The following is a 72089-nucleotide window of genomic DNA, read 5'->3' as shown; positions in this document are numbered from 1 at the left end:
AAACTTCAAAGCTTGGTCCCAATTAGCGGATAATCCCATGGGCTTTGATGATCCAGAAAAAGCATTTAGGTCAGCTCAATTGCTACCTTATGCAGTTGAAATTCAGATTAAAGAGGAAGTCACCATCCCAGAAAGGACACGACAATTCTCCCTGGAAGTGAAAGCTAAAAGAGGACAATATTTGCAAAACCCTGATGCTTACATACATCTAAACGCTTCTCTCCAACAGCAAGGGTTGGGGGTAAACCCAACTCCATTAGTCAACATAGAACATGACACCATTCCAATAGAGGTGGATAACAGCGACTTGAAGAGTATTACTCTAGCCACAGGCACCATTATTGGAATGGCGGTTGATGACCGACATTTCTCCATTGATCTTGGAAATGAACTGTTAGGACCAATCCCCAAGGACTGTTTTGACATTGACAGGGATGACAATACAACACCAGACAGGATTTTTACCCGGCATGGGGGGAACTTCCTGGTGTACACTTCTTGCCCTTATGGTAAGGAAGATGTGACTTGTGACTTCAGGAGGGATGAGGTGATTTTCCAGGTCCATGAGGGCTGCCTTTCCCACCTGAAGCCTCCAGTCCAAATCAGCACTCTGACCAGGGACTTCTCCACCCAGCTGGAGGAGGCCGCTGAAATAGCCAAACCAGAAGTCTTTCCAGGCTTCAGGCAGATGGTGGAAGAGAGAGTCAACCTAGCTGATGCCTGTGTGACTCTGGAACAAAAGCAAAAGTTGAAACAAGTTTTCTTGGATTTCCAAGATCTCTTTGCGGTAGACTCACATGACTGTGGTCGCACCGACATCCACACAACAACAATCCCCACGGACCCTGGCATGACTCCTGTGTTTGTGAAGCAATATCGCTTGCCTCTCGCATCAATGGAGTCCCTTACTGAAATAATTAAGAACCTTGAGTCCCGGGGAATAATCCGTCCAGTCCACAGCACCTTCAATAATCCGGTGCTGGGAATATTGAAGCCAAACGGCCAGTGGAGACTCTGTGCTGACCTCAGGGAGCTCAACAAACGGGTCCATACTTCCCGATGGCCTCTGCCCTACATTGACCAAGGGCTGGCCCAGATCCAGGGGTCACAGGTATTCACAGCAATAGACCTGACCAATGGATACTGGACCGTGCCTGTCAGTAGGGAGGACCAATACAAGCTGGCTTTTACCTTTGGGGGCCAGCAGTATACATGGACCCAGACTCCCTTCGGATACCTCAACTCCGGCAATGAATTCAACATTTTTCTACATAAGGCCATGCCCGACCTGGGTGCGAGGGGTAACCTGGCTTATGTAGATGATGTCCTCATCAAAAGTTCATCTGTGGAGGAACACATAGCGGAGATCCGTTATGTTCTGACGCAGTTGAGGGCCGCCGGAGCAAAACTTTCCTTTCAGAAAGCACAGTGGTGTAGAACCCGTGTTAATTTCTTGGGGCATGAGATTACTCCTCAGGGTCTCTGTCCCCAGGAAAAGAAAGTGGAAGCACTTCAGAAACTGAAAGACCCCACAACTCTGCGGGAATTAAGGAGCCTCCTTGGACTGACTAATTACAGCAGAAAGTTCATTGAGGGCTACGCAGAGATCACCAGACCCCTGATTCATCTCCTGAAAGGGGGGGGTCAAGTGGGAATGGGGTCCAGAACAAGCCGAGGCAGTAAAACAACTCAAAAGAAGCCTCTCACAAGCGCCTTGCCTAGCTTACCCTGTCAGAAAGAAGGAGTTCTTCCTGGAGACGGGGTTCTCTAATACGTGCTTGACGGCAGTATTATACCAAAAGCATGACAAGGTTGTTAGGGAGAATTCTCTGTTTAGGCTGAATTTCCCTACCTAGTGAGTCCCCCAGCAGCTTTGCTGGATTTCTGGGGTTTCTTTTTTTTCTCCTGCCAAGAGTGGGACTCTTTTACCCTCACTCTTGGACATGTTGAAGTGTGTTTTCTTGGTTAAACCTTGTGTTGAATGGGCTATGGGGTCTTTTACTCCATAGGGCCTCATGTATTTTTGTGATGTGGGTTACACAGCACCCTCTGTGCCGTGACCCAGGGGTGTCCTAGGGACCCCCCAACATAGACTCCATACCCTGGGACTGACTACTGTCTCCCTGGGCATGTAAAGTCACCAAGGACTTTGCTAGTCTTGGATCCTGAACAGAACCAGTACAAACCATCATATTGTGGACGTACTGGCTGGGGCAATTCGATTGCCCCAGGGTCTGTTAGTCGAGGGGGCACGTCTCCGTCCCCCCTGATCGAGTTTTGGCTGGTGGCAGTGGAAACTACTTTTTATATTCGACCGCGAATATTTCCCTATGGGATTTTCCAATTTTTTTAGGCTAACACATTTAATTATTTATTTACGGTAGCCTTAAACATACCGCCGGTTTATATATTTATTTTTATAACTCCGGTTGGGATTTTTTGCCAAAACTTGATTCTAAAATGGCGTTGGTGTTCGCCTCTGTAACTCTGACCCAAAGTGGAGCCCTTTGTTCCACTTTTGGCGGGCTTCTCCACAGAAGCCCTCCAAAGTGGTGCCACTCTGTCTGGGGTACTTAGGACGGGTGGAGGGGGATTTAGGCACCCTGGACTGAGTTACCTTGGTAACTCAAGTCGCACTCCGTCCTGATTGGCCCAAGTGGTGAGCCGGCCGGCTCACCACTTAGCATGTTTGAGTGACAGCTAGGCTGGGTGAATGGGGGTTTGCTGCATAAAAGCAGGGCTTTGGGGACTGGAACTTCAGAAGTCGCCACAGGACCAAGAATCCGACGAGGGAAGAGCTGAGCCGACCTGCTTCGACGACACCACCCGGTGGAGCCCTGCTGAACCGTCTCACCACTTTTCCCGACGACCGAGGAGAACTCTTAACGGAGTGGCTCCTTCCCTTGACTGGTGGGGACAACCAGTTTTCGCCTTCTTTTCGCTTCTCGAGGTATCTCGTGGCCGCCTTGCCAGTGCCAAGCACCCCGGCAACCGGAACCCCACCACTTTTACCCCAACCACGAAAGTCGGTACAACCCTTTATCCGGAGGACTCCGCGGCTGGTTTCTTCCCGGGCAGTGCAACGACCTTCTTCTTCTGCTCTTCAGCGAGAACTTCTTCTCCCCTGACCGACGTCGAGCCTTGCTGCCACTGCCTGGAACAACTGCCACCGCTGGAGGATCCTTTCCGCTTAAGGTACCGTGTCCCGCCTGGCTTCCCTTGCTACCGACTGTACGGGGTAGATTTAGCCCCCGGCTTTCGAACCTGGGAGTGCCTGGGACACCCTGGCTAAACTTTTTAAGCCACTCTAAACTCTCTCTAACTCTTTGCAAGACTTTGAATCCTTAACAACAGTGTGATCTTGGGCACATTTTCGCTCCGGCTACTCTAAGAGTGGGCCCTGCCTAGTGACTTTTGCTCACCTGAGACTTTGTGCTTCTTTGAGTCTATTGCAAGTGTTCTGGACCTTAGAGTGGTGTGTTTAACCCATTCCTGTTTCTTTTTACCCCTTTCTTGAACCTACTAGAGTGTCATCTAACGTTAAGCGCTCACCTCTGTTTTAATTATGTGGTGTTAACTTAGAGTTGTCTAGATAGGAGTAAGGGTTGGAACTGCTTTCATTATAACTGTGTTTGAAGTGTTTTTACTATATTTTGCTAGAGTGATTTCAACTTATGTGTGTTTTATAAATAAATAACTATATACTTTTGAAACCAAGCTCTGGTCAGTGTTTGCTTGTGCTGTTGTGTCTGAGTACATATTGTGTATACTTTGCATACTGCCTAACTCTTCTTGAGGGAAGTCTGACTGCTCAGCCACAGCTACCAGGTAAATCTGGGTGGTGCAGACTGCTACCAAGTGGGTTTACTGCTATACCTGTAGTCTTAAATCTTTTGCAGTGTTCCCCAAGGGAACTGCACAGGTTTCTGCCTAACACTGGTGTACAGCGGTGGGATTTGTATTGAGTATACATTTTATTGTGCTTTAGATACATTAGTGCAACTAACCACAAAGCTTAGCACTGTAAAAGTAATTCTCTAACATGTCAGTTATAGAAAGCTATAGTCAAGAGTCCCTTGCAGCCAAAACTGCTGATTGTTTAAGAGTGCTCTGTAAACATAAGGATCTCCTGACTAAGGGCAAGAAAATGGAGCTGATTGAAAGATTGTTGGCTAACCAAAGTCTGGGTGATGGTTCAGAGGAACCTACCACTCCAGCAACTGTAGATGACAGTATTGAAGTTAACATGGAGCAAAATGTTGATGATTCTGAGGAAGAGTCAGAAGAGGAGGGTGAGGCTGTTGTAACTGTCCCCCCTAGGCCTCTGCCTGCTCTACCTGCTGTACCTACTGGACCTTTACCAGGTCCCACATTCAGTCCTCAGTACTTTGAACTGGAGAAAATGAAGCTAGAATTGGAGTATAAGAAACTTAATGCTCAAACTGACAAAGAACTAAGGCTAAGGGAAATGGAGCTCAAGTATGACTTAGAAATGAAGAAATTATCTGTTGAGAATGTTTCTCTCTCTGGCTCCTCTAGAAGTTCCAGTCCTAAAAGACCCCGGATGCCTAAAGAATTGATTGGTATGTATGAGCCTAAGTTGGATGTGTTGGATTGGTTGTCTCTGTTTGAATATAATCATGGGCTCCAGAACATCACAGGAAATGACTTACTCACCTGGTTGTTCTCTAGGCTTCCCCCTGTTGCAACTGATGTGGTAATGGAGATGTGGGAGGAGGATAGGAAGGACTATGAATGTGTGAAACTAGCTTTGATAGCTAGGTTTGGGAAGACCCCTTCCCAGTATCTTAAGAGGTTTAGGAACCTCAAAAAGCATGATGGTACCCCTTGGGCTACCTGGGTGAGTGAATGTTTGAAAAACTTAGAGGGATGGATTAAGGGTTACAAGGTGAACACTTATGAAGGTATGAAGAATTTGTTTATGTTGGAGGCTATTTATGATGCCTGCTCTCCTGAGCTCAGACAACACTTGGCTGATTCCAGGGAATTGGATTCCCGGAAACTAGCTAAGGCTGCTGACTTGTGGGTTGCCAACAGGGCCACTCACAAGGATTCTGGGGTAACTCAGAAGAAGGATGGGGAGAAACAGTCTAAAAAAGACTCCAAAGAGAATTCTAATACTACAAATTCCAAAGAGGGCCCCAAACAAAACTATAAGGGTAAGCCACAAGGGAAACCAAATCAGGTTAGTGTACCTCCTGGTCCCAGACCAGAAGGAGGTCAGAACAAGCCTCCATTCCAGCGAGCCTTTGGCTCATGCTTTGTTTGTAAGGCTACTGACCATGTGAAAGGAGATCCCAGATGTAAGGGTAAACCTTCAGGGGTCCAGCTTGCCTCCTTAGCCTTCGCTCCAGAAGAGGAAGTACATATGGCAAGTGGAAACTTTCTATTACTAGCTGATGAACCCACTGGAGTCTCAGCTAGTGTTTCTTTAGTCTCTCTGGGGTTGTGGGAACAACAGAATTTAGATGTCTATAACTCTATCCCAGATAATACTAAAGAGTATTATAAGGACAGTGTCCAGGTGAATGGTCAGGAGACCCCTGCCATTAGGGACACTGGAGCCAGCATAACTGTGGTGGATGAATCGTTTTTCAAGGCAGAGGATGTTGCTAAGGCACCCAAATGCCTCACCAAGTTAGCTGGTGGGCCTGTGCAGATGTGTCCCCAGTTACCAGTTCTCATCCAATGTAATGATATGGCTGTAAAAATACCTGTCAGTGTACAATGTGAGGTGCCAGGTAGGGTTCTGTTGGGTAATGACCTCAAAGCTCTTGGAGTTGTATCTCATACCCCCAGACCTCCTAGCAAACGGTTCCAGGAACTCACCAAACCTGCAAGAGAGAAAACCCTGAGAGGGTTATCTCAGGAGATGATGACAGAAATCACTCCTCTCCCACTGGAGCAACTTACTGCAGTAACTACCAGATCAGGAGCAAAGGGGCAACCCAAGACTCCTAGGAAAAAGCCAGCAGCAAGCACTCCAGTGCTTCCAACAAGGACTTCCCCTAGGTTGTCCAAGGTTACACCTGTAACTCCACCTCCAGCTGAGGCTGAGAGGGAGGTACAACCCTGTGTGGTTGAGCTAGACTCTGAGGAAGAGCTAGAAGGAGGCCCCAACCTTATTGGAGATTTGGACCCTGAGGACCATCCTGAGCTGCAGTCTTTACTGGCAGAAGGTGGGCCTAGCAGGGCAGCTTTTCGTAAGGGGCAAAGAGAATGTCCAACTCTGGAAGGTCTCCGCCACCAGGCAGCTTCTCAAGCTGATGGGCAAGAGCCTGGGAAGTATAGGTTGCACTGGGAAGACGGCCTCTTCTACAGTGAACCCACTGAGTCTGAACCTGGAGACTACAAACGCCTTGTAGTCCCACAAGAGAACAGACAACAGTTCTTACAACTAGCCCATGAGATACCTTTGGCTGGTCACTTGAGTTTCAAGAAGACCAAGGAAAGGCTCTCACTCTACTTTTATTGGCCAAAGATGGGGGCTGAAGTAGATAGATATTGTAAGAGCTGCCATACCTGCCAGACTTCTGGTAAGGTTGGTTCCAAGAATGTGGCACCTTTAGTGCCTCTCCCAGTTGTGGGAGTCCCATTTGAGAGGGTAGGGATTGACATTGTTGGTCCCCTTGATCCTCCAACCTCCTCAGGCAACAGGTTTATACTGGTTGTAGTAGACCATGCTACTAGGTACCCTGAGGCAATTCCTATGAGGACTGTTACAGCTCCGGCTGTGGCTAAGGCCCTCCTTGGTATTTTTACCAGGGTTGGGTTTCCTAAGGAGGTAATCTCTGACAGGGGGTCAAACTTTATGTCCCACTACATGAAAGCCATGTGGAAAACCTGTGGAGTTACCTACAAGTTCTCAACTGCATACCACCCTCAGACCAACGGGTTGGTTGAAAGGTTTAACAGAACCATGAAGAGCATGATAGGTGCTTTAGAAGAACCCCTTAAGAAAAAGTGGGACCTTCTACTGCCATGCCTTCTCTTTGCTTATAGAGAAGTCCCTCAGGAGGGAGTAGGTTATTCTCCCTTTGAGCTTCTCTATGGCCATCCCGTCAGAGGTCCATTGGCCCTGATTAAGGAGGGATTGGAAGGTGCTCCTCCCCTCAAGCCAGTCAGAGTGACTGACTATGTGATAGGTCTCCGGAGGAGAATGTCACACATGATGGCAGAAGCAAGTGACAACTTGAAAGCTGGTCAAGCCCTGGTCAAACATTGGCACGACCAGAAGGCTAACATGGTTGAGTTTACTCAAGACCAGCTAGTTCTAGTTATGCTCCCAACAAGGCAGAGGGCCTTGCAAGACAAATGGATGGGACCCTTCAAGGTTGTGGGAAAACTTGGAGAGGTCAACTATCTGGTGGATCTGGGCAGACCCAGGGAAGCTCCTAGAGTCTTCCACACCAACCGACTAAAAGCATACATCTCCAGACCTGATGTAGGAGCCTTGCTTCTAGCTTCAGCTGCAGAGGAGGAAGAGAGTGAATCTCTCCCTGATCTCCTCAGAGGTGTGCCTTTAGATGAAAAAGTTGAAGGAGTCAATCTCTCTTCAGACCTGACACCTGAGCAACAAGAGGAGTGCAAATCTATGTTAAATCAGTTTGCCTCCCTGTTCTCCCTGTCACCAGGCTTGACCCCTTGGGGCCAGCATGAGATACTCACTGGTGACTGTCTGCCAGTCAAAAGCAGAGGATACAGAATGTCAGAACATATCAGAGCCCACATCAAAGGAGAGGTCAAGAAGATGCTTGATCTCGGGGTAATAGAGCCCTCTACTAGTCCATGGTCTAGCCCAGTTGTGTTAGTACCAAAGGCAGGATCCAAAGACTTGAGATTCTGTGTGGACTATAGAGCTCTAAATGCAGTCACCAAGACTGATGCCCACCCTTTGCCCAGGACAGATGAGTTGGTGGATAAACTTGGTGCAGCCAAGTACCTCAGCACATTTGACCTGACGTCAGGCTATTGGCAAATAGCCCTGACAGACCATGCCAAGGAGAAAACTGCATTTTCAACCCCAGTTGGCTTGTACCAGTTTAAGGTCATGCCTTTTGGACTAAAAAATGCACCTGCCACATTCCAAAGGATGGTGAACCAAGTTCTGGCTGGGATGGAAGATTTCTGCATGGCATACTTGGATGACATTGCAGTCTTCAGCCACTCCTGGGAAGAACATGTGAACCACCTAGGACATGTGTTGCAGGCTCTGGAACAGGCCCATTTGACAATCAAAGCCAGTAAGTGCCAGATTGGTCAAAGTAAAGTGGTCTACCTTGGACATGAGGTAGGAGGTGGAGAAATAAGGCCTTTGCCCAGCAAGATTGAAGCTGTGCAAAATTGGACAACACCAACTACTCAAACCCAAGTGAGAGCTTTTCTAGGCCTCACTGGATATTACAGGAATTTCATTGAGAACTATGGGACCATAGCTTCTCCCCTGAATGTAATCTCCTCTCCCAAATTCCCTAAAAAGGTAAAATGGAATGAGGAGTGCAATCAGGCCTTGGAAAAACTGAAGAGAGCTCTTTGCCAAGCTCCAGTATTGAGAGCCCCGGACTACCACCAACCTTTCATTGTACAAACTGATGCTTCCAATGTAGGTATAGGTGCAGTTCTAAGCCAACTGGATGAGAAGGGTAGGGAGCACCCCATTTGCTTCATCAGTAGGAAACTGAAGGATCCTGAGACAAGGTGGGCAACTATCGAAAGAGAATGCTTTGCTATTGTGTGGGCACTGAAGAAGTTTAGGCCATACTTGTATGGTTCTACTTTTGTTATTCAGACTGACCACCAACCCTTGAGATGGTTAATGCAAATGAAAGGGGAAAATCCAAAACTATTGAGATGGTCAATCTGCCTGCAAGGGTTTGATTTCACCATTGAGCACAGGTCAGGGTGTCACCATCAAAATGCTGATGGACTCTCTAGGATGTATATCATCGACTAGAGGTATGAGGTTCATCCAGGAGTGGATTAAATCCTCCTGTCCCTTAGTCTGGGGGGGGCGAGTGTTAGGGAGAATTCTCTGTTTAGGCTGAATTTCCCTACCTAGTGAGTCCCCCAGCAGCTTTGCTGGATTTCTGGGGTTTCTTTTTTTTCTCCTGCCAAGAGTGGGACTCTTTTACCCTCACTCTTGGACATGTTGAAGTGTGTTTTCTTGGTTAAACCTTGTGTTGAATGGGCTATGGGGTCTTTTACTCCATAGGGCCTCATGTATTTTTGTGATGTGGGTTACACAGCACCCTCTGTGCCGTGACCCAGGGGTGTCCTAGGGACCCCCCAACATAGACTCCATACCCTGGGACTGACTACTGTCTCCCTGGGCATGTAAAGTCACCAAGGACTTTGCTAGTCTTGGATCCTGAACAGAACCAGTACAAACCATCATATTGTGGACGTACTGGCTGGGGCAATTCGATTGCCCCAGGGTCTGTTAGTCGAGGGGGCACGTCTCCGTCCCCCCTGATCGAGTTTTGGCTGGTGGCAGTGGAAACTACTTTTTATATTCGACCGCGAATATTTCCCTATGGGATTTCCCATTGTTTTAGGCTAACACATTTAATTATTTATTTACGGTAGCCTTAAACATACCGCCGGTTTATATATTTATTTTTATAACTCCGGTTGGGATTTTTTGCCAAAACTTGATTCTAAAATGGCGTTGGTGTTCGCCTCTGTAACTCTGACCCAAAGTGGAGCCCTTTGTTCCACTTTTGGCGGGCTTCTCCACAGAAGCCCTCCAAAGTGGTGCCACTCTGTCTGGGGTACTTAGGACGGGTGGAGGGGGATTTAGGCACCCTGGACTGAGTTACCTTGGTAACTCAAGTCGCACTCCGTCCTGATTGGCCCAAGTGGTGAGCCGGCCGGCTCACCACTTAGCATGTTTGAGTGACAGCTAGGCTGGGTGAATGGGGGTTTGCTGCATAAAAGCAGGGCTTTGGGGACTGGAACTTCAGAAGTCGCCACAGGACCAAGAATCCGACGAGGGAAGAGCTGAGCCGACCTGCTTCGACGACACCACCCGGTGGAGCCCTGCTGAACCGTCTCACCACTTTTCCCGACGACCGAGGAGAACTCTTAACGGAGTGGCTCCTTCCCTTGACTGGTGGGGACAACCAGTTTTCGCCTTCTTTTCGCTTCTCGAGGTATCTCGTGGCCGCCTTGCCAGTGCCAAGCACCCCGGCAACCGGAACCCCACCACTTTTACCCCAACCACGAAAGTCGGTACAACCCTTTATCCGGAGGACTCCGCGGCTGGTTTCTTCCCGGGCAGTGCAACGACCTTCTTCTTCTGCTCTTCAGCGAGAACTTCTTCTCCCCTGACCGACGTCGAGCCTTGCTGCCACTGCCTGGAACAACTGCCACCGCTGGAGGATCCTTTCCGCTTAAGGTACCGTGTCCCGCCTGGCTTCCCTTGCTACCGACTGTACGGGGTAGATTTAGCCCCCGGCTTTCGAACCTGGGAGTGCCTGGGACACCCTGGCTAAACTTTTTAAGCCACTCTAAACTCTCTCTAACTCTTTGCAAGACTTTGAATCCTTAACAACAGTGTGATCTTGGGCACATTTTCGCTCCGGCTACTCTAAGAGTGGGCCCTGCCTAGTGACTTTTGCTCACCTGAGACTTTGTGCTTCTTTGAGTCTATTGCAAGTGTTCTGGACCTTAGAGTGGTGTGTTTAACCCATTCCTGTTTCTTTTTACCCCTTTCTTGAACCTACTAGAGTGTCATCTAACGTTAAGCGCTCACCTCTGTTTTAATTATGTGGTGTTAACTTAGAGTTGTCTAGATAGGAGTAAGGGTTGGAACTGCTTTCATTATAACTGTGTTTGAAGTGTTTTTACTATATTTTGCTAGAGTGATTTCAACTTATGTGTGTTTTATAAATAAATAACTATATACTTTTGAAACCAAGCTCTGGTCAGTGTTTGCTTGTGCTGTTGTGTCTGAGTACATATTGTGTATACTTTGCATACTGCCTAACTCTTCTTGAGGGAAGTCTGACTGCTCAGCCACAGCTACCAGGTAAATCTGGGTGGTGCAGACTGCTACCAAGTGGGTTTACTGCTATACCTGTAGTCTTAAATCTTTTGCAGTGTTCCCCAAGGGAACTGCACAGGTTTCTGCCTAACAAAGGTCAATAAAGTAATCTCCTATGCGAGCAAAACTTTATCCTCAGTGGAGGAAAAATTCAACGATTGTGAGAAGGCACTCCTGGCAACGGTGTGGGCATTGAAGAATTACCGCCCGTTTATCCAGGGGGAACACATCATAGTGGAGACTCCACACCAGCCTCTGCAATATCTCCAAAGTGACAGAATCCGGGCCGGAAATGTGAGTAATTCCCAAATTACTTCCTGGATTCTGTCAATGCAAGGCTTTCCTGTGGAGGTCAGATATGGCCAAAACAAGAAGAGTCCCCTCGCGCAAGGTCTGGCTGACTTGCATGATTGTGCCAGAGAAAACTGTCTCGAGGACGAAAGTCTAAAAATCAAGGACAACATGGAGGCATACCTTAATTCCCCACACAAAGTCTTTTAAGAGGACAAGTGTGAGGGAATGCCCACTGTCTATGTGGATGGATGCTCTTACCATGTTGACAACAACGGGGAGAAAGAACTGGTGGCCGGCGTAGGGAATGCATGGGTGAATGAGTCCCCAGAACCCTCCGCTGGATACAAAATTGGTCCCCGAAGTAGTCAGGTGGCAGAATTGATGGCTGTGCATCAGGCCATCCTCACTGCTGTCCAGCATCAACTCCACGAACTGGTCATAATCACAGATTCGGATTATGTACGGAACGGGTTCGTGGAGCACCTGGTTAATTGGAAAACCAGAGGCATGTTATGTGCTAACAACAAACCCTTGAAACATGGGAAGTTGATCCAAAACATTGATGATCTGGTCACCTTGAAAGGAATGACCATCTATTGGAAGAAGATCAAGGGTCATTCCAAAGTAGAGGGACCAGACAAAACTGGAAATGACTTAGCTGATCAGCTGGCCAAAACCGGGGCCATCCAAGGGGATCTAATTGAGATTGAGTCCCTGTTGGGGGAAATCCAGGTCACTGCTATCACTAGGTCCCAGACAAATGCTCACAACAACCTTCCAATTGCACAATGGAGTTAGGAGACCCCTGATGCTGATTTGATTACCGCTCAGAAGGGGGATCCAGTAATTGGTAAATTTTACCAGCACCTTGAGGACCCTGAGAACTTTCCCCTGACGGATACCGATTACATTGGGAAAGAGGACCTAAGAGTGTTGATGAAATGTCCAAAAATGTTCCGAATCCAAGACGGTTTGCTGGTAAGGAAATCCAAAGCTGGCCACGATCAGTGGGTGGTTCCTACCTCATTCCGAAGCCTGATGTTAAGTCACGCCCATGATGCGGCCACCGCCGGTCATAGGGGGTTTCACACAACACTGGAAATCTTAAGAGAGGTTGCATACTGGCCACACATGGGGCAGGACCTCGACCAATATTTGAAGGGGTGTCTTGTGTGTGCACAATTTCAGCCATCATCCCTCACGAACCGTGCGCCTCTCCAAAAGAGGGGGATGACACTGCCATGGTCAGATTTACAAATCGACTTTGTAGGCCCCGTGATTCGCTCGGCTAGGGGGAATAAGTACATGTTGACTGTGACATGCTTGTTTACCAAGTGGGTGGAATGTCTCCCAGCCCCAAATTGCAAGGCAGAAACCGCAGCTGCCTTGATGATTAACCACATCTTTTCCCGTTTTGGTCTACCTCAAAGGATTGAGTCAGACAGGGGTAGCCACTTCACCAGTGAAGTGATGACAAGGATGTGGGAGATACTGGGGGTCAAAAGGAAGTTACATATTGCTTACAGGCCAGCTTCTTCTGGAGCAGTGGAACGCTACAACCGAACCATTGTGAGCATCTTAAAAAGTTTGTGGCAGATTCTGGGCCAAGTTGGGATATCCGATTACCTCTGGTCCTAATGGCCATCAGATCTACCCCTTCATCTGCAACCAAAATGTCACCATTTGAGTTGATGACTGGGCGCAAGATGGTGCTTCCGCAGCATTTGCTCTATAGGACCCAAGAGCAGACACTGATAAATGCCTCCACTACTCATGAGTATGTGGAGAATTTAAGGAAACACCTCCAACATGCTTTTGCTTACGCTCAGCGGAATCTCGAAAGATCGGCTGATAGCATGAAGACCCATTATGACCTGAAAACTTCCAGGAAGGAATATCAGGTGGGAGACCGGGTCTATCTATACAACTTCCAAAGGAACCAGGCCAAGCAGCGCAAATTTTTGCCTACATGGAAGGGACCCTTTGAGATCATCAACAAGATCTCCCCTGTGGCCTACAAAATCCACATCCCCAAAGGTCCTTTGGCAGCGGGGGAAGACAAGTGGATCCACATAAACCAGTTGAAATGTTGCCATCCCAGGCACACTCTGCAACAACTGGAGGAATCCTCTGGAATCCTAGCGAGTACTGTCTCAGACTAATTCAGTTCCAACCATACAACATACCACATCTAGTCTCTAAAATATTGTGATTTGCATGAAACTGTCTCTTAGTTATACTGTTTTTTTTTCAAAATAAGAATGTAATGTTTCGTTATGATGAAATGCATATGCTGCCCCACTATCTCAACAGTGGTGGAAAAAACGTCTATGAATAGGTATTGCCGCTCTTCCTTTGTCGTCCTAGGAGAAAGAAAACCGGGAGACGGGCCAAGGACGACGATCCGGAGACCGGGAGCAGAGACGCAACGGGCCCGGGGTACCGCCCAATATTCCCATCCGGACCGGCGAGGAGAACCGATCGATCCGACCGGATGGAGAAAAAGATGCTGAACTGTGCCATCTACCGGAAGAAGATGAGAACTACATCCCAGATCTTGCGGGTCCCACCAGTGAAGGATCAGATGGCCACCACAAGAAGGGGGGCTTGTGGGATGTATTTACCCATGCATCCGAGCCCTACCTCAAAACTGTGCAGTACTGACATGGAAAACATCATGATGGCCAGAGCTTCCCAGAAAATGCACAGGGAAATGCATGAAGAATAGGCTGCCACTCATTTTTGCCGATGTTATGGGCACAGAAGGACACTGCCTAAAACCACCAGTGGACTACCCACACAGAAGTCTGAAACCATTGGGAATGGCAATGCTGATTGCCAAAAGCAAACCCATAACTGTTGGGAATTCATTTTCTTAAATCCCAAAAAGGGGTGCAGTACCAGTACTCGCCACTATCCAAAAGCCGGCGTTTTAAAACCACCAGATTTTGTAGAAAACTGAATAAATGAACCCAAAGCAAGCCAAAGAAAGACTTACTGCGAGGTGGATCCAATGTAAAGTTATATTCTGAAGTGACTTGAAGGTTTATAGCAAGACTGGCTGAGCTGTGGATTTCAGCAGTTTAAGTAAATTTGGACTGAAAGACATTACAAATCTAAATGTTTAAATTGACTGAGTGACCTATTTCTGAGTGTCACATAGGTTGCAATTGTTTAAATGTCATAGTTTTGAACTTAGAATCAGCATTATAGCTGCATATGTAAAAATGTTTAGTTTTATTTGAATGCAAAAAACTGGGGAACAGAAATGACATGTAGCTAACAACTGGCTTAAAGAGATTCCAATTTTGCCTGGCAACTACCCCCCATCAGGAGTGAAACTTGAGTCACAGCTGTGTTCCCAGGCCTATCTGCCTTTTGCTGGCCACACTAAGGATATGCCATCTCTCTGATAATTGAATTAAGGGGAGCCCCCACAGAATACAGGAGCTCTGAACAAAGCCCTGTCCTGACCCAGGCAGATGGTTTATTGCAGATGTCGTAAATGTAGCTTCCTCCTGGAAGGACAAAGGAGGGGCACTGCCTGTGAGAGCAAGCTGGCTTGGCAGAACTGGAAAAACCAGAAATTCAACCTTGTGCTGGGGAGAAACCACACCCCTTTGGGGCCAGAACATAACTCTAAAAAGATGAATAACTCATAGTACTGACTTGTGAAAATTATTTAAATGACACCATAATTCTTGTGATTTTTCTGCCCACATTTTAAGAGGTTTTTAGAACCGGTGGCATGTTCAGGGGGGTTTTACGGAAAAGAGGATATTACTCAAAATGTGTGCATGTGAAAAATCTGACACTTCATCAACTAATGTCCATACACCTTGCGCACATGTGTGTAAATTTGGGGTAATGTCCGGTATTGCAAACCAGTTAAAAAGTGCAAAATATTGCCATTTCTGAATGCAAGCCCCCAGGAAGAGCAGAGTTTGGACAGGGTATACCTCCTGTGATATGTGATGGGTGCATGTAATTTCAAACCACTGTGTACATATGAAATATGTATTTGGTTCAAATCTAGATTCGTGTGCAAGTTGACAGGAGGAGTGGACTCTCTGCAGGCTGTAAAATGACATCACTCTGACACAACTTAGCTCCCCCAATCAGGGGAGAAATGAAAGCTTGGCCAATGATAAGTGGAGAGGGGCTGGCTAGTGATGCTGCTCACACACACCCATTTTCAAAACACATAAAAGCAGAGAGACAGGACAGATAGGGACCTTCAAATCCATTTGCAGCTGGAAGCTCTGCCGGGAAAATCCATACTTTACCTCCATCAACCTTCAGAGACCCAGACCAGACCAGCAGAGTAGAGCTGACCTGTTAGCAGAACCAGAGAGAGCTGACCCAGATCACTGTGAAGTGCAGAGACCAGAGTCCAGTCTAAAACCTGACCAGATCCGTGGCGAGGCCCATTTCACTCAAGAATATAGTGTGAGTACCTAGAAAACTGTGCAGAACCAATCTCTTAGTTAAAATAATATAATTCAATCCTATTTTAATCTAAGTAGAACTGTCTCCTAACTGTCACCTGTCATTTGTAAAGCTGTCACTTGTCATTTTCTAGTTGCAAGCTGCGCTTGTCTTTTTGAACTTTAAAATTTCAAATCTGAAAAACGACCTTTATTCAATCGCTCATATCTCCGCGACCGTTTGTGCTAGAGACTTGCAGTAACTTTCATCTGGAAGCTGAGATCCTAGGCTTTCATAGGACCCCAAAAAGATATTGATAGCCCTTGTAGTTCTTCTGTAATAGCGCCCGGCGCATTCGCGAATTTTGCCGCGATTTGCAAATTTCTTCACGTGTAAAAATCTGCTGCTGCTTGCCTTTCATTTGCCAGAAATTCGTTTAACCTGCTAATTATCCCTGAATCATTGCTAGTGTGAGCCTGGACTAATATTAACTAGATACCACTCACCCTGAATCTCTAGAGGGAATTAAAAGCATTTTAACATATTTTCACTCCATTGCCAGCACATATCAAAGCATTTTGCCTGCGTTTTCAACTTCTGTAGTCTAAGTTGCTGGGTGAACTGAATTACATTTGAATTGCATTTCTGAGAATTGTGTGCCTTCCTTCCATTTCCCTGCATTGCATAAAAGGGGGAGGGTGAATTGTCCAAGGAAGTAATTACATTGTCTTTTGCTGAAATCCTATCAAGTTATTTTCTGTACTGCATTTCATTCCACATTGCATCCATTTGAAACCATAAAAGTATTGTTGCTATCTTATCCATTTCATGTCAACTCCTTAGTGATTATCAAGAAGTGTGCTAGTGCCAGATTCTCCGTTGTAATCTTTATCATATCAGATTAAGTGTGCTATTCAATTATTAATTTATTCTAAAGTGTGATATATATACCTATTGTTTAAACTATCAATTAAACCTTTTAACTTGCAAAACAGAACTACTTCTTGGCTCAGTGGGGTCAGGGGGATTCTAAGAGAGGGGTGTTATATAGGGGTAGTCATCCAGAACGCATGAACTGGACATAAAGATATATCAATAAGGGTTTTCATTCAGTATTCTAGACTAGGCGTTGACTTGGCTGTAGTGCTGAATTGAATCCTCTTACAATACCCTATGGAGTAAAAAGGAACCCCATAGCCTATAAGTACATAACAAGTCAAAGACATACCTCAAATCATGCCTAAGAGTGGGAGTAAAAGAGTATCACTCTTAGCAGGAGAAAAAAACAAACCCCAAAAATCCAGCAAAGCTGCTGGGGGACTCACTAGGTTTGGGAAATTAGCCTTATAAGAGAATTCTCCCTAACAAAGATCAATTCAGCCCATATTTGGGGATCCAGTTTAAAAACTATAGAGACAAGGCCCGGAGCTCGGGAGTTCTTTAGATGCACAATTACTTTGGATATACTCTCGATGGAGAATTTGAGGGGCCACATTATGCTATTAACACATTTATTAGGAACTTCAACAGTCTAATACATAGTTTTCGTTATATAAGACACCTATGTGTTCTCCCCCAATGGAGTCAAAGTCAATAGGTAAAAGCCGGTTCTGGTTCTTGCTGATATTAGCGGTGAAGTTTTTCCAGCTACAACACTTTCCAAAGCTATATTGAGACCTGTAGATGGATTAAACAAGCTGACACCTCTTTTTATATTTTATCTAGGTGGACGTTTTACACATTTTAGCAATATTAACTGCTATGGACCTAAGCCCCGCCCCCAGGCTGAAAAAAAGGGATTTCAACTCCTGGGCATGCGCACCAGCCTGAGTATACCAGCGAGTGCTGCTTTGCTGTTTGGCCAGCGGTGTGAGGCCGTTGGCCCAACTCTATTATCTATACCTAGTTTGTGCACTGCTAGTTATCCATTGCCTGCCGATCAATGCCCTCGATTTGGTAGGATTTTTTGAGGTTTCTGGTGGGTAAAGTCATTGATAACTAGCGATTGTATGAACTTGAACGATGCCGGCAGCCAGCAGGAAGACCTACCACTTAGGAGTGGAATAAGGTCGGTTTTTAGAACGCCACATGGCTCTTCTGGAAGCAAGCGCATGAATGCAATAAAGACTAATAAAAAAAGTTAAAACCTGACTACAAAGGGGGTGGAAATAGGGTTCATTATGTTAATTATTCTATGTTGATGACCCATGACACAGAGGAGAACTCTGGGGACAACCAGATAGATGTGGAAGACCCAAAGGAACCATCTGTTTGTGGGGAATCTAGAATGGCTCACAAAACTCTGTAAATGATCCCCAAAAAGAAAAATCTTAAGATCAGTAATAACAAGAAGGGCCCAATAAAATTGAGATCTCCTTAGCTTTTACCTCACCGACAGAATCAAATGTGTTGAGTTGCCCATGTCATTTAGACTATCTGAAGAGAAGCAACAAAGTCTAAACAGCAGACATTGAACCATTGGAAATGTGATTATCTTAAAAGACAACTTTTTTTAGAGAATAAGAAATAAGTTTTCAATGATCCAATAGAGAATGCTGAGACAGAACGAAATGACTCTGGGATCTGGGACGGTAACACAGAGGGGTGGGAGAATCCACAAAGTGACACCACCCATACTTTGAGATCATTAACCAAGGAGGCAAGGGAAAATCAATAAGGGACGTGTCGAATGTGGAATTGAATGTATATAGTTTTAAGATATGGGATCTGTCTGCCACTTCATGTAGTACTTTCCTAAATAGGAAACACATGCTGGAACTTATCCATCAAATACAGGAGCTGAAGATAATAATGTATACAGCACAATGATCCAATTGGGCGATTATACATTTGGTTTCACCCATAATTGTGTTACTGATCTTTGCATTTCAGCATGAGTTCAGAGAAATGGGGTACCAATTTACCAGAGTCTTACCCCGAAAGAACAATAAGCAAATAAAAAATAAGATAATAACGAAGAAAAGCCTAAATCGGGAAACATTTGTAGATATAGAGAGATTAGTTGAAAGAATTGTGGAAGATCTATCAAATCACCCTGAGGTTAATAGAGAAGGGTTTTGTTCTGCATCACTAGAAAACAACTGTGAGGATATGGATTGACAGAAAATAACCACCATTAGCAAAATACATATTCTAGCTTGGAACACTAGGGGTTTTCACTCATTTGTATCCAACCATGAAGGTTTAAACCATCTATTGAGCTCAGATATTTTTGTACTACAAACCTGTCAGATGAATGACTTTGGCATTGATGGTTATCATGTATTACAAAGAAAAGCTGGGAGACTTAAAAGTGGTTGTGGGATGTATTTACCCATGCATCCGAGCCCTACCTCAAAACTGTGCAGTACTGACATGAAAACATCATGATGGCCAGAGCTTCCCAGAAAATGCACAGGGAAATGCAGGAAGAATAGGCTGCCACCCATTTTTGCCGATGTTATGGGCACAGAAGGACACTGCCTAAAACCACCATTGGACTACCCGCACAGTAGTCTGAAACCATTGGGAATGGCAATGCTGATTGCCAAATGCAACTAGAATTGTGGGGAATTCATTTGTTAAATCCCAAAAATGGGTGCAGTACCAGTACTCACCACTATCCAAAAGCCGGCAGTTTAAAACCACCCTGTGTTTCTCTGAAGGCAAGCCAAAGTGCCTATTTCAAACATTGCAATATGTGCAAAATATTCACTGAACACCAGCAGACATTTGGTAGAATGGAGTTTTGTGTGCCTACAAAATCTGGGAAATGAAGAGCCCAGAACAATGCTTATAACAAAACTGGCTGAGCTATGGAGTCAGCAGTTTAAGTTGCACTGGATTTAAAGACACTAAAATCGAAAATGTTTAGATTAAATGAGTGACCTATGTTTGGTGTCACATGCCTTTGTAACTGTTGAAATGCCATAGTTTTGCACTTAGAATCAGCATTCTAGCTGCATATGTAAAAATGTTTAGTTTTATTTGAATGCAGGAACTGGGGAACAAAAAGTGACATTTTATCTGAAACCTGGCTTAAGGAACTGAATTCTGCCTGGCAACTACCCCCATCAGGAGTGAAACTTGAGTCACAGCTGTGTTCCCAGGCCTAGCTGCCCTTTTGCTGCTCACACTAAGGATATGCCATCTATCTGATAATTGAATTACCTGTGCTCTGCAGGAAAGTGAACAAAGCCCTGTCCTGGCTCAGGCAAAGGTTTTATTGGCAGGAGTCGTAAATGGTCGTAAAAAGTGGCTTCCTCCTGAGGAAAGGGGAGGAGCACTGCCTGTGAGAGCAAGCTGGCTTGGCAGAACTGGAAAAACCAGAAATTCAACCTTGTGCTGAGGGTAAACCACACCCCTTTGGAGCCAGAACATAACTCTAAAAAGATGAATAACTCATAGAGCGGACATGTGAAAATTTTATAAATGATACCATAATTCTTGTGATTTTTCTGCCCACAGTTTAAGAGGTTTTTAGAACCGGTGGTATGTTCAGGGGGGTGTTAGCGGAAAAGTGGATATTACTCTAAATGTATGCATGTTAAAAGTCTGAAACTTCATCAGTTAATGTCCATACTCCCTGCGCACATGTATGTAAAGTTGGGTCAATGTCAGAAATTGAAAAATCAGTTAAAAAGTCAATTATGTGCCATTTCTGAATGCAAGCTCTTAGAAACAGCAGATTTGGACAGAGACATGGCTAAATTCAGCCACACCATGTATATGTAATTTCAAGCAACTGTGTAACTGTGAAGTATGTCTTTTATTATCAAATATAGAATGTGTGCAATCTGACAGAGGAGTGTCCTATCTGCAAGCCATAAAATGACATCCCTCTGACTCACAGTTCATTCCCCAATCAAATGATAAATGGAAGTTTGACCAATTAGAAGCTGAGAGAGAGGTAGGGTCAGTGATGCTAGAACACGCCCACATTCTAAACACATAAAAGCAGACAGACAGGACAGATAGGGACCTTCAAATTCCATCTGCAGCGGGACGCTCTGCCGGAAAAATCCATACTTTACCTCCATCAAACCTCCAGAGAGCCAAACTAGAGACTTCAATCTATCCAGAACTAAGAGACCAGACCAGAGAGAAAGCAGTGCTGTACCCAGAGAGACCCAGACCAGCAGAGAGAGCTGACCCAGATCACTGTGAAGTGCAGAGACCAGAGGCGAGTCTAAAACCCTGACCAGATCCGTGATGAGGCCCATTTCACTCAAGAATATAGTGTGAGTACCCAGAAAACTGTGCAGAACCAATCTCCTAGTTAAAATAATATAATTCAATCCATTTTTAACCTAAGTAGAACTGCAGCTTAGCAATTGTGTTATCCTGCCATCATTTTTAAAGCTGAAAAAGTGTGCGTTTAAAATTTCAAATCTGAAAAACGACCTTTATTCAATCGTTTATATCTCCGCAACCGTTTGTGCTAGAGACTTGCAGTAACTTTCATTTTGAAGCTGAGATCCTAGGCTTTCTTAGGACCCCAAAACGATAGAGATAGTCCTTGTGGTTCCTCTGTAATAGCGCTCGGCGCATCCGCGAATTTTACCGCGATTTGCAAATTTCTTCACATGTAAAAACTGCTGCTGCTTGCCTTCCATTTGCCAGAAATTCGTTTAACCTGCTAACTATCCCTGCCTCATTGCTAGTGTGAGCCTGGACTAATATTAACTAGATACCACTCACCCTGAACCTCTGAAAGGGAATTAAAAGCAGTTCCAGCATACTTCTCATCCATTGCTAGCACATATCAAAGCAATTTGGGCCTGTGTTTTCAAACTTATGTAGTCTAAGCTTGCTGGATTTAACTGAATTACCGTTGATTGCATTTCTGAGAACTGTGTGCTTCCTTCCATTTCCTTGCCTTGCATCAAGGGGGGAAGGGGATTGCCAGAGAAAAGTGATTACATTGTTTGGTTGAAATCAGATTGAGTATTTTCTGTACTGCATTCATTGAATATTGCATCCACCTGAGCTTACATAAAGCATCCTCTACCACATTATACTTTTGTTCCTATTTACCAGTGTGCTACCTTATCCATTTCATGTCAACTCCTTAGTGATTATCAAGAAGTGTGCTAGTGCCAGATTCTCCGTTGTGGATCTTTATCATATCAGATTAAGTGTGCTATTCAATTATTAATTTATTATAAAGTGTGATATATATATATTTTAAATTATCAAATAAACCTTTTAAACTTGCAAAACAGAACTACTTCTTGGCTCAGTGGGGTCAGGGGGAGTCCAAGAGAGGGGTGTTATATAGGGGTAGTCATCCAGAACGCATGAACTGGACATAAAGATATATCAATAAGGGTTTCCATTCAGTATCCCAGACTAGGCATTGACTTAGCTGTAGTGTTGAATTGAATCCTCTTACATGGTATACCCTTTGGTGGACTGGGCCTTGGTGCGAAAAATCATTTTAGCCTAAAAGGGATAGACTGGTTGGGAAATGTCCCTTATATATTGCCTGCAACCTTGGAAATAAGTAAGGTGGGGATAAAGGCACTCCTCCTCAATATAAATGTGTATAATCCACCAAACAACGTAGTGACGTTGGAGGTAATAGAGGCCCTCAAAATGAATACACTTTTGGACAAGGGAGGGTGTGGACACTCCTTTTATGATTATGGTTGACCTTAATTTCCAACACCATAGGAATCTAGTTGATTGGGATTCCAATATCAGCTACTATAAGAACAAGCAAAGTGCTAGGACTATCTATTGTTCTAGAGACAATAATATAAATATTGAACCATGGCCAGCATTCTTTGACGGTAATGGTTAACACCAGTTGTACATCAGTGAACATGTTTCATTCTCAAGGAATTATACATGGGCTGTGGGTAAAAAAACAACTTCGATATATTACATATTACTATAAAATTCACTTTCCCTTGATGTGGGGGAATTGGAACTGGTACCCACTACATTAAGTAACCATGTCATACAAAATACTAGCTTAAGATATACACTAAGAGAAAAATTCTAGGTGCAACACAAATGTATAATAGAATACATTGGACGGGAAAAAAGATAAATGCATGTACGGAGTACATGTATGGTGCCTTGGAAAGGGATAATATATCTGTTGAGGAATATGGAGATAGGTCTAAGTCCGGGAAACAGCACATATTAATCAATGAAAGAAATAACATGCTTATAGCAGATGTAAAAAATGATAAAATAATAGCCAAATATAAACATCGCCATTACAAAGAATTAAGAATAATTAGGAAAGGAGATGGAGATGAAAATACACAATTGAAGGAAATAACCAACCTTAAAACAAAATATAAAAAACATTGTGAGGAGACACAAAGCATCTCAATTTACTCAAAAATTGCATTTATTGTTTAAGGTTTGTTGGCAATTTTGGAATAAGGACCAAAATGACACATCAGCTCAGACTAACAGTAAAAATGAAATTCATTGTAATTCAGAGCAGATGTGGAAAACACACTTAAATTCAATGTATCAGAAGAAAAAGGGAATGAGGAGAGCAATTTATTTGATCCAACATGGTCCCTGTCTGTAAAGACTGGTAGGGGGTATCTGTACTTCCGCTCTCTATATGGTAGAGGAGAGGCACAGAAGACCCCAGCCAAGATTCTCTATAAGGTAGCAATGGACGAGCAATCAAGGCCTAGCTTCTCAGGAGGTGATGCGGGCTGGTTCTTAAGTATAGTGTAGTCCCCGAATCCCCACAAAGGAATGTCCACACACTATTACTGAAAACAGTCTTTATATAATTAATATCCAAAGGTTTGTACACGATCACAATAATGCACTTTGTACTCGGAAGTCAATAATGATAAATATATACAATTCTAAAGTGGTACCACCAATGTTATCAAATCTCATTGAAGTGCATCAACTGTACGGTTAAAATGTCACACAGATTAATAACGAGGAAAACAGCAATAGAGATAGGAAGGAACGCAAGATGGTTGAAACAGTAGGCAGAATACTGACCCCTGCCACTTGGCACAGTTGTGTGGAGATCCCCCCACCTGGGCAACCTGTAGATAAACGATATGTAGAACAAGCCCAGTCCATATAATGTTCGATAGTCTTACTTCTTCCTATTAAGGTTTTACCCCCCCAATGTACCTGGTGGAGTAGAGTTCTCCGCAAGGAAGAGGCGTGTGGGGCACCTCGGTGACGATAGTTCTGGACCGCAAAGAGATGATGAAGAACTGTGGCCCAGCAAGGGCGTCGAGTCGTCGGCATCTCTGTGGTCTTTAGGTGGTGGGAAACCCACCGGTGGATGCTCCTCGGCGCGTCGACGGTCGGGCCTTCTCCAGCGGGAGACAAGCAGATGCCGATGCAGACGAGAGCGTCCGATGATCAATTGAAGTTCTTAGGCAAACGGGAGCACGGCGGCGCCGGTCGGCGACGGCGGTCGTCGACAGTGGCGGACAACAGTCCGGGTGCTTCTCCTTGGAGTTCCGTAGCAGTCCCTGTATCGGGTCGGCAGCCTGTCGAAGGTCTGTCTACCAGGGAGCGTTGGCAAAGATCAGCTGTGCACGATGGTCCCTCGTAGCTCGGGAAGAGGGCGCCTTACCAGGTCCTCTCTGGGTCAGTCCTTGGAGGCACAGCAGCTTTCAGATTGTGAAGTAGAGCAACAGCAATTCTTCTCATCCAGCAGGGCTTCAAGGTCAAGCGTCAGTTAATCCAGTTACTCGTCGTAGTGGACTTCAGCTTCTGAACACGATTCCTAGCAGTGAGAGGTCCCCAGATATACTGTTGATCTCCCATTCATTCCGCTGGGTCACACTCAAGCATCCAATCACGACTACGGGCATTCATGCAGGCAGGCAGCCAATCAGGCACACGAGGTATTCAGGCCATTCACTTCTCTCCAGACACTCACAACAAGTTATGTGTATTGGGACAAGTACCGAGCCATTCAACACTCCAAGCTGCATTCATACCGGTTTCGGGCAGGGTTGTCTCAGTCATTGTGTCAACCACAAGATACTAGACACCCACAACACAGAATGCATATTCGTCACAAACTCTATTCACCCAGGTCCCACCCACAGGAGGTGCCCACAACATACATCACCGGGAAGGCTCCAGCTAGTCTGACTGGGCCTTCACAACAACACCATATATGGCACTTCCACCCAACAGCCAGTCAGGGGGAAGGGACAGAGTCAGGGCTTCCCAGGACTTTGGGAAAACAAGGTAATGGGTAACAGAAAGCAAGAGGCCACCGGGGCCCTCTTGTTTTCAATCAGGAATCAACTGATCCCAATGGCAGGGCCGGGGTATCCCAAAATGGAGGATACTCTGCGCACCTGTCAAATTCAGCATGGAGCTGCCACCAGCCCACACCCTGCTCTGTGGGCCACCCACAGGTGCCCAAAAACATACACTAGGGGCACAGGGTTGTACCCACACCCATGGGTGCCATAAGGGTATCCCACAGGTCTTTTCACCAAACCAAAAGAAAGAGAGCTGCACCGCCAGGAGTCCCACAAGAACTCTTGCGCGGAAAACACGACAGAACACACGATGAAAAGCAGTAAAGGACAAGGATACGGAGGCCCTGTCCCTCCGATGCATTTCCAGCATCACACTGTCCCTTTGGGACATTGTGGATATAATAAAAAAAACTGAAACCCTCAAGCGCTCCAGGCCCAGACAGGAATCCCGATATAATATACAGAAAGAAACCTGATTAGTGGGCCAAAACATTGGGATCAGTTTTCCACACTATAAGGAGACAGGTTTTCTGCCTATTAGCTGGAAAGCCTAAATACTGATAGCCATATTCAAAAAGGGATCCAGAGAGGACCCAGCAAACTATAAATTGCTGGCAATGACAGTTGTCTGTCCCAGGAATGTTGGTAAATTGCTGTTAGCAAAGTGAATGTGTGGATAAATCAATACAATTTGCTATCAACCCAACAAACAGGCTTCAGAAAAGGTATAGGACCAACTGTAAATCTATGGGCACTGTTGTTCTTAATGCGGGAAGCATTGAAAATTAAAGAAGGAGCTCTTAATGCCTGCTTCATCGATTTTAAAGGAGCATTCAATACTGTGGATAGAGGTTTACTTTGGGACAAGCTAGGAAAATGGAATATAAATCCAGGTCTCCTATATTTTATCTGAGAGCTTTATAGTGAGACAAATGCAAACATTAGATTACATCTAGAGGGATCCTTCAGTGACCATGTGGATACAAATGTGGGCCTAAAACATGGGTGTCCTCTGGCCCCAACTTTGTATAACTTGTATGTGTCCCCCAGCCCATTTGCCCGTGCCGTCGCTCTGTGCCCCCACCCAGGATCCCCTTTTTTATCGCCCAGGAACCCCGCAAGATCACTCTGTACCCTCTGGCCCAGTAAACCCGCTATACACCACATCTGCTCCAGCCCACCATGTATCAGCACGTCCCCCATACCCCTTGTTCGCCGTGTCGACCTTTCGCCCTCCCCCTAGCCCTGTGTTGTCGCTGCACATCCCACCCTGGCCCTGGTGATTTCACTATGCACCCCTGTGCTGTAATAAGTGCTGTCACCATGTGCCTCTCTGTTCCCCCACATCTGCTACTGCCATGTCGTTTTGCATCCATCTGTATTAGCTCCCCTCTAGTCACAGTGATGCTGCTGTATGCCCACTGCGCCCATGTGTCACTGATTTCCCTCCCCCCTCCCTATGTTGATATATGTCTCTCTAGCCCCTCCGCCCTATCACTGTAAGCCCAGCCCTCTGTCTGTTGGCCCCTTTGTGCCCATTTGTCTCTGCATACCCCTGCCCTCCTCTTCCCATAACACTGCTATTTATCCCTCTGCATCACCCACCCCTCTAGTCCCCGAGATCCTGCTGTGTGCCCCTCTGTGCCTGCGTATCACTGTGCACCCTGCCTTCCTGTGTCCCATGTTGTCGCTATGTATCTCTCTGACCCCCGTCCTGTCGCTGTAAGCCCAGCCCTCCCCGTGTGCCCTTGTGTCGCTGTGTTCCCCTTCCCTCCTGCTCCCATGATATTACTATACTGCCATGGGTCACTGTGCACCCTGCCTTCCCGTTCCCCATGATCTCGCTATGTATTCTTCCAACCCTCCGTCCTGTCGATGTAAGCCCAGCCCTCTGCCGCTGTGCGCCGTGTGTGTCGCTGTGCTTTCCCTGCCCTCCTGCGATACTCCTCTGGAGTATCCCTCCACCTCGAGCCCCTGCGATGTCGCTGTATGCCCCACAGCGCCCATGCATTGCTTGTACCCTACCTTCTTGACCCCGCCCTGTTGCTGTAAACCCATCCTTTCAATTGCTTTGTATCCCTCTGGCCCCATATCCTGACACTGTAAGCCCAGCCCTCCAGTCCCTGCGATGTCCCTGAGCACCCCTACCCCTCGAGCTCCTGTATCGTCACTATGTACACCTGCCCCTCAGGCCCTCCACCAAAACCCCTTGCTCCTGTGACTTCTGAAGTCCCCCTATGTCGCTGTATACCCGGCCTCTCTGGTCCCGCAAGGTCTCATGCCCCTGCATGCTTGCTGTTTGTCCCTAACATGGCTCCCCGCGATGTGTACCCAGCCCTCCCGATCCTCATGTACCATTCCTGGCATGTCACCACAGTGCATACTGCATCACTTGCTTTGAATTGCATTATCCTTAGGCGCTTCATGCATGAACCATCAACTCACATCACTATGCTTACTCTCTACTCTACACATCGCTCAATTTGAGTATAGTTATACCCCTGGATAAATTCGGCCTCGCTGCTCACATACGAATACTACCCCACGAACACCCAATCACTCTAATAAAATGCAGCTATATACCATGACAAACTGGCCTATCTGCTCACATAAGCGTCGTACAGTCCTAACACAGCCACAACCCTGTCTGGGTGTCCACCCACCAGACTGCACACATACAACTGATATCTCCACCACCTCACCTAATGCTAAAATGCAGCTACCATCAGGTTAATACACCAGCTGCATACATAACTGGTGCACCCATGCACCCTATGACACCAACTCGCTCTACTCACTCTACTGACCTGAACTACGGTCCCCGAGGGTGTTTATCCAACCAGCGCTTTGATATCATACCAATGATATATAGAGCGCTATATAAATGCCAAATAACATAACATAACATAATGTGTCTCTCATATGGGCTCTGAAATACACAATAGACGTAATTTCCCCTCTAAGATAAATTAACAGAAAGTCGGCTGGTTAGCATATGCTGATGACACTCTACTGCTAAAAAATACCCCAATAGGCTTGCAAAGAAGTATGGATATACCGTGTGATTACTCAAGGAAGAACTGTTTGATTATAAATTACAAACATACAAAAATCATGGCAATCCGGCCTAAGGTACACAAGTGGAAAAGGAGATTTTTTTGGGAGTTTATATATCAAATAGTATTAATGTATTGAAATTGGAGAAGTACACAAGAAATAAAATATATACAAGAATGAAGGCCATAACTGGATTCATTAAACACAAGGGAGGTTTCTCCATTGAAGGCTTTCTGAAATTATATAGAACCTCTTAAATACAGAGCTTACTTTATGGTTTGGACATATTCACCAATAAGGAAACAGCCTGGATTAAGAGACTAGAGGGTATATATTGGAGAAGGCCGCCGGGTCTGCCAAATGATGCATACTTAGAAGGGATTAATTGAGAACTTTGTCTCATATCTTTGAACATGCAGACAAAGCTTACCATGAGAATTCTGTACATAAGGATATTATATGGTGATTTCAGTTCATCCTTCCTGTATAGCAACTTTAAAGAAATTATAAACAGAGCTAGGGGAACAACAGCTATCGGTGAATGGATCAATGAGGCTGAATTGTTCTTTTAGGAGATAGGTTAGGAACACCTGAATGAGAATCCCAGTGTGGTAAATGAAAAAAAGCTAAACATATCTTGGGATCGAGATGCATGCCTATCTAGATTGGGTCAAATCAAAAGGTACCAATTATATGTAAGACAAGACTTTTGAGTGGATGCCCCATGTTCATAACTTATAAATCACTTTAACTTTAGGGTTAGGAGATTCATGCTCTACTGCCCTCATTATTGAGAACAGGGGCTTGGAGAGTCAGAAAATATGAGGACCGTTTGTGTAGGTTGTGTGGTCTTGATATTGAAAATGTGAGGCACCTGCTAACTTGATGCCCACAATTGAGTGAGGCGTATACAAAATGTGATGTTAACCAAATATATCCAATATTTAACTTCCAATCAGCTCAGACCTCAACGTTCCTTTTTTCTGGTGATTATACAATTATGAACTTGGCACGTTATCATATGTGGTCGGTAATTGAAACAAGGTTGATAAATAATAAAATGTTGGCAGTGGCAGCACACACTGTTTTATTATATGCTTTGTCTCCGCTTTTTTGGTACATAGCTGTAGAAATATGTCTATAGGCTTGTATAATTGGCTATAGTTTTTATCTTTTTAATTGAAATGTTATATTGTAAGTAAGTCATTTTATCATGTGGGATCACGATTGATATGAATTAATTTTATTTGTATTTATGAAATGTAATATGTTTATACTAATATGATCTGTTTATTCTTTATGTAATATGTTTTATGATCTTATATGTGTTATGAGGTTCATTTAAGCATACAACACAATACAAAATAAAACAATTATGATTTTAACAATGTGTTGACCAACGTGGAGTCACAACATGGAAGGTTCTGTGAATATGTTTACTTTCTCGGGGCAAGTGAACTAACTGTTATTTACAGTGGAGCAATGGCATTACCAGACTACTAATGACTAATAAGCGAACAAGGTGAGCATGCATGTAGCACTCCAAACTCTATAGGGGCAGGAATAAAGTTTAATGCTATATGCAGGATCTGGCCTGTCTTAAATTGAGTAAGTGGAAAATACACCAAGCACCAAACATGCACAAACAAAGAATAATAGATAATGGTGACTGATAAATAGGGCATAACCCTGAATAGTTCTTGAATGGACAATGAGACACTAATAAGTAGTGGAATGACCGACTGGCATGCATGGGACTATTAGACCAGAAACAACCCTATAGTGTGTATAGTAAGTTGGCCAGAAACCAATCGCATCATGTGACAAACATCACAATCAAAGAATCGTCAATGTTACCAAAGGAAATCCATTTTGTATAATGCCGGCCATTTGCTTTTTTCCTTTCTGTCAAAACGCTTTGCAAATGTATTCTATGCTTCGAACTCACACACAGTGCGAGGCCACGGCCTGAATGCTGAAATACTAACACAGACAGGAATGTCAAACTATGCAGAAATACATTGTTTTTCTCTCTCAGTCCTTGAAGACGAGCAGAAGCCGCATCTAACCAGTAGTCCAGGTGCCGGCCTGTCTTGCAAACGCTGTAGTAACATGCAGTTAAACCATGAATTATATTCTCCTAGAGGTGCTCCTTCATGGAGAGTAGTATTTTCTGCTGCAGAACTGTCTGACCCCTACCTCATGAACTGAGACACACAGATAATGTACTAAGGAATGTTTCTCTGCTAAGAACATGATATCTTTGCCGAGCTAAGAGCACTATGTTCCCCATAACAGAAAGCTGTCTCTGCTGCTTTTGCTAGAATAACTATGTTTAGACTGAATGAAGACTTGTCATAACGTGTCATAATTGTCATGATTGTCAATCACCGAACCCTACCCTGAATGACATGTTTGTGGGCGGATCGAATTGCCTTCGTAAAGATTATATGTAATGTATATATATTGCTGCTTGAGCGTTGCTCGCTCTCTCGCATCTCACGAGGTCTGGGAACCTACGTCGTGAGACGCTGAGACCCAGTCGGCCGACTGAGAAATTTTGAAATAAACCAGACTTGTTTGGAAATCGAACCTTGTGTCTGACGTGTCACTATAGTGTATGGTTATTGTACATTAGTTTCTATATGCGGTCTTTATTGCCTAGCAGGACAGCACACCAATCACAATGAAGACCACCTTAGGCGATGACTAGCCAACTAGTGTAATGTATTTTGATATGTGAATGGTAACTTACTTGATTTTTCTCTACCGCTCTCTCTCCTTAACATTCCTGCCCTTCCAAACCCCATGTTATCCAACTACAATTTGCTGCACTTATGTATCTATTTTTTCTTTATGCAATGTTGCTTCATCGTACATACTCTAAATTGTCATGACTCAATTGCTATTATGACCTCAACCATCTGGCATGTTATGTATATTTATGATTTAACACTAATGTCTTATTATTACTGATATGATCCATCAATTATGATTTTGTTACACACTCGTGATATATGATGTGGTTGATAGTTTAAGTCCAGTTTTGAAAAGACCAAAACACGTGTCACACATGGGAATTGAGACAATGGACATTTAGGAACAATAAAATGTCCATATGCTTCCAAGTTTCCAAATCTTGACATATTGATTTACGCTTATAATTCAATTCTAGTTCCGTCTGACATTGCTCATGAGGGCATTCCAAGTGAATCAACATTGCAACATACTGTGATCGCTCCACAAATTGCTCTGCATTTGCAGCTCTTGTAGTTTGCCAAACAGGTTCTAATACACTAAAACATATCCAAAACTGACTGACTAGACCTTTGCCACCAGGTTGGGCAATCAAGCATGTCTCCCTTGACTGCAACATTAAGCATGAACAAATTTAAGGAGCACAAAGAGGTAGACCATATAAGACCATGTTTCAATTTCTTCTGGAGACCCCTCTTAGTGGCAAAATTACCAAAGTTATCAGTCATAACGTCCCTATCCAAGCATGTGGAATTGAAATACCCCGATATTACACAGTCCGTGATGTTTGTACCTTTGCAGTTGGTGAGGTATAAAGTAAATTCCTCCAACAATCCTTCTAAATGGGAAACTCTAATGTGGCAATAAATATTGATAACCAGAAAATGTTATGTGTTTCCACCATCACTAGCAACAAATTAAACAGCAATAGCACCAGTCTGTATGGTGGTCTCCACAATCTTAGAAATGCAGCCCCGAGTTCTAATCAGTGTGACCAACCTACCAGCCAGGGAACCCTCCCTACCTTTGCAAGCAGCCTGAAAGCATGTGGTAAATCCATCTAACCACGGACACAATACAAGCCATGGTTCCTGTATATAGATGATATCAAACATTCTCAAGGTGCCACATACTTCCAAATTAGCCAATAAGCAGGCGTGGCCCCTGGAGTTCCAAGAGGCAATGGACTTTTCTGACTTTACATTTTGAGATTCCCAGGGCCGCACAATCAACGTTTATTATCATGGAGCGCCCCAGCCAACCAAGACCATTTTCAAACTTCTACAGAGACATCTTCTCTTACCAGGGCTAAATGGATGTTCCTCATAATTAAACCATTTTTTTATCAGATACCAATATATCCTTTACACTGTCATCCCAGATGGGCCTTTCCCAATCTGTGATAGGCTTCATAATGCGTTCCCTAAGTTCGAAGCCCGGTTGTCTTAATAGGGAGGCTTCTCTCAAGATTGTTTCAAGGTCCACTCTAGAGCTAACATGCAACAACACCCTGTCTTTGCGTTCTTTATCAAAGAATTCAACCCTAACAATGTCATTGGCCGAAACTAAGAGCATGTTAGGAATTTCTGAAAACAAGATCAGGATATTTGCTCTAGTCAACGGTTTTCTATGCTCAGCATTAAAAAAAACTTTCCACCAAAATTGCATGTGAATACATCAGGCCAGAAGACAACTGTTTCCCTAACCTGTTGCCCCCACCTCCTCATGTCCCTTATAAGCTCTGTTGTAAAATAGTTTGTACTCAGCACTATTGGGAGCGTTCATTTGTATGCCTCTCAAAATGCTGTATATGTGTTCAATTCACAATAGTTGCACGTTTTTTTGACCCCACAACTCCCCCAATCCCTATATGGGAATCTAAATCTGTCTAAAAGGTTCGATTTGCTGGTGACTTCATGAACTAAGGCAGATGCAATCCTTTGCCAAAGGTAATGTGGCTCCAAAGCAGGCTCCACCAAAATGACTACCACTTCTGTGTTGCCATAGTAAAGTCTGATTCATCAGTGGAGACAACTTTATTGGTGTATGAATCTGAAGGCTCAGTCCCCACCCACAGACCGATCTTAACTGTAGGAACAACAGAAACCCCATATCCAAGGTGATATTTTGTAAATCGCTTGAGCTGGGTGTTCACTGCGTTCATGATGTAGAGTCACTTTCAGGAACGCTATCCAGAATAACTGTAGAGTCACTTTCAGAAAAGCTTTTTGTTTACCATGGTTTTGAGACTCCTATGTGTTAAGATTACACAAGAATTTACGAGAGGGATTCTTATTAGTGTTCCCCTTAGCATTTACTGTCCCCATTTTGTTTGCCAGGAGGCGCATTGTCAGGCGCCTCATTGCCCCCATCTGAGACTGGTTTACCTCCTATAACTATAGCTTCTTTGTGATTTATCACTTTGGAAGGGCTCGAGCGATTCTCCTGACCGCAGGTCATTTGTTGGCCAATAGCATTTTGCAGCATGGAACCTGCTTGGGAAAGATCAGATTTTTTTAGACAATTGAGCAAAGTTTAACAAATCTGAAGGTCAAATTCTTTAGCAGAATTTTCCAGTTTGATTAAATTAAGTATAATAGAATGTGTTCTGACTTCAACTTTGATACTATCATAAAGTGTGACAAAAGAGGACAAGGTGCAATTTAAAGCAACCAAAGCAGTTTCAGCATTCACACTGTTGTTAGTATTTGCAGGAGCTTACAAAGGCGCAGGTTGCTTATGTTTCCTTGGATATGGGTTTCTAAGCGTATGAAGATATTGGAAAACGTTCATCCCCAGAGGTAGGACCCGAGAACATTGTGGGACAGTTGCCATCTGCAAATGTTGAAGTGACCCCATCATACGTCTGTAAAGCCAGCATTTCATTGTCCCTAACTGCGGCTTGCTCCGCTCATCCTTCTGCTGTTGCTGGAAATTTCTCTATTGCAGTTGAATTAAAATAGGCTGTGATTTTAATGGGAAATGTATGCTTCTGCACATGGGTTCAGTGCTGGTTATGCAAGGAGCCCTGGTGCTGCTTGACCATTCATTAGGAGAAATGGACAGTAGCAGGTTAAGAGCCATCTCAAACATTTCTTTTGCAATTGTTCGATCAGAGGGTTTCGATAAGCTTCCAAGAGCATACATAGTCAATGTACTGCAAATAGACTACACTAGTTTTCGTAGAACATGTTCTTAGTAATGCATGTAACTTTATAAACCAATGCGTCACAAGGGCAGCAAAATAAAAAAATAAAAAAGTCAGCACTGACACAAGTTGCAAATTGAAGTAATGTTTACTGTGAGAAGGAACCCACATCAAGTCAAAAACTCCTCAGATCATGATCCACGAGACAGCAGACTGTAGACTTGGTAGTACACTTAGATGTGCGCTTTGACTTGCCACGTTCCTTTTTTGTGTGCACGGCTGGTTGTGTAGTTGCTAGCGGAGCCGCTAGATCGCCAGCGATGACGTGTAGAACTCTGATTCTAGTTCTCCAAATAATATTGTCCTCATAATGCAGTGATTCCCCAGTGTACAGCGACAGGCACCTGCCGAATGTTTACTTGAGCACAAACAATTAGATTTTGGTTATTCTTTTGTGGAATGCTTTCTCTGTATGCCCGTGTAGAATTGAAATGAGAAATACGAACTTCGCAAAAAACGATGTGGTGTGGTGTAAAGGGTTATTCAGGGGAGCCTGGTGTCCAAGCGCATGTCAGCAACTATTGTTCCATTCCAAAATCTTGGGTCTAGGTAACCAAGTAAAATATAGTTTTTCTGGGACTAGGTAACTGAGTACAAGAGTTTTGCTACCAGCTTAACTGGTTTGCTGATGTATGAAAACACGTGATAGTGTAGGCTGCAACCTGACTGTAAAGCCACTGCACATAGTTCTACAAAATGTCACCTTGCATTTCCCAACTTATTACAAAAATACCTCAAAAGAAGTACACCAAATATGAAAGCACAACTGGGGCAATGTGCTAACGATTTGCATGTGATCAATGCAGGTTGTTTGGATTGACTGAGGTAACAGCCGATACCCCGTGTGCTCCTCTGCACCCTCAACAAATAGTCCACCAAGTGAATGAGCTGTAAGTTGCTTCTTGAACTGAATGGATGGGTGACACCCCCCTCTGCAACCCCACATACACAATGTGATATAGGGCATTTCGCTAGTGTGATATTTGGCACCCAAGATAGTGCAGAGTTCTATGTACAAGAGGCGCTTTCCGTCTAGAAGGAGTTTTGTGTTAGATCAGTGCGTGGAAACATCATTCATTGTCACCATTTTTCTAAAGTAAAAACTGACATAACAGTTAATTTGTTACCTTTGTAATTGCAGCCCTCGACCTGTAAGTAACCCCTGGAAAGCAGAACAAATCTCCTGTTTAGATTACGGGCAGGACAGGTAATCGTATTTTACGTAGCTTGGAATATGAAGCAATAGCCTGAACCATGCTTTGGGTGCAGTGTCATATGCCACACATATGTAAGTACTAATCATTTGTTACCAAGTTCTCTTCTGCCATCATAGATTAGTTGCAGGCTATAGACACTGGACAAGCTATAAAAAAAAAAAAAGAAAACATCTTGTAACCTGCTAAATTCTTGTTTATTTTCATTCTCAACCACTCAAACTTAATGTCACACATGCATGTTTGTAAGGCACCATTTGGCATGGAGAGCTAAATTTTGAACCGTGTAACTGTTGCTTTTAAGCTAACCTGTTCTCTCCCAGGGTAGAAGCAGGATCTGAATAGCTCCTAGTGTGTACCAGCTCCCAGCTATTTCAAACCCTGTGTGCTATGTTTCAGTACTATGACTTTCCCCTAAGCGTACATATTGCAATTCTGAGTTTATGTGGGTTGTCACTCAGCTGCTGACATGACTAAATACCTCAATTTCCACCTGTAGATTCTGTCCGCGACTGCATTGAAGAGTAAACTAGAAGCTGAAGTAGGCCTCCAACAGAAATTCACCAAGGACAACAAAAAGCTGCTCGACAAAGTTTCGTCCTCTGATGAATGTGCTCTCTGAGGTGGGTGCAAAACATCCGGCATTGTTATTCGACTACCACAAAATGAAAACCAAAAGCTAATGTGGAAAGAAGAATGGGTAGGCTAAGTTGGGTGGTAGAAGGCAGGGATAGGCATGGTAGTCATGGAATTCTAGGGTTTTACTGAGCACTATGCCTCTCCACTTGCCAAACATTTTTAATTATCTATATTAATTCAAAGAGTGAATACTATGTGCAATGTGGTGTCAGCATTGTTGGATTCCTTTTATTTTTCAAGGCAATTGTCCCGTCCCTGCCCATTCAAATAATTTCTATTTTTTTCAGATTTAAATTTAGCCCGAAAAATTTCAAACAAAGGTAAACAAACCATTGGGCGCAGAATTTAGAAATAGAAGTGCTCAGAAAGAAGCAGAATTTCAAGATTAAGTATTAAGAAATGTATGAACCTACCACAATGTTTGCAATTAATTACTGAAGTCACAAAGAGTGAAAATTCCAACCAAGTAAAGCCTGTGACATCATTTATGCTTACTTCATGTAAATCGTATATCAGTACTAGCCATCCTCAGGATGTAGAGGAACCAAACTCTCAGACTGATTCTAAACAAGAAGCCTGTGGCCTCAGTGTAGGAAATACGAGAGCTGGTGCTCTTCAGGATGTAGATGTGCCAAACTCTCAGCCTGTTTTTTCTGAAATTCTTGATTCTGAAACTCCTGCAACAAATCTCGTAAGAGTAACAGAACTGACTTCATGGCCTAAAATTCGTAATACTAAAATGACATATGACTTAGTTCTTCAAGGTCCAAAAGAAGTTCAGCTTGAACGTTATCCTCACAATGCAGATGGTTGTCATTTCTTAAACAACCATTATTTGTGTGCACTTCTTAATAGCGAACTTATACCACGTAGATGGTTGATATATTCTGAAATGGCAGACCCAATATTTTCATTTTGCAGCCTATGCTTTGATCGAAGCTCTAGTTTGCATCTAGCAAGTGTTGGCTTCAATGACTGGGGCCTTTATCTTCAGTCCTAAAATCTCATGAAAGCAGTGCTCATCACAAAAGATTGTAAGAGACGTGGGTTTAAAGTGAATCAAGACTTACATTCAGATGTACAATTGGTAAGTTAGAAAGCATTGGAAAAATAGCTTGAGTAGATTGATGAACATTTTATTACATGTCATTTCACAGTTCGTCTTTTAAACTTTACACAAAAAAACAATGGAAAATACCAAGGTTTTACAGTTGTTGGCCAAATTTGATCACGAATATGAAGAATTAGCTGACCATTACCATGGGACGAATATTACAAATTAATGTATTGAATTATTGGCTGAAGAGGTTAATGTCCAAATAATTTCAATAATACTGTGACAAATCCGTTGATGTCGTCACTACTCCCTGAGTGGGAGCACCTTCCCATGAGGCCAGGAACTAGAGGTCGCTACCCAATCGTCCCCCTGGGGGTGGTGCTCAGCAGGAGGATAATGAAACTAGAATGGATTCGGGTAAACTCATACCTTATTTAAGATTAGTAAGTATTAACTCAGAGGTAGTTAATAAATTCAAAGGTGTAAGGGAGAAAAGCAGCTCTGACACAAACAGTCTCTAACTAATCACAAGACATACAGATCAGTCATGATGTATGAATTTAGTAAATGATAACTAATCCAAGGGGTATCTTTTCAAAGATGAGATTTCATTCAATGCTTTCCAGACAGTATGATTTAATGCAACATTAATTGACATAAAGTATACATATTAGTTTCAGGAATATAATTCCCCTCATCAGGAGCAAATCAATTAGATCAATAAGGATTCATTCATGTTGTCAATCTTCATTCCCCAATTCAATCTACAAAACAAATAAAAGACTGCTCTAAGTGATTCAGTATAGATATTGAATAATAAAACATGTACTATATATCATTAACTGGAAGATTTCAGTTTTTTGGTTTCATTGGTCACTTGGTACTACATACTCTTCCAGATTAATGTTGTTAGCAAATATACGCAGAATCGCTGTGTGCCAAAGTGTGGAATTATTAAAACTCATAAGCATTTAGACGCTTCTGAAAAATCTCGAAAATCTGATTCCACTAAACATTTTAATTGTCATTAAAAATTCAAAGCTGCAAGATCTGTATCCTGATGTATGGGTTTATTTTAAGAAGTTTGTTGACAACTCCAATTGCTGTGGCTAATGGTGAGAAGAGCTTTTCAAAATTGAAATGAATCAAAACATATTTTCGTTAACCAATGTCACAAGAAAGGCTGAGTTTACTAGATAGCCTTTCAATGGAAAACGACATTGCTCAAAACATGAATTTAGCAGAATTTATAAAAATGTTTGCTAATAAAAAAGGCAAGAAAACTCAATTTAATTTTCATAGTTGTATACGTTAATTGTATATGCACTGTCCTTTGTATGAGTTGCTAAGTCATTGCTGAACCAAACAATGTACATTTATTTGCTTACATTAGATAATGAAAAATGTATCATATGTGCAAACAATTTCATAATGGTGAGGGATACTACTTTTTCAGCAGTTGTAAATAACAATTAATTGAAGGCTGCATCTTCAGGTTATATTGTACTAAATGTAACTGTATTGTAAAATCTTCAAATATTCTTTGCTTTGCTAGCATTCTGTAAACGTGCCAAAAAGTAAGGCTCTACAAATAAGGCCCCCCGTCACCTTTAGTGTCAGTCTTCTTGGTTTACGTTTTTCAGGACTCATTTTGCTGTTATGTGGACTCCTTTTGTCCTCTTTCTTTCATGAGTCTTTGCCCCATGGTAAACGTATTCAATTTAGCATGCTTTGATATTTCTCACACATACTTTAATTATACTATGATCTTTGTTTTCTTCTTATATAAAAAAATACATCCTCATCAATGAGAGATAAGAAAGAACACATACAGGCAACATCTCTGGAATGGCGGAGCGAAATGTAAGACCACAAAGGGATCTGTCACAAGGATTAAGGGGTGGCGCCTCTCAATAAGATCGTGACTGTGACATTTTGCAAGTCTCATAGTAGAAATAGCCAATTCTGTTTGTGAGCATTTGAGAGCAAGCCCACTAGATCCCCAGAGCATGGTTCCTATATGGATCTGTTGTTACCCAATTTTAGGATATAACAGATAGTGCAAAGCATTGGTGCTTAAACGCTGTTATTCATTATTGCAATACAATAGTGTTTCATATCTAAAAGGAGCTTTAATCTGCAGGCCTCTGAGCAGAATACCATCAGCCAGAGGAGAGTCTATGTGGCTGCCTCATCTCAGTTGCTGCTGCCTTTCCCCGCAACTGCATTTATCAGACTGGTGGGGGGTGCACCCAGACATATCATACAGGGTGCTGGTAGACTTGGGCCGCTGAGGGCCACCATGCAGAGATGCTCAGCTGCTCTGACACTTCAGCCTTTGCATGAACATGGCAGACCAGCTTCTTAAATACTTATATACTGCCCAGCAAGTTCTAACTAACAAAAGTAGGGGGTGATCAACCTCACCTGGGAAACCTAATGGAAACAAAGGAAACACATGAAAGGGAACAAATAGAACATGGGATTAACCAATCACACAAGTGAAGAAGAGAAATAACCTATTTAAACTTCATTAGTCAATGAACTCAATCAATGTTAAAGAGCTCATATTGCTCCAGCAAGGGGATACCACAAAATGTACAATCTTGCAGGATCCAGCAAAATGGCAGGATTTCATCAAATGAAAAGCAGAAAAAAGGTCTGGAGGTATAGATCCAAAAGTAACAAACAACATGTAACCACAAAAGGATACAATTCTTAATATTTCAGAAGCACACATTTACAAACAACAGACAGTACAGCCATATAAACAAAAACACAATTCATCAACCAAGTTAATTTAAGCTGGTTTTCTCCATGCTGGGCCATTTCCTAAGCAGATGATTGTGTGTGTTGTTGGTTGTCAAACATGTTCTGCTTATATCAATTTTGGCTATACATTTTTGAGCTGATGTATTGTGTGCAATCCACTCTGGTAGTCACTCACTTGGGATTGTAGGAATGTGTCGTTTTTATTTTAAGTGTTTGAGTATTATGCAATTTGTTTGCTTAAATTAACCTTTTTGATGAATTGTGGTTCTGGTTATATGCATGTATTGTTCTGTCCTATTGTTGTTAAATGTTATATTTCTGAAATAATAAACATTGTATCCTTCTGTTAGTGCATTTATGTATAATGTTTTACTTTTGGTTCTATACCTCCAGACCTTTTTCCAGCATTGCATTTATCAATTCCATAGATTTGGGTTGGTGGGAAACCTGATTTTATGTTCTGCCAGGATTTCCTCAAAGCCAGTGATGAAATGACTGTACCATTCCTGTAATTCACCAACAAAACACTCACCATTATCGCTCTCGTCATGTCCAGAGTAGACTATGCCAACAGCCTATATCTGGGCATGCCAGAACGACTTCTCAAGAAATCCAACGCATAATACAAAATGTGGCACCCAGACTGCTCCTCAAACTACCCTGAAGAGAACACATCACACCAGCACTGAAAACGCTACACTGGCTAGCAATAAAACAGCTAATCAAGTTCAAACCAATGTGCAAAATGCACAGAGCAATCCACAGGCAATACGCAGAGTTCCTCTTTCTCCCACCTCGGCCCAAAAACCTGGAACGAGCTACCAAAGAAAATACGTAACACAAGAGATCACCTCCTATTCAGAAAACCCCTCAAATCTTGGCTCTTCACCCCATAACTTGAAAGAATACCAATGGGGGAACAAACAGCTAAAACAACGCTGAGAGAGGAAACCAATCATCCCTATCTCTCTAAGCTACCACCTATCAACTGGAGTAAGGGAAGAACAATCTACAGCATATCAACTTACTAACTGAAAGATAGATAAGCTAGAATCATACCAAAGAACGATCACGCAGCAATCGGGATGGAAGGGTAAGGGTGATATGTCAATAACACCCTGGCTTACAAAGCAAACACAGGCAGCAATGGATCACTGACAGGAAATAGATAGGAAGGAAGTGGGTGATTGTAAAAATACAGCACCAATACCAGAGTGGGGGACAATACACGCCTCAACCTGGTACACAAAGGTCAGAAATAACACAGCTGGGAACCTGCCACACCATCACTCCTGATGACAGGAAAGAGAAAGAATATGCCTATTCCATAGGACAACCAGATACATATAACAAGAATGATAAGGACTAAGAGACATACAACCCACTAACCCAAAAGCTAACATTTCTGCATATTTAACTCACACAAAAATCCACACAACCATCCTCTTGCACAGCAAACCTCATGCACTTCACCACACTGCAGCAACAACAAACAACACATAACTTGCACCAACAGCAGGCGAGGACTCACATCGATCTAATATTCACACCCAAGCTCAGCGCACACTGGAAACCGAACTGAAGCTATCAACAGGACATCACATTTCTCACTTTCCTACTCCCTCTTGACCCGATTAATCCCCCACCCCCGCCTTCTTGTTTGCGGATCTGCATGAGCGCTTGGAGACCAATTCCGTTGTTGACGGTGCGCAGTACAAATACCTTTAACATTAACAGTGAGCATAACAATATAGTATTCATTAAGATAAGGGTGAACTCTGGGTAGTGTACTCCGTTCTCTGCTACCGTCTGTCTTGCTAAACACGTTTTAGCTTTTTTCTTTTGTTATATAGCTATACTTTGCCAATAATTTCCACTATTTTGGAATTTTGTCAATTGGAGGTCAGGTGATTGTTATAGTCATCTTATTTCCCTAAGAATGCATCTGAACAGGATGATTTTGGAAGCTATTTTATGGTTGAAAAGTGCATTCCTCTTACACAAGTTACCTTGTGAGTCTAATTATTTGTTAAGAAAAAAGTGCACTTCACTGCTCTGCAATCTTTGACACTTTGGCCGCCTCTTTCCCCAACATCAATTTTATTAGAATTTATTTCCATTCTCCTCCTTTTTGACAGTATATATTACTTGATTAGGAATGTGCTCTGTGTGGTCTTGTCTTGGGATAGCTAATTAGTGGTTATGTTTTACCTCCAAAAGCATACTCTTCTGGACAGTGCAAAGGCTAGGAGGTCTTTAAAATAGTCAGAACGTGTTCCTGCACTGCCAGGGTCAAGCCATTAATAGGTTGCCAGAAGAAAACATACATGACCGAGAATGGGAGGAAAAAGTTATTATTCGCCAGTGAGAATGGGAAAAAAGAGGTGTTGGCAGAGTGATCGACCAGCCACTTAATTGCTTTAATGATAGATGAACATAGTACTTCTGTTGGCATATAGCATATCTAATTCCATCCCACATACGACTAGTGTAGCAGTGTAATTGCACAATATCTGTGAACTATGGTTGAGTTACCTTTGGTAACATTAATGACTGGACCTATCCGGATTGGTAAGTCTGAAAACAGATAATGTTTGATTCTTGTTCACTTGCTCTAATGTCATTATATTAAGAGTTTAAAAGCTCCTTGGCTTACACAATAAATGTGAAATTGATTTCTTCTAGACAAATATGGGAGTGTGAATGAGTGGTGATTCTGGTAACTGTGGGTCTGTTTACAGTTTTTTCCAATACTCACAAAACACATTCCATCCAGAATAAATCAGTGCTAAAGTATGCCTTATGAGATTGAACATGTTTGGGCAGCTCACTAGTGCTGTAAAACAACATCCTAGCAGTAACATAGTTCGCATGTACCATATAGATCCCAGAGGCAACAGATGCCACTTCAACTTGTCTTTACTGTCTTTACATAGAGCCTGATTCACAGAGTGTTTTCCAATGGGGGTTTGACATTCTAAAAGACTTCTGTAAATTAGGCCCATAATTTGTTAACTCATAACTCCCACCTCGCAAAAATTACACAAGCTTCCCATCCTAGTTAGGATCTGGTCCAAAATTTTGTGCTTAACATATCAGGTAATCACTCTATGCCGACCTACCTGATGGCCAAACTAAAAACATCGGGCAGCAAACAGTAATCTCACAGTGACTCCTCTAAGAAATCCGGACTGCCTTGACTTTGCCTCCTTCAGAACTATGGGTTAGTTCCCTCCTTATGGACTCACTCCTACCGCCTTTGACTATCACTGTTCTTTCTGCTTGTTACTCCCATGTTGTCATCCTGATGCACAGTGCTTCCTAAAACCCTTTGCTAACATCCGATTCCAAGATTGAAAAGTCAAATCTTGCTGTTTTTGCTTTGTGCTAAAAAGTCAAATCTTTCTGCCCATTGCGAAATTCTCTGTATTTTGCTTGTATACTGTTTCTTCTCTGTAACTTGCCAGCCCAGTGACCTCACCACTCTTTTTTGTCCCACACCTACATGCCTTAGCCCCTTCAGTATCTCCATCCTCTCCTCACCTCCACCCCAATGGCGCTTTCTGTTTCTCCTATCTTTTCCAACTGCTTCTCCATTGACTATCCGTCCCTTCTCAATAAGTCTGGTAGGAAGAAGTTCAAAAAGGATATCTTGGTCTCTAACCCTGGTCTTCCTATCGCCAACACCTACTCCAATGCTTCTGCCAGACAGACCCTCACTGACATCCTCTTTGTCGTTCCTGTGCCACATCTATGGACTCCTCATATGGTCTCTGTCCTCTGCCCTATCTCCTCCTCTCCCATTAATGGTGGCACTCGCTGGGAAGTACTCATGGCTTCCTTCGACTCCTCTAAAGTCATCATTAATGTCTACCTAAATGGCACTGTCATGGTCCAAGGCCCTCAGGCCAATCCCCTCCTCTTTGATAGGCGCTTCCCTCGCCTCATCAATTTCCTCTCATCTCCTGCTGTCCCCTCCTCTCCCCCCTTGGCTACCTTGCCCTCTCTCTCCTCCTCCTCCTCCTCTGCTTCTCCTAGGGCTCTTTCTCCTCCACAGGGTGTACCTCTGATCTGTACCCCTCCCCGGAAGGTCTTTAAGGCTGTCAACCTTCCTCATATTGCCACTCTCAACTCTCGCTCTGCTGTCAAACACTCCTCTGACATCTGCCACCTCCTTGAAGAACTAGACCTTGATGTCCTTGGTCTTACTGAGACATGGTTCATGGCCAGCTCTGTCATGGGCATTGACACTCTCCTCCCTGACGGCTACAAGATCCTCTCAGCACCCAGATCCTCCTGGTCCGGTGGGAGTGTAGCCCTGATCTTTCCTGAGTGGATTCCTGCCTCTATCATTCCAACTCAGACCTACTCCTCTTTTGAATGCCTTGTCTGTAGGCTTTCTCTCTCGCCTACCCATTCTTTAACTGTGGTTACCATCTACCGGCCTCCTGGTCAAATCACCTAATTTCTCTCTGAGTGGGAAGACTCTCCTCCTCCCTCTACAACTCAACTCCTCTTCCTCAGTGACCTCAATATACATTTAGACTCTCCTTGCTACTCCTCTGTACTCTTCTGTGACCTCTGCGACTCCCTCTCCCTGTCCATCCTCCCCTCTGGCCCGACTCACTCTGCAGGGCACACACTCAATGTGGTGTCCAGTTAAAGTACCTAAATCAAAAGGATCGAATGCCAAAGGTGAGAGTGCATTCGACCGAAAACAAAAGGATCACATTTTTTCACATTTTTTTTTAAAATGTATATTTTCTTTTTTTGTTGCTATAGTTTAGCTAAAAAAAGGTGTTTTTACACCAAAAACAAGGGTTTGGGGGGGTGACCCTATTGTCATTCGACCCTTTTGAGTCGATGCTTTGACCTATAACCACTGGATGTCTTGATCTCCTCTGACCTCCCCCTCTCCATCCCTCTAACCACTCCTCTCTCCTGGAGCGATCACTCCCTCCTCTCCTCTCATCTCTCCCTCTTTGCCCCAAGCAAAGCCTACCCCAACACTGCCACCTACCTTCTCAGACATTCAGCCCATGAAGCGTGTGTCAGTTGAGGCTTTTGCTGCCACTTTCTCCCCCGCCCCCACCTTTGGCTGTCTCACATCCTGACACAGCCCTGTCTCTGCTCTACTCTTCAATTTCTGATACGCTTGATGCTCTTGCCCCTGTCATGAGGATCCATTTGAAGTCCAAAGCCAAGTGCAATTCCTGGTATGGCTCTGACCTAGCTACACTTAAACGTAAGTGTAGGGTGGCTGAGAGGAAATGGAGGACTTCCTGTTCATCCTCAGACAAACGGGCCTGTCGCCTGCTACAAAGGCAATACCGACTCTCTGTCCTCACCAAGAAGAGAGTCCACGTTCAAGCTCGTGTCTCTGCGGCATATAACAACTCGGCCAAACTCTTTAAAATCTGCAAGGGGCTGGCCAGCCATGCTGCAGTCTCTACCCCTCCTGTTGCCTCCAAGGCTCTTTGCAGCCCTTGCCTCTCAGTTCATTTAAAAAAAAAAACAGCGCATCCTGTCCACCCTATCCACCCACACCCCTTCTCTCCCCTCTCCAGCTGTGCTTTCTGACCCTCCTTTAGCCACCCCCCCACCATCCTTCACGTCCTTTCTTCTTTTCTCCCCTGACAAGGTCGCTAGACAAGTCCAATCTATGAAAACCTTGTCAAAACAGATTCATCCCTGTTCCTCTAAAACCATCAAGGACCACATCGACACCCTCACTCCGGCCCTTGCTGATTTTGGCAACCACTCCTTTGCCTCGGGATCCTTCCACTCCCCTCTGAAGAACTCCTTTGTGCATCCTCTTCTCAAGAAACCCACAGCTGATCCTTCTTGTCCAGCTATCGCCCAATTTCCATTGCTCCCTTTCTTGGCAAACTCCTGGAAAAGCTGGCCATCTCTCAGCTTAACCTTCATTGCAATTCTGTTGGCTGTCTCCATGACCATCAGTCTGGCTTCAGAGCTGAGAGAAGCACGGAAACTGCTCTCCTGAACATCCGAGAAGAGCTGCTCTCCAACCTTGGCTCTAAAATTCCTTCTGTCCTCATCCTACTCGATCTCTCTTCTGCCTTCGACACGGTCAAAAATACCATCCTGCTCAACCGTCTCTGTGAAAAGCTGGGTATCACTGATCAGGCTCTGGCCTGGCTGACCTCTTTCCTCTCAGATCGACCCTCCCAGGTCGAACTTGGGTCCTTCCTTTTATCTATCTCCCTCTCTACCTGTGGTGTTCCCCAGGGGTCTAAACTCTCACCCTGGCTTTTCAACCAATACCTGGCAACTCTTGTCCGACTGCATTGCCACTTTGTGCTCAAATTTCCAGTGCTACGCTGACGACACTCAATTCATTTTCAGGCTGCCCTCTGCCACCTCCTCTCCCTCTCTCATCTTTGATTGCCTAACTGCCATTCAAGATTGGTGTGCTGCCAATGATCTTTGTCTGAATGCCAGCAAGACGGAGATCCTCCTCATCAGTACACATTCACCATCCTTTCTCCTCACTCTCTGGCCAGCCTCCCTTGGCCCTCCTCCTACCCCCATCTGCGAGGCTAAGAACCTCAGAGTCATCTTTGACTCCACCCTTTCCTTCTCCGCTCACATCTCTGAGGTCTCTAAAATGTAACATTTCCGATTGCACCTCCTCAGAGGTACTCTGCCTTTCCTCTCCTTCCCCCAGAAGCTCATGGTATCCCAAGCTCTGGTTCTCTTTAGCTTGGACTATTGTCACATCCTCTTTCTAAATCTACCTGCCTCTACTCTCCACCCTCTGCAACTAATCTAGAACAGGACTGCAAGACATGTCCTTGGCCTCAAGCCCTGGGATCGTATCTCTTCAGCTCTGAAATCTCTCCATTGGCTCCCAGTGGATGCAAGGATTAAATTCAAAACCCTCTGCTTTGTCCACAAGGCTTTCTGTGGCCTGAGTCTAAATACCTTCAGCTATCCCTCCGCAAATACCTCCCCTCTCGAGCTCTTCGCTCCTCTACCTCCAACTCCCTCATAGTCAGTTGTTTTACAAAGAAACGAGCTGGGGATAGATCTCTGTCTTCGGCTGGGGCCTCCCTCTGGAACAGCCTCCATGCCACTCTAAAACTTGAGGAGAACCATCTCTGGTTCCAGAAGCACCCCAAGGCCTTCCTCATTTCTTCTGCCTTTGCTCCCCCTCTCCCCTGCTGATCTGTTCTCTCTTGGCACCGTCCACCTGGCCACCCTCTGTCCTCCGGGCCCAGGCACCTGCTCACCCTCCCACCCTCCCGCACTGCCTCCGGGCCACCCCCTGCACTGGGGTCTGTATCTGTACCCATATAGCACCCCCCTTTTTCTTCCTGCACTTATCAGACCTACCCTGTCTGCTGCCTTAAACCTAGCACTTGCAAATTGCTGGCTGCACTACCACTGTTTGTTGCCTTTATTATTTATTTATTGTTATTTATCTGTTTCTCCTCTGCTTTGCACTTTCCACTTCTCCCCCCTTCCATGCACTTTTCCCAGCCCCCTCTCCCATGCACTTGCGCGTTCTCAATGTCACTGGGCCTAGTAAGATTGCTGTTTTGTTCTCCCCTGTTCCCCTCCCTTGCCATGTTGCGCTCTGAAACACTTGTGTACGAGCGCAATAGAAATAAAATATCAATATCAGTAAGACCATCAGAAGACCTGAAACTAGACTGGCTCCTAAGGAGAAAAATAGCAAACAGTCTTTCTAAAGCTAGGCTCCTGCCCTCTAGAACTCCAACCCAGTGGCAATACAGGCTGGTCCTAGGCTCCTTCACTTTAGGAAACAACTGAAGACATGAACTGAAGACATGAACTGAAGACATGAACTGAAGACTCTTTCAACATCCCCCTGGTGTAACCTATATTCTGTCATTCTTGTGCACACTCAATGTTTTGCTCTATGGTCTGTACTTCGCTTTATGGCCTGTTTTGCTGTATGATCTGTATGACTTGCACATCCGTATATTGTATTGTGATAAATATTTCTAATATTTCCTTGATGACACATTCTCTCCACTATTTATTTATGTATATTTATTTTTACATTTGTATAGCGTGCACAAATCCTGAGGCATCAGGGCACTATAGAGTATCGGCATGCCGGCGCCTGGTGAAAGTCCAGGGATACAAATGCTTAGTACATTGGTGATACAGGTAGGTCGCAGGAGCAGAAAAACATTACAGTAGGATTGCTCTGCTCTTAGTGCCTGGGAGAGGGCATTCCACGTCTTGACTGCAATGACTCGGAACTGGATCCTCCTGCTTTGGCACATTTGCACTTAGGCTGGGAGAGTATGTGGGTGTGGGGAGTCCTCGTAGGTCTAGATGGGTGGATTATGGTGATTTTCTGTGATAGGTAAGGAGTGGCAGTTTTGGAGATACACCTGTGAGTAATGGTGAGAGTCTTGAAAGCAATTCTTTCTCTGATCGGGAGCCAGTGCACTGCTTTGCGGTCAGTTTTGAGGATGTTTAGGGCAGCTCGTATTGCGTTGTTATGAATAATCTGGATTTTTTTTAGGCTGTGAGTCGAAGTTGCACTGAAGAGAAAATGACAGTAATCCAGTCTTGTGCAGATTACTGCTTGGGCAATGGTTAGACAGCTTTCTGTGGAGAGGAAGGGTCTAGCCACATTTAGCAGTTTAGTTGAGTAGGCTGCTGAGGAGGCTATAGCCTTAACTTGCCGGGTTAGTGATAGTGTTGCATCCAAGTAGACTCTTAGGGTCTTGATCATGAAGCCATCAATGTTGAAGGCAGCAAAGTCGGGATCTATTTTCTTTTAGCACAGACACGGGCCCCATGAGCAGAAGTTCGGTCTTCTCATCGTTAAGTCAAAGACCGTGGGTCACCATTCAAGCCTGGATAGTGGCATAACTATTGTTCAAGGCAGCGGCATCAATGGTGGAGTTGGCAGAGAGGGGGAGGAGGATCTGAGTGTCATCAGCATAGTTGGTATATATTATGCTGAGAGAGTCCAGAAGTTCGAAGAGTAGCTTTGTAAAGATATTTTAGAGCATCAGTGAGACACAAGATCCTAGGGGTACCCCACAGCGGTGGGGGTGGGTTCGGCACTGACAGTTTCTGAGAAGACTTTCATTGTTCTGCCTTCTAGGAAAGAGGCAATCCATGAAGCCACTTCTGGAGAGAAGGAAGCTACAGATATTAGATGTTGGCAGAGTATATTATGATAACTAGGTCGAATGAACAGAGAGTTCTAGGAGGAGCAGGAGTGTAGGTATTCCTGTGTCCCTGATCACATCTGTTTGGTTTTTTAGGTCCAGGAGTGCTGACTCAGTGCGATGTCGAGGGCAGAAGCCTGATTGGCGGGCTCCTAAAATGTGGTTATTAACCAGGTGATGTTGGATTTGTATGTATGCAGCTCTGTCAAGAATATTCAATAAGAAGTGGACTGTGTTGATAGGCCGGTAATTTTTCAGAATCGCCAGGTCAACGGAAGGTTTTTTTTAGGAGGGGAACTACTCAAGTCTCTTTGAGGCAAGCAGATACTGTACCGGTCATGAAGGAGGAGTTGATGAAGGTAGTGATGAATGGGGCAAGCGTTCCTGCACATTCCTTAATAAGGGGTGCTGGACAGATGCTTCCTTTGAATCTGTATGGCTTTAAACCTTTTAGGATGTGGAGGGTTTATTTTTCAGTGATTTGACTGAAGCTGAATGGAAGGGCTACTAGAGTATTGGAGGTAGGGTAGGCTTCTGTAAATGGGTGGGAGGGCTTTATGCTAGTTCGTTTGGCACAGATTTTGCTTTGGAGCATAGGAATTCTGTTGTGCATATCATTTTGCATGCTAGTGCACTTAGGTTGGTCTTTGGTGATCGTAGTGGTCGGTGGTGCTGGGGTTTCTAGTTCCCTAAGGTTTGAGAATAGTTCTCTTGTGTCGGATTTGGCATTGGTTATTCTGGAATTGAATGTGTGGAATAGTTGTTTGCTCCAAGGCCTGTACAGTTCCTTGATTTGAGGGTACTTTTCTAACTGCAGTAGCAGTCATGTAGGTATGGTTAAGTAGCTAAACCCATAGGAAGAACACTTTTTGTGCGGCTTATAACTTTGTTCCCCCTGGACGAATCCTCACCATACTTCCCAATAAAAGTATATGGCCCACTTCAATTTTTTTTGCAAAGTCTGGTGAGGTTTGGTCTAGGGAGGGGAAACTTATAGGGGAGGTCCCAAAATGTATTTTTTTCCCATAGACTGAATGGAGAAAAACTTTGCTCACGCCTACAGCCCAAACCGCTGGACGGATTTTCACCAAATGTGCGGCAGGAGTGGCGGCTTGTTCCCGAAAGCGTGCTTTTGTAAATTTGGTAGGTCTAGAAAAAATGTGTGATATCTATATCCGCTCCGCGGAAACACTTCCCTGTTTGCTCAGCGGACATTACACCAATTGGATAATCGTTTTATGTCATGTCTGAGGACATATGACATATGACGTGTTTGGTGATTGGTTGGGGTAAAGCGTGAGGTCGTCACATTCTTTCGATGAGCCTGCCATGTTGGATCCCCCGACATCCGTGGACAGCGTAGCTTAGAAGTGAGCATAAATCTAATTTTGAGGAGTGTGTTGGTGTGTAGGAGTGGCTGGAGAGGGTGGGGTAGTGACAGATGGGTCAAATTCCATATTCTTTTAGGTGGGAGAAGGCAGTGATGTGTTTGCGGTATCGGCGGTCACCGCGGTTGTCCACGGACATACTAAACACTGGACGCACTACTGGCTATTTAACTGTACTATGATGTTGGTCTTGGGTCGTTAGTAGAGCATTGGATGAAGAGGGTATGTATTGAAGAGTTTGTGCGTTGGTTGTAATTATTGTTTTAGAATGTTCATTTTAGTGGATAGGTTTTGAGGTGGATGTGTTATGTTTTTGGGTTGTGGTCATTTGGTAGGTGTTTGCTTCCATGGGTGTGTTATGCTGCAGTGGTTGTGGCCAGGGCCTAGAGTCTTGGGGTCTGGCCACAACCACCACTCATAACACACCCATGCTAGCAAACATGTTGACTGTGGTATGTTGGCTGTTTAGGGGATATGTTTTCAAAAGTTTGTGTACACATTGGCAGTAGTGTAATAGTGTTTATAGGATAGTGAGATGAGGTGTGCTAGTTTGTTTGTTGGATTGTGTTCATAATGTTGGTATTGAAGACTCTAGGCATTTTGGGTTGTATTTATTGGTGAGGTGTTTGTTTGCATGGCTGTGTTATGTTGCAGTGTTTGTGAGTCTAATTATTATATACTTACTGTTTCCTTTGTTGAGGCTGTATGTAGAGTTTTGGCTAGGTCATGCAGTCAAGATTGTAGGGTTTGGCAACAAGCACTGCAGCATAAGATACACAATTGAAGCAAGCATTTTGGATTGTGGTCTATGGTCAGGTGTTTGCTTAAATGGCTGTGTTATGCTGTGGTGTTTGTGAGTCCAATCATTATATGCTTATTGTTTAACTTTTTGTGGTTGTATGCAGTTTTTCTCAGGCCACGGGTAATTGGAGCAGACATTCTTTTACAATATCTGTGATAAAAGAAAAAGATCACATGTTTGTGAAAGTACTTTATAATGAGTTATTGCATTGCATAGTAGACATTTCTGTATTTTGTCGACCCTCACATTTAGTACTTTAGAAGTATTATAGTTCAAACAAGTGTACTGTGCAATTTACTCAGTTCTTGTGTTTGTTCATTAAATCATTGAGTCTGTGGGAAAAAATCCATGCTGGATAAAAAAAAAAAAACGTTCTACGTTATGGTACAATATATTTCTTTGGTTGATTTCAATAGGAGGAATTGACTAAGTGTATGCTTTTTGATTTGGAAGTGGTGGTAGTATTGTTGCAATTAGATAGTAGTTGGTTTATTCTAATTGATTATTACTTGTTCCATTTTAGTGGTATTCATCTATCTGTTTGCTTGTTGCAGAATCTTGGGGCATTTAGATACATGTTGGTGTATTCTAACTTTTGATAGTTTTGAAGATGAAACTTTGTTGATGTTCATACACAGATTAGTTATTACCATTTTGGTTTTAAGAATATTAAGTAAGCATTTACAAGATTTGCTGGTAATCTCTGTTTCAGAGTAATGGTAGTATCATTACATTCGGACCATCCACCATTCTTTTTTATATATGCAGTGTAGTGACCTGCATTGGTTGTGGCTCCTGCGTGGTAGATTATACCTATTGTTGTGAATATTTCTTACCAAGTGATACTTGTCCATGTGGGAATCCAGTTAGCTTGCAGTTGTTTTTGGTACCATCTGCATTGTAACGTAAAAGCATTACTATTACGTATTTACTATGTGTCTGTATTTGTAAGGTGCAGCGATGACCTCAATTGCAGGTAGTACATAATCTGCCATGGTTTGCATTTTGTACACAATTAGGCATGGATACATACACAAAGCGTTCATTAGGGACTTGTTTTTGTGCCACATGGCTGCAAAGAGTGCATGTATGTTTCCACATGTATGCAATCTGGAAGATGTATAGGCATGTTTTTGCTTTCCAGTACTTGTAGTAAGTACATTATACATTATTGTGGATCTTCTTGTGTGTTTATAGTGAATTTGACCATTCCAGCACAGTAGTCCAATTCCTGCCTTATTCCAGAAACACTATACGTGTTGTCAGGATTGTTGGTTGCATTTCTGTGAAGGACTAACATTTGCAAACACAATTGGTTTGTCCCGTGTAAGTAACTGTTGTCATTAATTGGTGGCAATTGTAATAGAATATTGATTGCTACATTTGCATAGCAATTTACACCAGTTGTATTTCAATATTTCAATGGACCTGACAGTTCTGTGTACAAGTCATTTGTTCGGAGTGCGCATTGTTTCTCTGAAGAGGTAGTTGACTTTGTTTGTGCACTAGATCCTTCTTTGGTTGTGGTCCTTGATGAAGTAATAGCTTCTTTTAATTTCTTTGGAGGAATTGCTATGAGATCCTGTATAATTTGAGTTTGAAGTAGTTTTCTTTTACAAACTTTTCCTTTTTGAGGAACAGGATAGGTTTTTAGATGGGGGTGTAGAGTGAACGCAGTCTATTGTATTCTAGAATGCAAAAAATATCAGCATTTACTTTACTTGCATCAAAGTTGATTAGAAATAGTCCATCAAGTGTACATAAGCGTGATACAGCTACATAGCTCAAGCCTTCTTCAAATACTGTGCTACCAATATCTATCAATGCTTTATCTAGGGTAAGACCTTGTGATTTGTGAATGGAGACTGCATATGCTAGAGTTAGAGAAAATAGTTTTCTGCGTACATACCTGTCTTTGAAAAGAAGGAAGCGGGCTGTTGAGGGTCCTATCCTTTTAACTTCTGATAGTTTGTCAAAGAGAATATTGACAAACTGAATGTTGTCACGTGGGTATGTTTGAAAGCCAACAACTGTACCAAGTGCTCCATTAACTTGTCCTTGGTCCACGTCAAGGTTACTTTTAAGCATTACTATACAGTTTAAAGATCATTTTAATATTTTCTCCAAACCAGCTGTGTTAGAGATAGAGTTTTCTAAGGTATTTAGCCTTGTTGTGGCTTGTTGACACATGGGTAGTGTCATATCATGAACGTCCAATTCGTCTGTGGAGTAAATTTGAACTATTGATTGCATTTCTTTTTTTAACATTGTTTCATTGAATTCTGAACAGCTTGCAAGAGTTGGCATCAATGACATACAGTTTACACTTTTGTGTGCTAATTGTTCCATGACATTAGTAGCACATGACTTATGGCCATAGAGTGCATGGATGTGCCTGGTTTTTATTATAGATTGTGTTTCTTGAGATAGTACACCAACGCTAATACTTTTTAAAATGCTGACATGTGTGAGGTCTGCAGACTGATGCATGTTTTCAGTCAATTCTTTGTATTGGAAATGTTGCCAAAGGTTGACATTTCCTATTCTGCCAAGGGTTTTTTGGCATAGTTTGTGCCATAAGGTTTTAAAAATAGGTTCACCTTTAACTGGTGTTAATTGAAGAAGATCTCCAAAAACTATAATGTGTAAAGAAAGAATGTGTAAACTATAAACTCCAAAGAGTTCTTCATAGTCTGTTTTCAGGACCTCTTTTAACCTGAGGGGAATGAAGGCTAACATTAGATTGGAAACCATGCTTACCTCATCTATTAGCAGCATTTTAATTTGTTTGAAAACTCTGCGTAGTTCCATTGCAGCTTCTGGAGAAAGTTTGTAGTAGTCTAATTTGTTTTGGTGTTCTACTGGAAGGTGTAGTAATCGGTGTAAAGTGACACTGCCTATGTTGTAGGCAGCTAAACCTGTGGGGGAAGTTACAACAGCTGACAGTTTGTTGTTTGTCAGTTGTTGGAGGAATTTGCTGATTATTTTGATTAAGAAAGTTTTGCCTGAATCAGCTTGACCACTCACATATAGCAGTATAGGTCTGTAGTCTTGGCAGTTACAATTTTTTGTTTCATGCTGCATACCATGTTCAATTTGTTTTGTTATTTCTAAGAAAATGCTACGCTGCTTATTGTTTAGTTGTGATTTTAGTAGAGCAAAGTCTTCTGTATATTGCTCATACTGACACATGGTGTTTTCTACTACAATCATGGCTAATTCTGCCTCATTTGCTATTAGTGGCTATCCAAGTGTTTCTTGGCTTCCTGTTACAGAAGGTTGACTACTGTCAGGATTGTCCACATCTAATAGTGCCTGGAGTTATTCTTCTTGTTGCTGTTCATTGTGCAACATTGTGTTGTAATGTGTAAATTTTACGTCTGTTATAGTGCTTTCATTTGCTTTGAAAGCGTCTTCATGGGAATCATAGGTATCTAGTAAATCTTCTTTTCTCCATGGTTTAAAAAGTTGTAGCAGGGACATGTAATATAGTTTTTTTTTATGTTGAGGAGTTTTTAATGACAATTTGATATGATTAATTAAGCTTTTTTGATAAGTGTCACTAAGCTGCCTTCACAATTTTCCACTCTGTATCTACCTTTCTTCTCATCTGGTTTAATATTATTTTTGTATGTGAAGTTTTGGGCTATATGGTATAGACACATGGTTTCCAAAGTGGTACTTCTGTTTCGGTAGTATGTGTCTAGTAAGTTGTTTTTCAAAATGTCTTGGCTGTTGGGATCATTTTTTAGTATTGCTTCTATGTCTCCATATGATTTGAGAACTCTTTGTCTAGATTTAGCAGGACCAAGGCTTAGCCATACTATATTTTCAGATTTTCCATACAAGACAGTACTGGTTGAACGGTCTGCAGCTTCATACTAGCCACATTCTCTATGGGAATGCATTTTTATGCCTAGGCTGTACAACTTCTGTGATAGTGTTTGTCAGATTATATGTCATCCTAGAGGTCTTTGAGCTCTTTTTTTCTGCTTTGGTTAAGTAGGCTGTGACATATTGTGCAACTGCAGTGGAATTGTCTGCAATGTACTACACATCTATATTTGCATTCCATAGGAGGGCAATGATTGCATTGTATGTTCGAAGACCTTGGCCGTGAAGCCAGCGGTGTGGGCTGCACTCCTATGCCCACTTAATAGTGGATTCCTTTAGTTAGTAATGGATTTGAGTCCCAAAAATTTAAGAATTATATGCACTACAATTCTTTTTCATGTAGTTAGCTTTAATTCACAATATAGTGAGGTAAATAAAACTCTGTTCATGCAGGTGCCTATAGGGGTGGCCAATGCATTTCGGAATACTACTTCCTTCATCAGGGCCTAGTAAGGGTCATCATAACAAAAATACAGCATAATGACATCACCATTGTAAAACAACATTGAGATCAAACAGTATTGACCCACATTGTATATATCAATTTCGCGCATAATATTAGTATGTCACATGGATTCCAGCATTATTTACATCATTTTTTGTCCATTACATAAGTGTATGTCACAGAGCAGAGAAAACAGCCATACATAATCATGCATTGTGTATAAGGTAAGAAATATATACATACGGATAAATTGCAGGAAAACGCAGCAATTACAAGTTGTGAATCACCATTGGAAAAAAGAAAGAAGAAAAAAGCAATATGAACGGAAATTAATCATTACTCTAAAAAAGAACGTTTCCATGATCGTTACAAGCTTATTGCAATAAAAACTGACCTGGTTTCCCTTTTATTGAAACGGTGCATGAAAAGAGCTGACTGGAGAATCTCCCTGCGCGATGTCTTGTGTACGTGCATAAAACTAGCACTCATCAGAACGCTCTGTAAATATATGTGTATGACAGCTGTTAGCCTATAGAATATTCGGGCTAAACAAAAGAACTTGACAGGAATGCTCATTCATACCTTTCCTCTTCGGAACGATCACAAGACTGAGTGAGACCGCGAGGACGCGCGTTACTTTGCAAGCAGCTAAGTTATTTCAAGTTGCTATGGTTACGTGAGAACAGGAGGAGAATAGTGAATAAAGGTGGCGGCCATTTTGTAATGAAACCGACTTCTTTAGAATACTGAAGAGGGAAAATCGAGACCAAATCCATGCCCCCGCACCCCAAGCGCATACATAAAAGAACAACAGGAAGAACAAGGAGCGCACTTATCATTTGAACCAGGCCCCAGCGCACCCATGGGTGACAAATATGCTGAAACACACCCACTTCACCAACAGTGCAACTTCTATGCTACATTAGAATCAATGCTGCAATATCAGAATCTACAAACACAAAAATCCCTGTTTAAAGGCTTGCAAATGCCTATATGAATTAACATGGTCTAAATGCACAGTGTAAAGCTATGTTTCAGGAAAATTACAGCTAAGTTCATTTCACTCACTGAACACTGGCTGCGGGAGCCTTATCAACACTCCTCGCAAAACATTCAAACTGCCAAGGCCGCAAGTTCAAGATAAAATTGCTTTCTGCAGACAGACATTTTTTAATTATCCACAAATGCGAATAAATCACGGCAACCCAGTGTGCTTTTTTTTTTTCTTTCTGGGAAAGAAAGACATTTTCTCAAGGACACGCACAACATTGAAACATAACTTGTAACAAGCAAGAGCCCAGGTGCGAACTGCTTGTTCAGCTAAAAGTTATGGGAACAAAGTCACATTGCAACAAGATTAGAATTAGGTAATGGGGCCTGGCACAGCTAAATCAGCCCACTGACGCAGGAGGTTAATATCCAATTATCAGGCTCTCTATAAGGGCTACATATGTAACCCACCACTTTGCAGCCAATAACAGGAGGAGATAGGTTTCTGGGAGCTGATCCAATTCTGTGAGGTCAGCCTGCAGTGTGATTATAAAACTTACTTGCAAGACAGCTCCGGGGGAGACGGCGCCTGAACTCGCGATGCAAGATGCTCTGTGCTTTTCTTTGGCTTTTTTCTTTTTTCTTTGCCTAGAAATAAATGCAATTTGAAAACATGCTGCTGCCTGCTTGGGACTCTGTTGCATTTCTGGTGGCCATATGGGAGGTGTTGGGGCCTCCCATAGCTGGTGAGGGTATGGCTGCTGGCCCCCCACTGCCCTGGGGGGGGGGGATCCAGCTTCTCCCCGACAAGTTGGTGCCCTCTGTGAGGCTCATTGCTCATTGTAACATGAGTGAATGAGCTCTGCCTGTGCAAGCTCTGCTGTGGACTGAGCTCCCTGCCGCCGACTCAAGGAAGCTGTGGGACCCTCGCCTGCATCTGAAGACCACCGGAAAACGCGTAACCGGCTAAAGGCTTCGGGGGCCAGTTGGAAATACCCCGCTTGAGGGCAGGTGAGAGCCCTGCAGGAGAAGGGGTCCGGTGAAGCGCATTGAGGGAGTGTCCAGCAGTGGTGCAACTGCCAGTGCAGCATAGGAAAATGTAAGTAAACCAGCAACATGGGCTCTGAGGGGGGGAAATGTTTAAAGTAGAAATGTTAAAGTGTTTTTTTTTTTTGTTTTTTTTGGGGTAGAAACTGAGGGAGGGATTGTAAATTGGGTGGTGGGTGATTGTACATTGTCACAAAATTCAGCGCATTGGTAGTGATCGGCACGTGAATTGTAGTTGGGACTGGGGTGGTGGCAGTGGTCCCTTCTTGTGTTTTTGAGCATATTGGGTGGGGTAGTGACTCCCTACACATAGAACAGGAGTGTCGCGCTGATTGGTCTAGAACAGGAGTGCCGCACTGATTGGTCTGGATGGTGATTTCATGTACGGGGTCTGGATTTCCTATGAATTGACGTTATAGATCAATGAGTAGATGAGGTTCCCTGCTAATTGAGCGTTTAGTTCAGTGAGTGGAAGATAGTTGGCTGGTTAAGGTCCCCTGGTGACGAGCGTATCACGCACTACGCGACGCAGTGTGTGCAGTCCAATTATAAGAGTTTATTGTGGTTTACCTTGTTCCAGTTGAGACAGGAAGACAGCTGTGGGGATTGTGGGGTTTTATTTTGGGATTTTTGTGGGGTTGGGAGAAATGGGTTATTGTTCTGTGTATGCACATTTGTCTGTTCATTTGCATTGTGTTTTTAGTTTGGTGACGTCACCTTCAGATTGATGCATAAGGACACAAAGTTTTGATGGTGAGGAGATAGTGGTGTGGTTTTGGATTTGGAGAATAGGTGACCCAGAGGCGGTGTGTGGAAGACACATGCGCAAGATTGTGGGGGTGTGCCGGAGAAGGCAATGGTTTGGTGAAGATGGGTTGCACGTGGAGTGCACTGGCTAAGGTGCGGAGCAAAGAAGGCTCACAATCTTCTAACTTTTGCTCCCTGAACAGCGGACTATCGAAATTTTCGAATTGAATAGAGGTAAAATGTATCACACAATACAGAAATGACTCCCCTTCACTTGTTGTGTAGCACACAGCTTCCATGCTGAAATAAGTCAGTAAAACATAGTGTGCAAAGATTCAAAAGTACTGAAGGTAAATTAAAAAGACCATGGCTGCTCATAGGCGGCTTCTCCAGAAGCGTGCAGCAATCGCTAAGGACACACATACACAGCACTTACACGGGAATAGCTTTAAAAGCACATGGCTGCAGTTGAACTGTGTGCACGAAGGAAAGGGAAAATGCGAGGGGTCAGCTGATGCTGAACCAGCGCGAGCATAGGGAAGAGGGGACTCACCCTTCTGAACCTCCGGGAGTGTAATATTTGATGACACAGGGGCAGAGAAAGGCAGATGAGGACAAGTAGGCACAAAATAAATCATTCAAGCATGCAATGGGAGGGGCAGTTAAAAACAGCTTCAACACACACGCACAAGAATCACAATAGCAGTGTCAACAATCACCACAATATGCACCGCCCATGTGGGGAGGATACATGGGGCAGGATGGGATCATTTCAGCAGACACCACAAGCACCAATGCAGGTACTGTTACCACTACATGTACAGACACAACAAATGACAGCACCACTACCCCAGGACTGACTAGAATGACAACACAGGGGCACTGCACAGCAGCCAGCACCCATACAGAACACTGACACAATAGTAATGGTACCGGTTACATGACTGGGTGGGGTCTTGCTGATGGGGAACAAATCTTTCAAAGGACATAGATTGACATTATACCGCTAATAGGACAGCCCAAGACAAACTTTATTTGACTCACTCTGCCACACGCACTAATGCTCCACCTCCCCGACAGAGCGGGCGAGACACGCGCCGACACACACACTCACGCACACTCAATAATGCAGAGGACAATTGCATAGGGGTGGTGATAGGTATCAAAACATTTTCTTTTCTGGGTGACAGTGGGGCGACTAGGCCATGCATTAGGGAAGAGACATTTGTGACATCATGAGCAATGTGGATATGACCACCTTATTAACAGAGAAATCCATAACTTGTTAAACACCAGGCATACACATGTTGAAAGTAAGGAAGATTGTTTAAGAATAATGGGGGTGCACGGTACAGAGGGGGGTGCATAATGATAGCGCATCACAAGAGAGTACATTTAGCTACATTTTGAGCACACATCTTTCAGTGAGGAGACTGGGCTCATGAATACACGATTAACACAGAACAATTAAATGAGACACACAAGGTGGAAGAAGGTGCACTTGAGGGGGGAGGCCTACATTTCATTGACAGTTCACCACAGGAGGAGAGAAATAGGGGTAAAGGGTGGATGATCCATGTTCCCAACAGAATTAATTTGGCGACAAAATAACAGTGCAAGTGGTACTGCCACTAGCGCTTTTGAAAATAACACTGGCACAAATGCATTAGCCAACACACATAGAAAAAGAGGTCATTGCTGCACGAACTGGAGCATAATGGTTGTATTAAAATTTGAGAGCAGATATTGGGGGGAGAAATATATATTGTTTAAATGTAACAGTAATTAGAAATATATATTGTTTAAATGTAACAGTAATTACAGTAGTGGAGTAATAAAATACTAGACTAAATGAGTAATTAACAGAGTAGGTAGGCTTTAAAAAGTGGACATGGGGTGGGATAGAGAGAATGGGAGCAAATTGGTAGCGGATTTCATTAGTACCAGCTTAAAGTGCCTGCAGTTCACTGCGAGGCACACCCTGAGAAGTGAGAGCGGAGCCATAGAAAAAAAAAAAAAAAAAAGGTTTTAAAAACCCTGCGATTATCTTAACTAAGTAACATGGTGCACTTAATTTAGAAACACAGCCACCCTATATGACAAATTTACCACCCTGATGTTTCCCTATTTAGCTTGTCAGTGCCTGATGCCCCACGGGACAAAGGCACGCACTATAAACAGCTTACAACAAAAGCACAGTAAATACAAGGATCCAAAGGCCCATTTGTACACTAGCACCCAAATTGCATATATATGATCCAAGTGTGTAATGAGTATCTTCACATAAATTAAGTGCCTACCCATTTTCTGGGTACATTCCGAATTGTGTAATAATTTACAGTCAGACCGCCATTGAACGCCACCAGGTGGTGACAAGATGGTGCATAGGTGTACCATTGGCTCCTCCCACTAGGACACTGAATAGTGTGAGAGTAGTGCAGAGAGGTTAGGTCAAGAAAATGAAGAATATGTAAATTCTCAGGTCTCAAGCGCTTCCATTTCATTTCTCGGCAGATACAAAGGACCCAGGGCAGGCCTGAAGACAACGGACAACCAACACCCAATGGCTATGGACTACAGTGGGACATTTTCCCCTCCTGACAGACTTTGTTAGAAGTGTAAGGCGTCAAGCCCTACAAAGCGGTGGCCACCCTGGCAACGAGGGAGCAACGATCAACAGGGCCAACGCAAGAGATTTTCATGAACTACAAAATAGCACGAACTCTCCCGAGTTAGGGAAACATGGCCATCCCATGGTCCAACGCACACTAGCAACTAGAATAGGGACCGACACACGCATTTCCAAATTTTAATTGAGTTTCATATTACATTTTTTGCACCTACAGCTGTAACACTGTTTTGTTTCTTCTCTTTTCCCCGCACATGCAGGTTGTTGCGTATGTATGATGTTAGAAATGTGTAGGAAATTTCCTTAATGTTATCTTCCATTAGAAACTGTGAGGCCTACTGATTAAAACATTGTGAAGCATTCCCCACTCAATTGCCCACCCTATCAAGAACCTCAGACCCCTTAGAGCATGTTTCCCTGAAGTATATTTCCTTGCTTCCATTGAATAAACAGCCCAAGATTTTCCCTACCCATATTGAGAAATTTTGAAAACACGAAATGTCCAGGGGGAGGTTTGATTTTGCCCTTAGTGATTGTTTAGTTCGCGGAGCTTGAGGTTACTAACAAGTACTAACGTATTAACGCTTTTCTTGCGATTTTCAGGCGGGCAACTTTATCATCTCATCAGCTGCAAGGACCCAGCAGCGTAAGTGGTTATGGGCACGCAAATAAGGACTTTTACCTTCACGATGGGACTATTAATGATGAACGAAATAATGGGGGTGGTAATTTGAAAATTAGTTGTAATAATGAGCGTTACCGCTGTATCCCCTGCTAACATTCCCTAACCTAAGCAGGAACAGTTACGGCGTCAGTGGGTAAGGAAAAGCTGCTGCTAAAGTAAAGAGAGGTAAGGGCAGACACAAAGGGAGTAAAACATACACATAACACACATATCAGAAGTGACCAACAACATGCACACATGTACAAAATTGGTAGGGACACCACTGGAGAGAGCTGTCCTGACTGTTCTTTAACATATGCCGGAAGAGAATTGATTACAACAGAAATTACTACAGCAGAGCACGACGCCCATGTATGACAAGGTGCGAAGAAGATTGCAAGGGAAGACAGCAACATTGAGATTGAAAATAAATAAATAAATAAATAAATAAATAAATAAATAAATAATAAAAGAAGAAAGAAAAACAAAAAGAGAGAAGAAAAAATAAAAGGAAAAAGACAAAAATATGATAAGTGCCTAACAGAGTGGGAGAAAAGAGCAAAGATGGTCACTGAAGAAGGACGTATACTGTTAAGGTACCAACGTTATGTTACCAGCACAACAGTGACAAGAAGTGGACAATCATGCTGGATGCAAGAAGGTTGAGAGAAGTTGCGAGATGAGAGCAGGAACATCACTGCTTATGGACTACTATTGAGCACATGCATCCAAAGATCAAGAGAAACTACCACTGAATTGGGGAGGAGAGTGTTCATTGGTGCGCATCAGCATGCCCTTGTTGGTGATGACCAAGGAAGATGTGAAGAGTGACACTTTCACCAAGATGGAAAACAACGGAAGAAGAGAAACAGACAGAGAAGTAAAAAGAGGGGGGCCTTACTTCTCGAGCGAGAAAGAAGAATGAGTGGGTGCAGTACCAGCATACCAAAGAATGATCAGCAAAAAATGCATCTGAAAAGAGAAAGCAAAGAACTAGCTAGTGCTTGCATGGTGATGGATGACATCATGACTGCCTGGTTGCTTGAAGGTGATAACGGAAGGACGAGTACCGAGCACAGCACCATTGTGCAAGATAGAGATACATTGCAAGAGAACAACAGAAGAAGACATCGGAATTCAAATAAGAGACATGGTGAAAGGAAGAGCCGGACTAAGATAGCGGTGCGCAACATGGTTCCAGCAGTAATAAAGGTGGCCACTCCCTGTGATCAGAGGAAGTACGAAGGGAAGTGAGTGTGGTGGAACACAGAAGGAGAACACTCCTATATGTAATGTTCATCAACAACAATGCAGAAAATTATGGACACTTCAAGGAATTGACAAAGATATGCAGACCGGAAGGAGGTGAATGTTGCTTGGTGGTGTGGTCGACCGAGTCGACCAGAGGGGGGACTGAAGAGGGAAAATCGAGACCAAATCCATGCCCCCGCACCCCAAGCGCATACATAAAAGAACAACAGGAAGAACAAGGAGCGCACTTATCATTTGAACCAGGCCCCAGCGCACCCATGGGTGACAAATATGCTGAAACACACCCACTTCACCAACAGTGCAACTTCTATGCTACATTAGAATCAATGCTGCAATATCAGAATCTACAAACACAAAAATCCCTGTTTAAAGGCTTGCAAATGCCTATATGAATTAACATGGTCTAAATGCACAGTGTAAAGCTATGTTTCAGGAAAATTACAGCTAAGTTCATTTCACTCACTGAACACTGGCTGCGGGAGCCTTATCAACACTCCTCGCAAAACATTCGAACTGCCAAGGCCGCAAGTTCAAGATAAAATTGCTTTCTGCAGACAGACATTTTTTAATTATCCACAAATGCGAATAAATCACGGCAACCCAGTGTGCTTTTTTTTTTTCTTTCTGGGAAAGAAAGACATTTTCTCAAGGACACGCACAACATTGAAACATAACTTGTAACAAGCCAGAGCCCAGGTGCGAACTGCTTGTTCAGCTAAAAGTTATGGGAACAAAGTCACATTGCAACAAGATTAGAATTAGGTAATGGGGGCTGGCACAGCTAAATCAGCCCACTGACGCAGGAGGTTAATATCCAATTATCAGGCTCTCTATAAGGGCTACATATGTAACCCACCACTTTGCAGCCAATAACAGGAGGAGATAGGTTTCTGGGAGCTGATCCAATTCTGTGAGGTCAGCCTGCAGTGTGATTATAAAACTTACTTGCAAGACAGCTCCGGGGGAGACGGCGCCTGAACTCGCGATGCAAGATGCTCTGTGCTTTTCTTTGGCTTTTTTCTTTTTTCTTTGCCTAGAAATAAATGCAATTTGAAAACATGCTGCTGCCTGCTTGGGACTCTGTTGCATTTCTGGGGGCCATATGGGAGGTGTTGGGGCATCCCATAGCTGGTGAGGGTATGGCTGCTGGCCCCCCACTGCCCTGGGGGGGGGGATCCAGCTTCTCCCCGACAATACCAGTGAAACATATAATATATATTGAAGGAATAGTAATTTCCATCAACATTACCGCAAACCAATTGCAAAAAATAAATGAAAATAAACTCTCTCTCGTTAAGTGCAATATTCTCCTGTAAAAATTAAGTCCTATAACAATGAAAACCTCAAATCGTCAGAGATGCATGGACCTCCCTTTTGGCTGACTTCACTAAATATTATAAAAAAATGAAAAAAGAGAGTCGTTGTTATGCTACTATGTGGCAAATCCCATGGCTTACAGCAGAGCGAGCTTGTCGGTGAAAGTGGAATCTACCATTAACACACGGAAAAGGGGTGCTTGAAAAAATGCCGACTGTAGGACGGGGGGTCGGATGGATCTCAAAGTGCTCAAAAGTAGTAAGGAAAGGTCGCAAGGGATCAGTATTTGTGTCCTGATATTAAAGACTCACAGTAAGCTTATAACTTATTACGATCTAATATAACGTTTCGCTCTTGGTTTCAATGTGTAGCAAAACACTATGTTAGTTATGATGTAAATGCATCAGGTGGTGGTAACGGAAAGAAAGAAGGAAAAAAGAAAGAAGAAAGAAAAAAGGGGAAAAAAGGAAATTGAAAGCTTTCGTAATGCCATTAGTCATAGTAAGAAATAAAGCAGAACCACTACTTGGAAGTGACCATTACAAGGTCAAAATGTTCAATGTTTTCTAAATTACTTCTCTGGTTGCTAAATGAAAAATATAGATAGCAAAGAAAAAGTGTGACAAAATGTAACTCTACATTCCATACGCTGCAATTAGAGAAAAATCATAAAAACATCCAAAACATCAATGAACATAGCCAACATGCATATCATAAGAAACAACTTAGATCGAACTCTTCATTAATTCCATCAGGTGATAAAGAGTCAAGTTTATCAATCCAAAACGCTTCCTGTTGTGCCCTCCATTTCTTCATATCTTTAGTAGCCATTTTGGTGGGTTGCACCTCTAGTACTGCAAATCTGAGTTGTGCAATAGAATGTCCCTTTGTCATAAAATGTCTAGCTACTGCTGAGGTCATGTTTTTATTGCGAATACACGACTTGTGTTCATTTATTCTGACTCGTATCTTTCGAGCTGTTTCTCCCACATAGTATATCCCGCATGGACACTTGATGGCATAAACAACATTTTCTGACAAACATGTCGCATGATATCTTAGTTTAATTTTAGCTCCAGTTTTTGGGTGCATTATGGTATTGCCTTTCATTACGTTATTACAATTACTGCAACTCATACAAGGGTAGGTACCGGGATGTTTGTCTGGTTTCCTATTTGAATCCTTGCTTCTCGTATTTACCAACATGTTGCGTAGGTTATTGCTTCTTTTGTAAGCAAAGATCGGCGGTTGTGGAAAGAGATCTTTAATTCGTGCATCACTTGTAAGTATGTTCCATCTATCTCGAATGATATCCTTGATTTTATTGCTTTGTATGGCATATGTAGTGATGAACACTAATTCAGGATTCTCTCGTTCTGTTCTTTTGGTGAGAAGTTGGTCTCTCGTCTGTGTTCTAGTGTTCTCGCGTGCTATTTGTAAATCTGTCTCGGGATAACCTCTTTCTTTCAGCCGTTCATGAAGTAGTTGTAGTTGTCTCTCACAGTCTTCTGGGTCACTAACGATCCGCTTTATTCTCAACATTTGTCCAAATGGTAGATTCCGCAGTAGATTGGGTGGGTGGAAGCTCATACGATGAAGGAGGTTATTTCGATCAGTTTGTTTAGTGTATAATGTTGTGTTGATCCTGTTCCCATTGATTACCGTTTTTACATCCAAGTAATGTATATTAGGGTCGCCGACCTCTAGGGTAAATTGTAAACGTGTATCAATGCCATTTAGGTATCTCAAGAAAATGTCCAAATCTTCCCTTTTTCCGGACCATACTCCAAAAATATCATCAATGTACCTGACCCAAGTTTTTAAGTGTGGTTTCCATCTGGTGTCTTCTAAGATGTACTTGCTTTCAAATATGTACATAAAAGAATTAGCATAGGCTGGCGCCATGGTTGCCCCCATAGCTGTCCCCGATATTTGTTTGTAGTACTTTTGGTTATACTCGAAACATGAATGTGTGGCTATAAACTCCAGTAAAATCATAAGGAATTCCTTTTTAGCTCCAATCTCTTCACTTTGAAGTAAGAGAGTCTGAACTGCCTCTTGGCCCTGATCATGTGGTATGCTTGTGTATAGACTTACCACGTCTATAGTAAACAGAATGTCTTGTTCATCCAATTCGATCTGATTAAGTATTTGCAAAAAGTGGGTAGTGTCTTTGACAAAAGTCGAGGTCCTCTGTACTAACGGTTGCAAAAAATAATCTATGTATGTGCCCAAAGGTTGTAGAAATACTCTCCGTTGCTGCCACTATTGGTCTTCCTGGTGGTTTATCAATCCTTTTGTGTATTTTAGGAAGGATATATAGATGAGGCATCTTAGGATGTGCTGTAAAGAGATATGACTTTGTTTTCTCTGTAATCCACTGATTTTCCACTGCATTATCTAAAAGTATTGATAACTCATTTTTTATTTCCATAGTAGGGTTATGTGGTAATTCCTTATATGTATTAGTGTCTGGTAATTGCCTTAGGCATTCATTCTGGTAATCTTCGGTATCTTGTATTACAATAGCACCGCCCTTATCAGCTGGTCTGATAGTAATAGAGTCATCCGATGATTGCATTGTAATCATTGATGTATTTTGATCCTTCTGTTCTTTTTATGTAATATGTGTTCTTAGGTGATTTACCTTTGACTTTATGTCTAACTGAAGACATGAAGTTGTTTACTTGACCTGTTGTTGAAACTGGTCTATGGAAACCAAAGCGGCATTTGTTGTAGTATTTCCCTTTATTTTTATATTTGCGATGACAATACTTCCCACATTTGTGTCTTTGAAATTATAAAATGTGTGCATGAAGGTCACTATGTGTCGTTTGTGAGGGATTTAACAAGTGACATATATTTGGATGAACATTAAAACAGTGGTATCACTGTCCTGACCAAATTTAGGAGCATCTGTAATCCACAAAAGCATGTGGATGTGTGGTGCCCCTCTGGCTTGGTATTCTTTTCTACAAAAGAAGTGCTGCACTTCTCTGAGGGGAGGAACCGTTTTATTACAAATGAAGTATAGCATAGCAATGAAGCGATGATGGTAATATCTTGATACATTTACAGGATCTAGAGAGCAGAGTTCTCCTGGTGTTTTTATATCTATATTTGTTTTGTTTTTTGTTTTCTATGCATAGGAAATCGTGTCAATCTTCCCATGCATATTCTGCACAACTTAATGTCACAAACCAAGTGGGTGGGCCAAGGTTTCTTATCATACAGTGTACATCTGCGTGATGTCGGAACCAGTATTCTTTTGTACCACGCATGTTTGCTAAAAGATTTGTAATGCTTGACTGTAAAATTTCATCTTCTTCTTGCACTTTTTGTAGTAATTGCGTAGCTGTCATATTTTGAAAATTTGTACCTGATTTTAATGTGTGTCGACTCTGTAGCATAGAGTTGCTAGTTCACTTTCAAAGAGAAGGTGGAATATGTATTCCACGTTTTGTCTGTATCTGAGGTCTTCAGAATATATTTGGTAAAGAGCAATATTCTGATGCTGTTATTTGTGTGGGTCTTTCATCGTACTTTCCTCATTTTCCAGTAGGAAAGAGTAGAGGAAAGGCTTCTGCTTCTATACTTTTTCCCATATGTTGATTGGAGTTCCTATGGCTTGTCACATTTGGTAAGTTTCCAGTGCATCATCTATGGTGTCTTTAGAGTGTAATGGGTGAATTGTATAATGGTCTAAGATATTTGATTCAGTAGCAGGATCTAGAAGTTGAAATTGACCGGTTTCTGACAAGTCTTGAATTATTTCAATGGTTTCCCTCTGGTTTTCTTCAATATTTATTTTTTTGTAGTATTCATTGTTGTCTTTCAGATATTGCAGGGCTTCTCTAACTTTATTTAAATCCACAAGTTGTTGCCTTTTTTTTGTCTTTTGTAGGTACGCCATTTACTAAAATAATTAAAGATTGATCTATTGGACGTTGCACTGCCAGAGTATGCACATTTTCTTTGATATCTAATGGCAAATAAACTACTTTGCCACAAATGCCTTTCAGTAATTCAGAGGGAGGTAGTTTTGCTGGTTTTGGTTGAAGGTGTTTTATTGCTTGAAATGGGTGCACTGTTTGAAGTATGATGCTCTCATACAAGTTAAGTTGTTGCAGGGGTTTTGGTAGTGGGAATAAATCCAAGTTATTTGTGATAGCACATTAAGGTATTTGGTTATTGTCAAGTTTTGCAGTGCAGTAACTGCAAAGTATTAAGGGGTCAGTAATTTCGTATTTGTTTTCTGCTATAACATAGAGAGCTAATTGGAATCACTTGGAATCTTCATTGTCTTCTATTTTGTACATTATGTCTACAGTTTTTGTGCTATCCTTATAAAAAGTCATGCGGCAACACACACAAATGTTTTGGTACTTCAGCAGATGTGCTTTTAAACTTTAGTATTTCTTTTTTGTATGTGTGTAGTAGAAGGTTGCCATCTGTAACGTTGTTGCTAGTCTGTTGTAAAGCTATTGCATTTTGTATGTGGCTTTCACTTCCAAAATATTTTCTCTGGATATGCTCTACTTCTTCGAGTAGTTCTTTGGCTGTACCATGTAGAACATTGTTATTTAATGTGGCTAGTGCTTTTGGCATATTGCAGTTTGTGAACTAGATTTGTTATAGTTGAATGGTGTGTTGATATCATTTTGATAAGGTGGAAGGTGCAGCAATGCAGGCTAATGAATGTCCTTGTAGTCCTGTGTTTTTTCTCACTGGACAGGAGTCCATACATTGTAATAGTTTTATTTTCAATTTGTCTTTGCCTTTCACATACTGATTGAGGAACTGGCGTAAAGATGTGAAAGATTTTTTGCCTATGTTACACATTGATGTGCACGGCCATTTGCAGACTGGACACATTTGTTCAGTGGAATGGAGAGTTGATACTAAGTTTTCTTGGGATATTTTTGTGAGCAGCGTTTCTTGTTCCATAATGGTATTGTTAAGTTTTTCATACCCTAGTCCACTGCTATGCATGACAATTGGTTTTCTTTGCTTTTGTTTGTTTGCTTCTTCATGGAAATATGGTTCTGTGCTGGTGGTGTGACTCCATTCACCTCCACAGATGTTTGGGAAGCTATATGTGTTGATATTCCGTTTATTGAGAAGTCTTTTTTGTAGTTTAGGAGTTAGTTTTGTTAGTGGTTTCATTCTGTTTAAAACTAAAACAAATAATTTCCTTTTGAGAAGGATTGCACTGTCTATGAGAGCTTCTAGTATTAATTTTCATGGTTGGTTTTAAGGGTTGTGCTTTGATTTTTGGTATGCTTACTTGTGGATACATTGAGATTTATAGGTGCAGTGTTAACACTAGTGGTAGCTGCAGTCTTTTTAATAACTTTTTGTTTAGTTTTACATTTTGAAAGAGGAGGCAACGTTTCTTTACTGGAAGCTGCTATACTAACTTTTTGTATACATTCTGCTAGAGGTGGGTGCTTATTTTGACACTTTAATTTTGATTTTGTCTACTTCTGCATTGCTTTCTACGGAGTTGCTTTTTGGTAGGCATTCTTTGGGGTCTGTTGGAGAAAAAAGAAAGGGACGTTGTGCAATGTATGTGTGCTTTGTGCATGAGTGTCTGAGTATGATAGTAGGCATGTATGTAGAGGTGTGTGATTGTACAATGGGATGTTACTTCAGTTTTGGGAGGCCATTCTCGTATGTGTGTGTTACTATACTGGTGTTCAGATGTCAATACAAAGTGTGCACCTGCTGAGGGGCAATCAGTAATACTGAATCTAATTTTGCAGGGTTAATACAAATGTTAGTTCTATAATACTATAATACTAGAATTCAACATTGTTGGAACATTATGGCAGTATTGCACATACTTTTTTGGATGGAAATAGTAGGTTTCTTCTGAGTTCTTGTTTGTACTTCAGAGGCTGTTGGTTTTCAGGAGAGTGATCTTCGCTGCAATTGTGAAAGAAAGAAGTTAGTAAATATCTGTGTTAATAGCACTGTTGTTGATGTAGAAATGAATTTGTTTGTTTTTTCAGTAGTAGTGCTTTTTGATAACTGTGCATAGCATGTAGATGCCGTTTCCTTTGTCTATATGCATTCTGTATATTTTACTTAGAATCTGTCAGTTGAACCTGGCTTAGAAATTATTACAATGGTAAGCACACAGAGCACATTTGGCTTTTTAAAGCAGTGTTATTGGATGTTAGGAGATAGGAGAAATAACCATATGCTTTCCTTGCTATTTATACAGGGTAAATGGCAGGTATTGTGGGGAAAAGCATGCAATTTATTTGTGAACGTGTGGGAAATAAAGCAGAAAGATTTGATGGGTTCAGCAGCTTATTATTCTCCAGGGTAGGTTTAGGGGAGAAGGTTTAAATAAGAAAACCTGGAAAAGTGCCAAAGGAACAAAGCAAGTTTACCAGACTGCAAGTGATTAGCAAACTACTGGCTGATCCTGTGGTGCTTGGAGATGGGAGAGTCTGAAATAAAGTAAGGGTTGCAATGAAGGGTTTGGTGCTGTGTTGCAGACTGAAGGGAAGGGGGGAGATGTTATATGTATTGGTTTACTACACTGTTTGTACATAGTTGTACTTGATGTGATAGACATGACTGCACCTGTGTATAGTTGAATGCTGTTGTAAATTGTAGAATGGAATGGGAAACCATCTGGAATGGGAGAGCTGTCTAGATTGGAAGAACATTGTAGAGGCAGTGGTGTTGTTTCAGTTGGCAGCCTTTCCAATGATATTGGTATCTGTGTGCACAAATAAAGATGTGTGTACTCATCCTGGCTGCGTGTCACTTTATAACACCTTATGAAGCCTTTTCCCACAATTATACTGTTATTTCTCCCATCCTTTAACATGAAATGACACTTTGTTAGACAGCTGTGTGTGTTGTGTCTGATTACTATTATCATAATTTCTAAAGGAAGTTCAAATGATAGATTGTATGTAAAATATCTAGAATGTATAAAAAAGGAAATTGTATGTACATCCTATGCACCATAATGCATAAAATGCTATAAGGGTTAACATGTGGATGCATAGGTGGCAGTGGTTACACACATGATTTTGGAGAGCAGACAGCTTTGCAAGTGACACTTGATTATAGCAGATGGGAGAAATTACAATAAGTTTTTTTTTTTTTACAGGTTATACAGGCTGTTACCCTATTTAATGCATTTATACAAGAGCTGTCCATGTGCTGTGCAGAAAATATGCATACCTGTAGTTTGTGTTCATGCATGTGGATGTGCATGAATCTGCAAGCAGAAATCTTGGAGAGTTTTATAGTAGTTGTTGCTGTATGTGCTTTGCAATCAGAGCAGCATTGTACTCAGAGTGACCAATAGTACATCTAAAGTGCTGAACTGTGATGATGGAGTTAGATGTCGAGTTCTTAGATGTGATTGGTGGATGGTTGTGTGACTGCTTATCCAATGAGGGAATGGTGCAGTGAGTGAAGTGGAAAGGGAAGAAGGGCTGCCCCAGTGTTACATGCTACACAGACACCACGGCTGTTCACAGACATGGCGTGCCCCATCCAGGGCTTCTGAGCATGAAATGGAAGTGTATTTTGGGGATTAGCCAATCAGTTGTTGAGGTTCTGCTTTGTATTAAGAGAGGCTGTGTGTAATGAAGATGGCAGAGGTGGAGAAAATCAGGGTGTTGGTGGTTGGAGATATATTTGTGAATGGTTTGGAGAAGTATGCTAAATCTAGGAATTTGGCTAACAATTTTGACATAAAATGAGTGAAGGTGGTGTGGTGCACTGTGCCTGGTTTTAATTTGCAGGGAGTGCTGGAAGTTTGTCAGGATATGGGTAGGTTCAATAGTCCAGATGCAGTGGTCCTGCACTGTGGTGCTGTACATTTGGGCTATGTCAGTGCCCCTACTGTGTTGCAAGATCTGCAAAACCTGGTTCAGGCAGTCATAAAAGTCCTTCCAAATGCAAAGGCTTTTTTTTCTGCTTTGTTACCTAGGGCATTATTGGACAATAGTTATGTT

Source organism: Ambystoma mexicanum, chromosome 4p, assembly GCF_040938575.1.
Source record: "Ambystoma mexicanum isolate Mex_15411 chromosome 4p, UKY_AmexF1_1, whole genome shotgun sequence".
In the NCBI taxonomy this organism is placed as follows: domain Eukaryota; kingdom Metazoa; phylum Chordata; class Amphibia; order Caudata; family Ambystomatidae; genus Ambystoma; species Ambystoma mexicanum.
This window is presented reverse-complemented; position numbering follows the sequence as displayed.